Below are 72089 nucleotides of genomic sequence, written 5' to 3' on the forward strand. Positions count from 1 at the left end.
CTTGCATTTTCATGGGCAGAGTTTGTTGAGTGATGCCATTTCCAATGGATTTGTTGTTAACGGCATTTACCTTTAGTGGAGGATCACAGTGTTGGACGGGAATGTTGAATGTTGTAAGCAGTAATCATGACAGTGATAGTGAGAGATTTGGAGTTGGTAACTGAAATATTGTCAACACTCACCCGGCTGTTGTCAGCGAAGTTTCTCTGGGCTTTGAGTGGACAGACGGTGTTGTGGTGGCCTGTATTATCGCAGTAGAAACATAGGTTCTGAATTAATCGTCTTGATCTCTCATCAGTAGATAAATAAAGTAGATAATGTGACTCCTAGCTGCATGGGCTAAGGACTGGCATGATCATTGGCATGGCTTGAGTTTGAAATCTGTGTAGCTTGCGGGGTATGCATGGGCCTTGTTGACTTGCTTTGAGGGCGATGAGTACGTATGAGATTGTCAATCTTGATGGCTAATGTGACATACTCAGAAAAGGAGTGATTCTCACCCTTACATGCAAGCTTTGCCTGTAACTCCATATTCAAACTGCGACGAAACATGGCTTTAAGTGACACATCGTTCCAACCACTCTGAGCAGCAAGCGTTCTGAACTCAATAGCATATTCAGCGGCAGATCTGCGGCCTTGAGTCAGCTACATTAAACGAGTGGAAACATCCTTGCCCCCTGCTGGGTATTCAAACACATCTCTAAGTTGTTTTACGAAATATGGATAGGATGTTTGGAACAAGTGATCAGTTTCCCAAACTGCAGCGGCCCACTCGATCGCTTTGCCCGTTAGCAATGACATGAGGAATGCACACTTCTTCTCTTCAGAATCAAAGTCATTTCCTTGATGCATAAAAAAGATTTCTACTTGGTGTATGAAACCTTTACATTGCTCAGCAGAACCCCATTAAACTTGTCAGGTAATGCAAAGCTTACCTTTCTGGGCATAGGCGGTGGTAGCGCAAATACTGAGTGAGGTAGGCATTAGCCACTTGTGCTTTAGCCAGTTGATCACGGTACTCTTTGAGAACGTCGCTCTGATAAGCGAACGCGGCCTGTAGATTCGTAACATCTGCTGGATTCTTTGGAGGCGAAGTATTATGTAAGGACGCTGAGGCGGCATTAGAATCCATATGCAGTGTTTAATTATATCCACAGCAAACAAATCCAAAACAGCAGGCAAAGTATCGTAAACGTAAAACAGGCAGAGGTACATACACAGTAAGGCAGTCCAATCCAGGCAACAGAACAGTGGGCAATCCAAAAGGCAGAAAACAGGAGAAACAGGCAATGATCATACACAATAAGGCAAGACAATGGCAATGGAAAACGCTCGGTAAGGCAGACAGGCTGGCAATACTTTGTGATGTACAAAGAGCATGGCCATGCTTAAATGTCCACCAAACAAGAAGTAACCAGTGAAGCAGAGGGAGCGGCATACAGTCAATACTCGGGAGAGGGCTCCCTCTGCTGGCGTGGCGTTACAGTGTGATGTTTGGGTGTCTGGCTATAGTGTAGATCCAAACATAGTTTCACAACTTTTTGTTATAGTAGTTTATATAGTAGTATAGTATATATAGTTTTGCTAAGGAACAATAGTGAAGCCATTCGAGTCAACTGTATGATGAAGGGTTTAATTCTAAAGTGACAATGTTTTATTAAAGGCAATTTTACATGTTACAACTCAATTACAATCTGGTTTTAAATAAAACAAATACATTTCTATCACGACAACTCTTGAAGTATTTGGCATGGTAATGGGCAAGTGTCACTATGTTCTGTTTACCCCTGTTCTGTCTTGTCTGCATTAGTCCTCATTAGTCATTATGGTTTCTAATTAAGTCTCGTCAGCTGTTCCCATTTAGTAGTCATTATCTGTGTATTTAAGTTCCTGCCTGTTCTGTGTCCTTTGCCAGTCATGGTTTATTGTAAGATGTTACTAGTGTAACCCATGATGCTCTCCTGTTGGATTAAAGACTGTTCCCTTTCGATACTTCACTCGTACTGGGTATGGGAAAAAGTCTCCCTTTTTCCCCGTCACTGAAGCCTTTTTAAATAACGCAGTGTAACTGCATCGTCATTGGTTCACTGATGAGAAGTCGTTGAACCAATGACGGCGCGGCATAGCTGCGCGGCCTATGGCGAGAAAGCGCGCAAAAATTCCTGCCGAAAGGGGCGGGGTTTAGTGCTATATAAGCGGGCATTTCGCCATAGGATTTCAGTCCTTTCTCCTTCAGCGACGACTACACATCTCTTCGCTGATCTCCATGCTGAAGCCGAAGAAGCTCGCCGCCTGGAAGAAGCAGCTCTCTCCGCCGTTGAAGAGGCCCCGCAGCGGACCCAGCTGAGCCGCCGGACTACGACAGCGCCGGCGCCCTCGTGGACTACTGCTCCGAGCGCCGTCTTCAAGACGCCCGCCGCCTGCTTCCTGTTCCTGCCGTCGCCTCAGCCGTCTCCTGCCGCCATCCGCCGCCCCTTCTGAGAGCGCTTTCCTCGCGGTTCCATACCGCTCTAAGAGCATTCTTTGCGGATTCGTCCACTCTAAAAGAGCTTCCGCGGTCCTCGCCGCTCTAAAAGAGCACCCCAATCGCCTTTTCACAGCGGCGGCGTTGCTTCAAATGCCGCGTCACTTCTGTGACACCTGCAGAGCCCCTCTGCAGGACGACGATGGACACGATTAGTGCGTTGGATGCCTGGGTAAGCCCCATGCGGAAGCCGCGCTCACCGACGTTTCATGCCCACACTGCGAGTGCATGAGTCTGGCCTCTCTGCTCTCGCGGGCTGCTTTCTTTGCCGGAAGCAGTCCCGCCGCGAGCCTGCGAGGAAGAGACAGCGGGGTAGAGCGACCCAGCGCCCGGAGCTGAGCGAACTTATGGTCCCTCGATGGGAGTCGGCCAACCTCCCCGGGGACGTGTTGAACACCATCTCTCAGGCGAGAGCTCCGTCTACAAGACGTCTCTATGCCCAGAAATGGTCAATCTTTGTTGATTGGTGCTCGGCACGCAACATAGATCCAGCGGAGTGTGACGTATCTCCGATACTGTCCTTTCTCCAAGAGCGTTTGAATTCAGGGCGAGCCCCTTCAAAGCTCAAAGTTTACGTAGCGGCCATCGCAGCGTTTCACTCTCCTATCGCTGGCCAGTCAGTGGGGAGAAAAGGCCTAGTGGTACGTTTTTTGAGGGGTGCTAGTTGATTGAATCCTCCTCGCCCCCTCACTGTTCCCATTTGGGACCTATCTATGGTCCTTAGGGCTCTCAAAGGACATCCCTTTGAGCCGCTGTGCTCAGCTGACCTTAGGCCCCTGACGCTTAAGACCGCTCTGCTACTGGCTTTAGCATCTGTAAAACGTGTCGGCGATCTGCAGGCCCTCTCTGTGAGCCCTGCTTGCCTTGAGTTTGGGCCCAACGACTCTAAAGTCGTATTGAAACCCAGGCATGGCTACGTCCCCAAGGTGCTCTCGACCCCGTTCAGAGCACAGGTCATCTCCCTCTCTGCGCTCCCTGTCTCGTCAGAAGAGCAAGGGCTGGAGTTACTCTGCCCTGTTAGGGCATTGAGAACTTATGTAGAGCGATCACAGCCTTTTCGGCTCTCTGATCAGCTCTTTGTTTGCTTTGGCGGCCGCACCAAAGGGTCTCCGGTCTCAAAGCAACGCCTCTCGCGTTGGATTGTCGACGCCATAGCTCTTTGTTACTCCTCCATGGGCTCAGAATGCCCCATAGGAGTTAGAGCTCACTCCACTATTAGTATGGCCTCTTCTTGGGCCTGGTCTAGTGGAGTTTCTATCAAAGACATCTGTGAGGTGACCGGCTGGTCCTCGCCGTCCACCTTTGTCAGATTTTACCAGATGGACGTTCCGACTTTGCAAGCTCGGGTCCTATCGGTGTGATGCTGCGGCCTCTTCAAGCCCCACCTCAAACCGGTTCAGGAGTGATCTCCTCTTGTAGTGTAACTATGGGTTCGACGGCCTCGGCCTTCACATTAGTTTCGTGGACCCCCCTAGGCATCCCAAACTTGTCCAGTCGTTCCCTGCCGTGGCACGGCGCGGTTGAATTCGTTCCCCATACACAGTACGAGTGAAGTATCGAAAGGGAATGTACTCGGTTACTAACGTAACCTCGGTTCCCTGAGATACGGAACGAGTACTGCGTTACTTGCCGTGCCACGAGGCTGCGGCTTCAGGGTCGTCGCTTCAGTCGATATGGCCTGAAATCCTATGGCGAAATGCCCGCTTATATAGCACTAAACCCCGCCCTTTGCGGCGGGAATATTTGCGCGCTTTCTCGCCATAGGCCGCGCAGAGTGAACCAATGACGATGCAGTTACACTGCGTTATTGAAAAAGGCTTCAGTGACGGGGAAAAAGGGAGACTTGTCCCCATACGCAGTACTCATTCCATATCTCAGGGAACCGAGGTTACGTTAGTAACCAAGTACGTTTTCTGCTATTACCTTCATTGTGAGTTTTCTAAGATACCAGAACTGTAACAGCAAGGCCGTTATCATGTCTTGAACATTTGGAGGGGACTACAACAGAACAGTGAAGGAAATTCTAGGTCTAATTCTAGTTGGGAAATAATCAACTATTGCAGACATGCACTTTTATTTTTTATGCCTCTTATGTCTAAGTCAGAAATGTTTCTTGTCTCGTCACACTCAGTTTGGAATTACATGAATCACAAAACCTAAATGCATATTTTAAATTCAAAACATTTGAGAAAAAACATATTTGAGAAAAAGTTTGAGTAGTTTTCATCACTGGATGTTTCTGTTAGTCTTTTAACATTTCTATCGCAAAACAGCTGACATGTATTGAAAGTTTTGCTATAATCTTACCTCATTCTCTTTTTTTTGGCTGGTACAGTAAACCCCACCTTCTTTGATTTGATTGGCAATCTCAATCATTTTGACATTGACAAGTGCTGTTAGACTGCTGAGGCAGACCAGTCACCAGCAGTCTAAAAATGTAACTTTTAAACCTCTTTGTCATCCTGCAAGCAGGTTGAGTCAAGGACCTATCAGCATGTGCCATCTAGAGTTTCATGACAGAACTTTGTATTTATCTAAAAAATATTTATATAATTAGTCACAAAAGTTCAATGTGTATTCAATGTTTTGAGGGGGACTTTTTTGTAGCAAAGATTTTAAGGTATACATAGAAACTGAATTTCCAAAAGAAATCTATTCACTAGACAAAAATTGTAAAAACTAGCCCTGGTCTCCCAAAGAACAAAAAAAGAAAAGAACAATAGAAACAAAAGAGGTCTGCATTTAGAGTATTGTAAGAGTGTATTGAGTCACAGTTTACAGGACTCATGTTACAGTGCAATTACATTGGTAAGTACTAAAGTAGTGAAATGAATATACTTTGAAAAGCATACTTAAATTGCTTAAGTTTCCTTCACAGGGTTAAATGATGCTAAACCAGTGTGAAAGCAACACCTGCCCCTATGCGCTGACAGGTGAGTGTGACTCCGCCCTCATGTTTATCATACAGCGGCTCTCAGTATAAAATCAGCATCAGTCTCACACAAACACTCACACACTATAGACAAGCTTCAGAGACACTTGAGGACGACTACAGGGCAGCATGTCTAATATTGCAAAGATTCTTTCTAGGAGGCAGGACAGAGGAGAAGGAGTGGGAACAAACAAGAATGCGATTCCCTACAACAAGCAGGACTATCAGAGCCTGAAGCAGGAATGTCTGGCAAAAAAAACCCTGTTCTGTGACCCGACCTTCCCTGCTGAATCCGACTCTCTGGGATACAACGAACTCGGGCAGCAGTCCATCAAGACCAAAGGAGTGGAGTGGAAGAGACCCAAGGTACTGTGATGTCCTCTGTGTGAGTCTGTGTGTGCTTCTGGCAACCTATAGGGACAAAATGTCCACATGAAAATGGCAATAGCCAAAATCCTTGTCCTTGTGGGAACATTTTTTGGTCCCCATGAGGATAACAGCTTATAAATCATATAGACTGATGTTTATTTTTTGAAAATGAAAACATGCAGAAGGTTTTCTGTGAGGTTTAGCGGTAGGGGATATATTATAGTTTGTACAGTATAAAATCAATGGGTCTCATTCATGAAACACGAGCAGAACGATTTTTTGTGTAAATCGTGTGTAAAGTGGTTCTGTCGTAAATTTTCGGATTCATTAAAATGTTCGTATTTTCCAAATGTTAGTTGGTACGAAAGAAATCTACACCTGCTCCCAGCCATACATAAATAGTGTGTTTAACATCCGAACGTTTTGGTCATTAATAAGGCTGCATTTTAATTCACCTTAATAAGGTACATATTTACACAGCATTTTGAAAAAATATTATATATAGTAATTACATACGTTTTTTCTTTTTCTTTTTACTATGATGCCCATATATAGTTGTCAGTCGGATTTAATGGGAAGGATTTATGGTAATTGAGAATGAGCGTGCACGCGCATCCCATTTATGACTGATTGGAATTCATTAACACACACACACACATTTCACTATCACTTCTGAAGTTTACGAAGTATTTGTGAATCAGGAGAAGAGTTTTCGGGAAAGTCTCTTTACGCGCAAATCACTCACATATTTACTCGTATATTTACAAATGTTTCATGAATGAGACCCATTATGTCTATGGTAAGTTCACATAAAACTTGACCATTACCTAAACTCTAAGTTTAGGTAAATATAAAGGCATGTTTTTGTGATCTTTGTTTGTTTCTTTTTTTTTTTTTTTTTTTTTTACAATATCTTAAAAAATACTTTTATTATATTGTTATTTTGTTATAATAGTATTAAATGTTAAAAATATTTTTCATAAGTTTTTTTTGTTATCCATGTGTTTTATAGAATCTTACTGATTCACATTCACAATGAGCAATGGGAAGTGTTTTTATAATTAATCATTATAAACGTAGTCATATCCATGTGATCGGACTCCTACAACGAACACAGCTGAAGTTTCATAAAAATCAATGTATGCAGATGTTATAACACACTTCCTGTTTCCCTTTTCTCGCCATAAATTCATTGCCTCGCCACGGCCAAACTGTTTGAGATATCAAAAACCTGCTCGCAATATAGCATCCTCAATGTCTTGACTTCATGCTGACTGAGTTTGGTGGTGATTGGATTAATCACCTAGGAGGTGTATATCAAATTCCAGAGCATACTGTAACGAGTCATCACTCAAGCCGGGATCCATTTGCATGCTTTTATTAAATAGTAGAATGGTCGTACAGACAGGATCAGGGACAGACAGGTATGGCAGAGACAGGCAGAATCGTGGTCATGAAACAGGCAGAATGTCAGGGCAGGCAGATATCACTCACAAGACAGTATTCCAGGCAAAAGTCAATAGGCAGGCAGAAGAGGGTCAAGAACGGGTAACAGCAGGTACGGCAACAGGTAAACAGTCAGACGGTAAACAGTCAGACAATAAACGCTCAGAAATGCTCACTAGGGAAACAAGACCTCGCGATGTGGTGTGGTGTGTGTGAGTCTTTTATAGTCCAGATGATAGGCAACAGCTGAGGCATAATACGTCCAGAGAACGGGATGATGGGTAATGTAGTGTGTATGGGTGTTAGTATTCCGGGGATGACTCCCTCCGATGGCCAGAGGAGGGAATCACGGAGTTCGTCTCTGTGACACATACGTTTTTTAAACAACCCATAATAGCTGACTTCCTGTTGAGCTGACTATAACTTAGAGCACGAAAGTTGTTAGGCCCGATGAGGTATATAGGTGTACCGAGTTTCATACCCCATTCAAGGGGGCGCTGTTGAACCCCTGTGCCATGCCCGGGTACCAGCTTCTGTGGCGTCCTAATGGCCGCAGATTCCAATGTGTGTGCCAATTTTCAAGAGCTTTTAAGCATGTTAAGGGCCCCCCCAAAAAAAATCATCCTTAGAAAAACAATAGGGCCCTGCGCCTTAGTGCATTGGGCCCTAAAAATGTTGATGCAATTTTAAAACATTTTTTACAGTTTAGCTGAGATACAAAACATATATTGTTCTGTACGTGTGCATGCATAGATATGCTCTGGTAACCGACGGAAGCTCAGGTTAGTCTTCAGGTGTGAGGAGGATCTTTGTGTGTATTTCTGTGTGTGTGTTGATACTTACAACAAGCATACTCTCTGCTCATTGGTATCTCTATTTTTTCTTTTATGTATACACTAGCCACAACACAATTGTTCAAATGAACATTTTACATGCGCTGTTTGCTAAGAGCAAATACAGCGTATTGTTACTCATGTGTACCATTGCATAATGTAATAATATCAGCTCTAATTGTTCTCAATTTTCTGTTTTTAAAGGAGCTGTGCTCAAACCCTGAGTTCATTGTGGACGGTGCCAAGCGGACGGACATCTGCCAGGGAGCTTTAGGTGAGATAAGATCCTTTTGGTCACATTAGTGTTCAGGTGTGGCCTGTAGAGAAACACAATGAATCATTTATGATTTTTGCTAACGTGGTGGGCAGTGTAGGTGAAGACATTATTACTGATTTCAGCATCGAAAACAAGCTGAATATAGCATTTCAGGATCAGTTTAATTGTGTATTATGATATGAAATGAGGTGTTTAGTTACCTGTATCTGCTGGTGTGTCTGCTTTATGTAGTTTAAGTACACTTGTCTTCCACCCCAAACTCACATAGACTCATATTGTGCAGAGCTAACCACCATGACAAACGAATGTAAATACTGTATCAGATGTATCAGAGAAGATGTGAAAATTGAGCCATTAACACTATAGACCTATTTTGTTTGTTCAAACAAAAAGAGAGATAAAAATTGTACAGATCCCCCATAAGTACATGGTCATGGAAGAAATAAATTATATTTCAATGCATTTGCATTTGCTCACAAAACTTTTTTGTTCCCCCAAGAAATTCCCAGCAAATTAAGTTTCTCAGGAAACGCAACATAACTCGTTTAGCTATAGATATCTTTTTTGCATGAGAACGCAAAAGTTGCATGAGTGCCCAAGTTTTAGTGGTAAGCAGTTAACAACAAAGCATGAGCAACAATATGAGTGATTCTAGTTTTAGTAATGGCTAATTAAAGTTACCTCACACTACAATCGCTGTGGAAAAACACGGGAGTGGTCAAGTCTTAAGCTTGAAGGTTGTAGGTTCAAACCACACAATGGTTGATCCATGAACCATCACCATTGATCAAGACACTTACACCCAGGAAACACATCCTTGAGAAAAACGTTGAAGCCTACATTGATCCTGCAAGACTATCAGTGTACTAGAAGATAGTTTGCATAAAAGATGTGACACATGAGCCATTAACACTATAGACCTATTTTGTTTGTTCAAACAAAAAGAGAGATAAAATTGTACAGATCCCCCATAATGGTCATGGAAGAAATAAATTATATTTCAATTCATTTGCATTTGCTAACAAAACTTTTCTGATCCCCAAGAAATTCCCAGCGAATTAAAATTTCTCAGGAAACACAACAGAACTCGTTTAGCTATAGATATCTTTTTTGCATTAGAACACAAAAGTTGCGTGAGGATTGCAACGTTTTTTCAGGGGAACACAGCACTTTTGCAAGAGAACACAAAAGTATGTAGCCCCTAAAGGGACATCATGGTGGATAGGAGGAAAAAATATATGTCAGTGCTTTTGCGTTCTCTTGCATATGTTTGCATTCCCCCGAGAAAGAGCTCAAGTTTTGTGTGCAAACAATGTTTCTTGGGGGAACGCAAACATAAATTTTTTCCTCCCATCTCATATTTTTTTTCCATCACCATGTGTCTTTAGGGGCTCCTTACAAAAGTTGTGCGAGCAAATGAAAATATTTCTCTGGGGATCATAATTGTTTTGCAAGAGAACACATAAGCTGAATGAAAAGTTTCTCCGGGAATGCAATTTTTTTGCAAGAGAACGCAAAGGCTGTGAGATCAAATGAAAAGTTTCTCCGGGAACACAATTTCTTTGCAAGAGAACACAAAAGTTGTGCAAGCAAATGAAAAGTTTATTAGGAGAAAGCATTATTTTTGCAAAAGTTGTAAGAACGAATAAAAATGCAAAGTTTCTTGGGCGAACATAAAATCTGCAAGAGAACGCAAAAGTTTTGCTGGCGGATGAAATACATGCCCAAGTTTTAGTGGTAAGTGGGTAACAACAAAGCATGAGCAACAATATGAGTGAAAAGTACAAGTACTTATAGAAATATTTACTCAAAGTAAAAGTGAAAGTAATAATCCTAATCCTAATAGTTACTTGAGTAAGAGTAAAAAAGTATCCAATAAAAATCTTACTCAAGTAGCTCGTTACTAGTTACTTATATAATATAATATATCTGAACTTGACACAAACAATTATCAAATACACATTGACGGATCTTCTTTGGTCTGTTCTCCAAAATGTAATCAAATGTATATTTCTGCAGGCGCGTGTAACTGCTGAACTGTGTCAACGCAAAGCGTTCATTTTCAAGACGAACAGGCCGCTGGCGCCGCCATTGCGCAATAGTATATGTATAAATCAGGCACGTGCACACATAGACAAAAAGGGGCTTGAGCCCCTGCCCTTTTTGGAGAGAAAGTGCCCTTTTTTCTGGGGTCCTTTTTTTTTTTTAATAAATGAATATATATATTCCTGTTTGCGCATAGCTTTCCTGTCAAACAAATATATTTACTGTATAAAACAAATAAAAAAAATACTATATCAGGTCAGCTTTGTCGAGTTCAGATGCCCTCACTCCGCGACACGCCATTCATGCCCGCTACGCCACGCCCCACCCCACCTCACCTCGAGTTTGCTGCTGGCTGAAAACTTGTGACAACTATTCCCGCGAAAATGCAACTGCTGCCTGGCGATGAGAAGCGAAAAAGAAAAAAGGCCCTAAATGGATACATCCCGTGCATTTCTTTCAGGTAGGCTAGCCTATGTTCACAAACCTGAAAGTTTTGTCTACTTAAGGGTTATTTATACATTTAATGCTGCATTAATAGTTTGACCACAATCAACACATCTGCCTGATTTGATACTAATGAAATATATGTCATATTATAATTTAAATGATTGTATTGCGCTATGCATTGCGTTTTGAACCGTGGTAAACACTTGACCGATAGGTTGGGCTGTCAATACCAGAAGAGAAGCATTCCATGGACGCACATCCATGAACCACATTATTAGAAAGTTTTCGAAGGATGCATGGTTTATTAAAACTATTTAAAAATCATAATGCAGCATTAGCTACATAATGCTATTCTTAAATTTACACTTACACAGGATAATACATCAATAAAAGTTTAAACCCTCGCTCTGTCTTTGCATGTTTGATGTCCACATATTCTTGTTGAAGAAATTGTGGCTGTAGCATTTCTATCACAAAGAAGTGGGCGAATATTATTATTTAACTAATAATATATTTTTTAAATCATGGTTGGCTTTGATCGTGGATTTGATCGTGCTGTGCTGTCTAACAACAAAAATCAGCAGGCTTTTGGTGCCCTCTGCAGGCATTTGTTATAATATATAATATCAGTTCATGAAAAAAAATTCTTGATGTGTTTAAATATGCAGATTAGCTTATTTTGGTTAATTTAGAAGAAATCTACAGATGCAAACAGACGGAGGGTAGTAGGCTTAAAACAAACTCCATCTAAATGTGTAGGGTTAGGGTTAAGTTTTCTTTCCATTAGAGTAAAAGACATGGCAGCAAAAATGGACCTTTGTAAAATTGTAAAATCTTAAAATTGTCCACTTCATGAAAGAATTATTCCAATAACACCAAAAAATTAAAACGATTTATTGATTTGTGCAAAATAAACATTATTAGTGAAACTATGTCCCTCTCCTTGGTGCAGTCATTTATTCTAAATATATATAGCTACTTGAAAATAGTTGTTGTTGACTTCTCTTGTGATCAACCTAGTGAATACTATAGAAAACCATGGTCTCTGTGTGAACTGATTATTTTGTAGAAATCTGTGGAGTATGAAACAATTGCGTGAGTGTAAGTGAAGTCAAAGTTGGGTTCATTATTTTTTAATAAATAATTATGAGAAGTGCCCTTTTTTCCACTTGAGCCCCTGCCCCCCAGAATGTCTGTGCACGTCCCTGGTATAAATTAATGTATAAATTAAGATATATGCCCATAAAAACGGTAAAGAAATTCTACACACTTTTGTTATAGTGACGTGATAATCTGTGTGGTTGTAAAATGTCGGCTATTGGCTGTATCATGAAGTAAAATCAAATGAAATCGATAGGCCTTACCTGTGGAATTGTTCACAGACAGCATACGCAGCTCAACTAATAAAGGTCCTCATCGCTGGCAAACAACTGTATGCATTTGCAGATTTGCTTTTAATTGACTGTAGGTCCACTGCCACTTCATCCGCTCCGAGTGAGAAACCGCTTCAGACGATTCAGCGCGTGCAGGAACTGAACAAATCATTCAAACTGATTCGCGAATCAATTTAGACAGCTTTACCAAATTGTTTGATCAAGTCTTTGAACAGAATCGACTCAAAAGAGTGATTCATTTGTGAATGTGGCATCGTTCATGAAAAAAGAGACAGCGCTCATGGAATAAACTACGCATTTCTTAACATTTACAGTACTGAATTAAAATAAAGTAACAAGAGGAACGTTGCCCATTGTAGCGAAGTAAAAGTACAGATTTTTAATTACAAATGTACTCAAGTTAAAGTAAAAGTACCCACATTTTAATCTACTCTAAAAAGTACAAATTTTCCAAAAAAAACTACTCAGGTACATGTAACGAAGTAAATGTACTTCGTTACTACCCACCTCTGCCCATAAGTGTCACACGTCAGGTTCCACCATCCACTAATCACAGCGCACTCAATCACCCGAGTACTGATCACCGCCACCTGCACCTCATCATCACTGCAATCACCAGCACTATAAAGGACCCACACTCACACACAAGCTGTGTCCCAATTCAGGGGCCGTGCACTTCGAAGTGCATGAAAGGGGTGGGGTTTTAGACAGGAGGGTTGCCAGGTCTGCGCAACAAAACCATTCCAAAAGTAGTCTAATCACAGGACAAGTTTAAAAGAATCGCAATCCCAGATGTGGCAACAATGAGCCGAGTGTCCTTACATGGCTAGCGGCTGGGTGACAGACAGCTGACAGTTAATGTTTGTGTGCATTTTAAAGTTTTATGACTTTCTATTGGGTTTTGACATGCTTCAAGACAGGACACTGGACCAAAATATGTATGGTTAAACTATGTAATGTTAGTTTTATATCGTTAGCAAGTTAACCTTGTTTTTTTTTTTTTTAATGTTAACTGTGAAAATAAATACATTCATATTTATACATTTACTCTGTATTTAAGCTGTATTTAAGTCTAAATTTAAAGTATAATGTACTTTAGGGTTTTATTCAACTGCACTCCATCTCAGAGACAAATATTGTATTTATGAAAAACTGACGTTTTGGTCTTTGGACATCATGGATATTACAGTTTTATTTACATATTACATATTGGTGAAAATACACTGTCAGGATATGTAAATAATTCATCTTCATTATGATGCAGTTCATGTGGAAGCCACAGGGTGGTGCAGTTCAATAAAGAGGCAATTGATTAGCAGAAAACCTATAGAGTCTGGGAACGTGACGTCAGCAGCGCATTGCATTCTGGGACATTAGGTCACGGACAGTACAGTAGAGACTGGGAAATAGTGGAGGAAGATGTTAAAATTTATATTATACAGTTAAAAACATATTAGAATGGTGAACGCTGGCTGTGGTATGAACTATATGCATATACTGACCAGCGTGGAAAACGAATGTGAAATGGAGCGCCATTTTGTCCCATTTTCGGGACATTCTAAAAAGCTTAACGTGGCGTAATGCTGGCGTAATGTAAGTAAACATCATACTAATAGCCCAGAATTTGAACGCAACGCGTTTAATTTCACGTTAAACGTTTTCCTCCCATAGAACTAACAGTTACAGCAAAGCAGATATGAGCCCAGAATATGAACAGAACCCGTCTTATTACACGCCACTGTCCATTAAGTGTTTTCTTTATGGGAGGAAAATGCTTGTGTTAAATGTGCGTTCATATTCTGGGCTCATCTGCTTTTCTGTAGTAAACACCAAACTAATAAAGCATTAGCATTAGTAAATTAAGCCACGTTAAGCTTTTTCACGTTAAGCATGTTATAATGTCCCTCATTGTCTGCCATCCGGCTTAGAAACACAATGGTGAAAGTGAAACTCAAAATAATTTTGACCAAAATGTGGCTTTGTCATTTGTATTTATTACAGATTAATAACTTCTGATCCGTTTGAATATGTACGTGCTCACGCCATGAATAATGTATGAAAACGCGTTTAGAAATGTCGTTTGTGATATAGCTCGTTGTGATAAAAGTTGTGCGAGCAAATGAAAATGTTTCTCTGGGGAACATAATTGTTTTGCAAGAGAACACATAAGCTGAATGAAAAGTTTCTCCGGGAATGCAATTTTTTTGCAAGAGAACGCAAAAGTTGTGCAAGCAAATGAAAAGTTTTTTTGGAGAAAGCATTATTTTTGCAAAAGTTGTAAGAACGAATAAAAATGCAAAGTTTCTTGGGCGAACATAAAATCTGCAAGAGAACGCAAAAGTTTTACGAGCGGATTAAATACATGCCCAAGTTTTAGTGGTAAGTGGGTAACAACAAAGCATGAGCAACAATATGAGTGATTCTGGTTTTAGTACTGGATAATTAAAGTTACCTCACACTACAAGTGCTGTGGAAAAACATGGGAGTGGTCAAGTCTTAAGGTTGAAGGTTGTAGGTTCAAACCACACAATGGTTGATCCATGAACCATCACCATTGAGCAAGACACATACACCCAGGAAACACATCCTTGAGAAAAACACTGAAGCCTAAGTTGATCCTGCAAGACTACTAGAAGATTGCATAAAAGTTTGCATAAAAGATGTGACACATGAGCCATTAACACTATAGACCTATTTTGTTTGTTCAAACATAAAGAGATCACTCTCCGTGTTCATAAGCAACACCATTGTTTAGCTTGTCTCGGTAAAAAATCATGTATTTATTCCATTTAGGTCCAGTAAAACTTACTTGGTGTAGCGACTCCACAATATAATTCATTTCAGAGCTGCATTACAGATGGTCATGCTGTTATGTTATCCCTTAATGCTTTAACATGAAGAAATCAGGGCGATATGATGATGTTCTGGCTGAGATCAACCCATATTGTGTTTATTATTTTATCTGGCAGATATATCGGTGCCACTTAGTTATTAAAAACTGCAATAGAGAAATCACTTTGGGCCTGTGTGTGGTCCAATAGAAGGCGTCAGTATGATTTCTATGCGTGTGTATATCGTGTCCTGGCCACACGACTGAGCGATCGAATGAACACAAGAGATTCAAATATTAGTCCATTTATTTTCAGTAAGTACAAGCAGCTCTTTAAAAAATTAACATAAATAAAGTCGTTTTTTCATCTGGTGATTTGTATTTATTGTCATTGTACGCTCCTGAGCGTGACATAAAACATGGCGGCGACTACCCAGAATGCAACACGCAGTGACGTAGTTTGGCAAGCTCTATAAGAGGTCTGTCGTGTATGCTCCATAAATAAATATCAAGACATGGTGTCAGAAGTAAATTAGTAAGGCGAACATCAGTGTAGCAAACATGGAAGGACTTAAGCCACCCCCTGGACTTGATCTACAGCACGGGAACCTGTCGGAAAATTGGAGAAGATTTCGACAAAGGTTTGAGTTATATCTAACAGCTATCGGATTAGCTGACAAGTCAGCTAATGTGCAGTCCTCGTTATTTCTTCATGTTGCCGGTGAAGAGGCAGTGGAAGTGTGATAAAGAAGATGATAAAGAAAAGCTGACGAAAATTATGGAAAAATTTGAAAACTACTGTAACCCCAAAAAGAACATAACCTATGAAAGGTAGCCTACAAGTTTTTCACGTGTGTGCAAGGGGACATGTCATTCAGCCAGTATCTCACTGAATTAAAGCTGAGGGCAAAATCATGTGAATTCGGACAATTACAAGAATCCCTTATTAGAGATCGAGTTGTCTGTGGAATCACGTCGGATATAATGAGAGAAATATTGTTAAGAGAAGTTGACATTACTCTCGAAAAAGCTACCCAGCTTTGCGTCGCTGCAGAAACAACTAAAGCACAAATTAAAAAAATGCATGAGGAGGATCTCAATGTACAAGCCTCTGCACGTGAAAGCAAGCAGGTAGATGCCGTGAAACATAAACAGACACGGAAAAAAGACCAGCAAAATAAAACGAAAGTGAGTGAAAAAGACAAAGCAAGCACGTTTGATTGCAAACGATGTGGAACTGAGCATACATCGCGTTCATGTCCTGCGTATGGCAAACAATGTAAAAATTGCAAGAAGATGAACCACTTTGCCAGGATGTGTAGATCGCGGAAAGTGCACGCAGTAGATGATGACGTCACGGATCAGCAAGCAAGTCTTTTCGTGGGAGCTGTGCACGTGAACACACAGTCACACGCAGAGGAATGGACTATCGAAATGAAACTGGAGCGCAAAACTGTCAAATTCAAACTTGATACTGGCGCACAGGCCAATGTAATTCCTTACAGTTTACTACAGAGAACAGTCAAACAGAACATACTTAAACCAACAAAAGTAAAGCTGTCAACATACACTGGAGACAAAATACCAATGAAAGGAAAGTGCGACTGGACAGTGAAATACAGGAAGAAAAGTTATTTCTTAGAATTCAATGTTGTAAAATCAGATGTCAAACCAATACTAGGAATTAAAGCATGTGAGCAGATGGGGCTCATCAAGAGAGTGATGGCACTGAATAAAAGTGAAGAAACAGATATTTTCAAAGAGTATGCTGATGTGTTTGAGGGTATAGGCTGTCTGGAAGGGGAACACACCATTCGAATTGATGAGAGTGTGACAGACACCAAAAGTACACCCACCCAGAAAGATTCCTGTCACTTTAAGGGAAAAATTAAGAACAGAACTGTACAGGATGGAAAAAATGAAAGTGATTGCAAAAATCGAAGAGCCTACGCAGTGGGTAAACCCAATCGTGAATGTAGAAAAGTCTAATGGAAAATTAAGAATCTGCTTAGATCCACGTGATCTAAATACAGCAGTAATGAGGGAACACTACCAGCTACCAACTGTTGAGGAAATAACCTGCAGACTGTCAAAAGCCAAATACTTTACAGTGCTGGACGCAAGTTCAGGTTTTTGGCAACTCAAATTAGAAGAAGCCAGTTCTCGGCTCTGTACGTTCAACACTCCTTCTTCCTTTTGGAATTAATTCGGCACCAGAAGTGTTCCACAGGACCGTGGGACAACTGTTTGAGGGAATTGAAGGTGTTGAGATGTACATCGATGACCTTTTGATCTGGGGAGAGACAAAAGAACAGCATGATGGAAGATTGAGACAAGTGCTAGAGAGAGCAAGAATTAAAAACTTAAAGTTGAATAAAGAAAAATGCAAAGTGTGCCTTGAGGAAATCAAATACCTGGGTCATGTTTTTTCAAAGAAGGACTGAAACCTGATCAGAGCAAGATTGAGGCTGTAAAGAAAATGCCAACACCTGAATGCAAAAAAGATGTGGAGCGATTTCTTGGAATGGTCACGTTCCTAGCAAAGTTAATTCCAAACATGTCACAGCACACTGAGCCATTACGTGGACTAACTAGAGATGATGTGGCGTGGCAGTGGAGAGATGAGCATCAGCATGCATTCGACCAATTGAAAACAATGCTCACTGAAGCTCCTTTGCTTAGATACTATGATGTAAACCTTCCTGTGACACTATCGGTGGATGCTTCCAAAAACGGACTTGGTGCTGTCTTACTGCAAGAGGACAAACCGAATGCATATGCATCACGTGCCTTGACTGAAACAGAACAGCGCTATGCGCAAATAGAAAAGGAAATGTTAGCGATTGTGTTCGGGGTAGAACATTTCCATCAGTATGTGTATGGGAGAGAAATTAATGTGGAGTCAGATCACAAGCCACTTGAGGTGATAATGAAAAAGCCATTGAACAGTGCTCCAGCTAGAATACAGAGACTGTTAATGAGACTGCACTTGGAATATCAAGTGAACGTACAGTATAGGCCAGGAAAGGAGATGCATATTGCAGATGCATTGTCCAGAGCTTACTTACCAGTGACCGGCTCACTTGATAAAGACGTAAAAGCTCAGGTACACATGGTGATCTACAGTTTGCCTTTGTCAAGTGAGAAATTAGAAGAATTCAGAAAAGAAACAAAGAGTGATGAGACGCTGATTAAACTCACAGAGACAGTCCTGAGAGGATGGCCAAAGACAAAGAGTCAAGCTGCAAAAGAAATACAAATGTATTGGAATTACAGAGAGGAAATTTCAGTAGTGGATGGTGTTTTATTCAAAGGAGAAAGACTCATTGTTCCAGCAGCAATGAGAGCTGAAATGCTTAAGCGAATTCACGAAAGTCACTTGGGCATTGAAAGCTGCAGACGTAGAGCGAGAGAAGTACTCTTTTGGCCTGGAATGTCGCAAAGTATCACAGAAATGGTGAACATTTGTGATGTGTGTAGGACTCATCAGAAACGACAAACCAGAGAGCCGTTACATCCACACAGTGTTCCAGAAAGACCCTGGCAAAAGATAGGTGTTGACCTATTCACCTTTGGCCAGCAGGAGTATCTACTCTTAGTGGATTACTACTCCAAGTTCATCGAGGTAGAATGGCTGAAGTCAGACACAAGAAGTGCAACAGTCATCACCCATCTTAAGTCACAATTCGCTAGACATGGAATTCCTGAGACAGTAATTTCAGATAACAGACCTCAATTCAGCTCGCGTGAATTCCAAGCTTTTGCAAAAGAGTGGGAGTTTTCTCACAAAACATCAAGCCCCCACCATGCTCAATCGAATGGAATGGCTGAAAGAGGAGTATAAACCGTTAAGCTCATGCTAAAAAAAGCTAACACAGATGGAAAGGATCCGTATTTGTCTTTGCTTAACCTTAGGAGTACACCATTAGAAGACATTGGAGCGTCACCAGCCCAACTGTTGATGGGTCGACACGTGAGAACAAGACTTCCAACAATGTCACAAATGTTGAAACCCTGTATGGTCTCTAACACAGTGCAGCAGTTGTTAGAAAAAAGACAACAAAAACAGAAAGAATACTTTGATCAATGAACAAGGGTGCTTCAGAAACTTCAGATTGGCGACAGTGTCAGAATATTGCACGATGGCATATGGAAACCAGCTCAAGTAACTGAACTTTCTGATCAGCCCAGATCCTATGTTGTACAGACACCTGATGGACAGATGTATAGACGAAACAGAAAGTTTCTGATGCAGTCACAGGTGAAAAATAACATGTCTAAGGACAGGGACAATCAAAATGTGACAGCAGAATTTGTGTGACAATGCCGATGAACCATGTGAAGTGGACATTCAAAACAAAACACAACAAAGAAATGCTAGTCCTACAGAACTTTCAAGTCTCCCAACCAAAACAGCAAGTGGACGTATTGTCACCAAGCCAAGAAGGCTTATTGAGGAGTAGCTATGAACTTAGTGATGACTGTTGAGGTGCAATAGTTTAAAGGACATTGAAGAAGCCGTTAAGGGAAAAAAGAAAAAGAAGAAAATAAAAAATGATTGTTTTTGTTTTTGTTTTGTTTTTGTTTTTTGTGCAGGAAATGTAAAAACATGTTAATAAACAAGAAAGATGTTATGTTAAAAAAAGGGGATGTCAGGATATGTAAATAATTAATCTTCATTATGATGCAGTTCATGTGGAAGCCACAGGGTGGTGAAGTTCAATAAAGAGGCAATTGATTAGCAGAAAACCTATAAGAGGTCTGTCGTGTATGCTCCATAAATAAATATCAAAACAAACACTATATAACACTTTATGAAAGAAACATTAAAAATGTTTAGTCCCAGAGGAAAATTCATGTTTCAGTTGTTTTAACTAAAATAAACTTAAACTGACATATCTTAAAATTTACCTGCTATGCATGAGTATTTGTAACAGGCAAGAATTTTAAAGCTATGACAATCAAGACAAAATCGGAATGGGCCATAGATCTGTTTGTATGTTCAAATATTATGGCAGCCTTCGATTGAATCAGTCCTGCAAGTCTCTGAAGCCCATCCAGGTCAAGCAGCTCCACCAGCGTCTCCCTGCTCAGCTGAATGAACATGTACACAAATATGCTTTGTTCTGTTTTATGTACTGTTAAGTGAAAATGTTATGTTGTTTTCCTGATGTTAAACCGTAGTTCTGTTGTAAATAGTTGTAAAAGGTACTTTATGTAGCTAAAGAACAATGTATTTTAATGTAAAAACATTTAATTTACATGATGAAAAAATGATTGTATATGTGTATATGTTTAATGTTTCATGTAAAGTTATAAGTTGCATAAAAATAAATAAAATGAACAGAACAATTATTTTATTTACACACGTGAACATGCGTAAAAAAATGTAGAACAGAAATTATAGTAACAGAAATGACTCCTGCTCATTTACAAATAAATTGCATTACAAATATAATGTACAACGTATGCATTTCATTTTTAAATTACATCACAAAAATAAGCTGTAAATTAGGCTGTTTCACTGGCAAAGTGACATTTAAATAATATTTATATCCATACATTTTAATGTACCCATTTTACGCACTGTATTGTGTTCTTGAGAAAAGTGGAGGGAAAGCGGACTTTGAAGTGCGATTCACTGCAGCGCGAGGAGGGATGACGTAATTCGAGAGCGACTTCAAGTGCACCCTCTCTGTTTCCCATACCCCTTTTCCACCAAGGCAGTTTGAGTGCTGGTTCGGAGCCAGAGCCTAGTTTCAAATCAGTTCTTTGTCTTGCGACACACAAAGCACCAGCTCCGAACCAGGAAAAGTGGTTCGTAAGTAGCACCAAAACATTGCTGGGCTAGAAGTAAGAACCGCTTGCGTCAGGGGCTGGGGGCGGGGTTACCGTGACCAAAAAGAAACTTGTGACCGCCATTTTGAAATAGCAGCTAATCGGGCTAATAGCAGCTCACTTGTAATCTCCGTCTATATACAAACTAAGGCGAGCCGTGTTTGGATGTCGATGTTGGTTCGCAAAGCCATGAGTATCAACAGTAGTGAAACATCCGCGATTGTTGATAGAAGGCTTGTTTGAGATGCATCGGAGCAGCACGGGCCGATTCGGCGGGTGCCGCGGATCCGCGGGAGCGTTTGTAGAGCATACAACTCCTTGTGCTTTTGGATCGTTCTCGCAGAGCTTTGATGTCATGCACCGATCGCTCTGCAGGAAGCCGATGCATCTCAAACGAGCCTGGTGTGATTGTATTTGGCGCTGCGGCGCTAGTTTTGCTGTGAAATATGAGACATATACAGTGACGTAAGACCTGGCTCTGTGCTGGCTGTCTAGCCCGTGGAAAGGCAAACTGGTTCTTAAAGGGCTCGTCAGTTGAACCAACTCCGAACTGGCACTAGCACTAGCTCTGAACTAGCACCCGGTTCATGCTGGTGGAAAGGGGGTACCAGTGGAATGAAGCTCCCATCTCAAGAAACTTTGCGGTCTACACTATCCCACAATTCATTGCGCACCGGTGACGACTGGAGTTCTGTGTGAATTCACATAAATGTAAGATATGCCCCGTGTTCACCAGTATCTAAATCAAACTGTAATATCCGTGATGTCCAAAAACCTAAGTTTTTCATAAATACAATATTTGTCTCTGAGATGGAGTGCAGTTGAATAAAATCCTAAAGAACTATACTTTGAATTTAGACTTAAATACAGCTTAAATACAGAGTAAATGTATAAATATTAATGTATTTTCACAGTTAACGTTTAACAAGGTTAACTAGTTGCAGACGATATAAAACTAACTTAGTTTAACCATATATATTTTGGTCCAGTGTCCCGTCGTGAAGCATGTCAAAACCCAATAGAAAGTCATAAAACTTTAAAATGCACACAGAAACATCAACTGTCAGCTGTCTGTCACCCAGCCGCTAGCCATGTAAGGACACTCGGCTCATTGTTGCCACGTCTGGGATTGGGATACTTTTACACTTGTGCTGTGATTAGACTACTTTTGGGATGGTTTTGTTGCGCAGACCTGGCAACCCTCCTCTCCAAAACCCCACCCCTTTCATGCACTTCGAAGTGCGTGGCCCCTGAATTGGGACACAGCTACAGTCTTCATCTGGTCTCGTTTACATCAAGACTTACCTGTATGCTTACCTCAAGGACTCCCAGCTATCTACTTACCTGTCTCCAGCGTCTCCAGTTCTCCTCATGTAAATTCCTTCTGTGTGTGAGTGATCCCAGTCTCCTTCGTCCAGTTACTCCAGCAATATCCAAGAGCTTCATCTCTGCAATCATCAAGGGACAGTATTACCTCTCTGCATTCGAAGACGAAGGGCAAGTCTGGATTGGGGGGGACGAGGAGGGGAGCAGTGGTGAAGGCTTCTTTGAGGGCATTGAAGGCGTTGGTGGCGTTCCCCGATTGGTGTATTACATCTGGAGGAAATATATCTGCTGGTTATGGAGGAATCCACCTCTGACGTGGTTCTGGGGTGCCCGTGGTTGGAGCAGCATAACCCCGCCATTTCATGGAGCACCGGTGAGATCCTGAAGTGGGGCGATAACTGTTTCTCTAATTGTTTCTCTGAGTTTCCTGTTCCAAAGATATCTCCATCTTTGCTACCTCCGTCAAAAGTCCTGTAGAGAAACGTTCCGTGGACATCCCATCCTGTTACGCCCCCTTCAGTGACGTCTTCTGCCCACAAAGAGCCTCCAAGCTGCCTCCACACCGGCCATGGGACTGTGTCATCGATCTGCTTCCGGGTGAGCCAGTGCCCAGGGGAAGGATTTACCCCCTGTCAATACCGGAGGAGAAGGCCATGGAGGAATACGTCAAAGAGGCCCTAGACCAAGGTTACATCCGCCTATCTACTTTCCCTGCTGCTTCGAGTTTCTTCTTTGTGGCAAAAAAGGACGGAGGCTTGAGGCCCTGCATAGATTTTCATGCTCTCAACAAGAAAAGTAAAGTTCCGTTATCCCCTTCCTCTCGTCCCAGCAGCTTTAGAACATCTCCGTGGTGCCACTGTGTTCACCAGGCTGGACCTCCGCAGCGCGTACAACCTCATCCGGATACGCAAGGGGGACGAGTGGAAGACCGCCTTCGTCACGCCCACCGGCCACTATGAATACTTGGTTATGCCTTATGGCCTGGTCAACGCCCCCTCCGTATTCCAGGATTTCATCCATGAGGTGCTCCGGGAGTTCCTTCACAAGTTTTACTGGTCTACATAGATGACATCCTCATATACTCCCGGAGCCTGGCCGAACATCGCCACCATGTTGCGGAGGTCCTCCAATTCCTGAGACAGTTCCACCTCTTCCTGAAAGCTGAAAAGTGCTCATTCCCCAATCCAGACTTGCCCTTCGTCTTGGAAGTGGACGCCTCCACCACCGGAGTGGGAGCGGTGCTATCTCAGCAGCAGGGGACACCAAGTAGACTCCATGTGCCTTCTCCCGCAAGCTCAACCCGGCGGAGGTCAACTACAACATCGGTGACCGCGAACTCCTGGCAGTCAAGTTGGCCCTGGAAGAATGGAGGCATTGGTTGGAGGGAGCCAAGCATCATAACTTGGAATACCTACGAGCTGCCATGGGCTATGTTCTTCTCCCGCTTTGACTTTATGATCTCCTACCGTCCTGGCCCCAAAAATGTCAAGGCGGATGCCTTATCTCGTCTCTATGCTCCAGAGGAAAGTAATGAAGAACCAGAAACTATCCTCCCTGAATCTATCTTCGTGAGCCCTATCGACTGGTCAGAAGAGACCTTACCCTCCACCAATGCCTCTGCCAACACTCCGCCGGGTTGTCCAGCAGGCTTGCAGTACATCAACAGGACACGACACACTCCACTCATCCACTCTGCCCACACGTCACTTGGCACTGGCCACCCAGGGGTCAATGAGACCCTCTCGCTACTGAAGGAGCGCTTCTGGTGGCCAAACATGGCAACGGATGTCAGAAGGTACGTTCAGGGCTGCAGGAAGTGCGCCATCTCCAAGAGCCCTCGCCATCTTCCAGCCGGCAAGCTCAATCCTTTGTGGACTTCATCACTGACCTGCCTGCCTCCGATGGTCACACCTGCATCCTAGTAGTCGTAGACCGTTTCCCAAAGTCATGCCGTCTGATTCCCCTGAGAGGTCTACCTACCGCCATGGAAACTGCTGAACTCATGTTTAATCACGTATTCCGATACTATGGTATTCCCGAAGACATCGTCTCAGACAGAGGACCCCAGTTCATCTTGAGTATGGAAGGCCTTCCTATCCCTCCTGGGTGTGACCATCAGTCTCTCCTCCGGCTACCATCCTCAGTCGAACGGGCAGACGTAGAGGAAGATCCAGGAGATCGGCCACTTCCTCCGTACCTTCTGTCATGGCCACCAGCTTGGAACCAGTACCTGGTTACTCTTGAAACAAGTACCTGGGTTGGGCAGAGTATGCACAGAACTCCCTACGTCAGCCATCTACTGGACTCCCTCCATTCCAGTGCGTACTCTGTTACCAACCCCCACTGTTCCCCTGGGGCGGGGAACCAGCTAATGTTCCAGTGGTAGACTACTTGTTCCGAGAGAGCGAGAGGGTCTGGGACTCAGCACACCATCAGCTGCAATGAGCCCTGCGCAGACACAGGATGACAGCCGACATTTGTCGCTCCCACACTCCCTCCTATCAACCGGGACAGAAGGTCTGTCTGTCGACACAGGACATCAGACTGCGTCTGCCCTGCAAAAAGCTGAGTCCTAGGTTCATTGGCCCATTCACCATCCTGGAGCAGATCAGACCGGTCACCTACAAACTTCAGCTTCCTCCTGAGTACCGCATTCACCCCACTTTCCATGTGTCACTCCTAAAACCTCACCACCCTTCTGTCTCTGTTTCCACAGAACCTGACGTGGCAGTTGCCGAGCCCCCCTTCCACTCATCCTGGACGACGGTACAGCCTTCGAGGTTCATGAGATCTTGGACTCCCAGCGCCGTGGTGGTCTACTGGAATATCTGGTGGACTGGGAAGGCTACGGTCCCGAAGAGCGCTCTTGGGTCCCTAGAAATTACATCCTTGATCCCAATCTTCTTCAAGCATTCCACGCCAATCATCCCGACAGACCTGCCCCACGTGGAAGAGGACGACCACCACAACGCCAGGGTCCTCGGCCCTCAGGAGCGGGCCGTGGGAGGGGGTACTGTCACAGACACGTCAGGTTCCACCATCCACCAATCACAGCGCACTCAATCACCAGAGTACTGATCACCGTCACCTGCACCTCATCATCACTGCTATCACCAGCACTATAAAGGACCCACACTCACACACAGTCTTCGTCCGGTCTCGTTTGCATCAAGACTTACCTGTATGCTTACCTCAAGGACTCCCAGCTATCTACTTACCTGTCTCCAGCGTTTCCAGTTCTCCTCATGTGAATTCCTTCTGTGTGTGAGTGATCCCAGTCTCCTTCATCCAGTTACTCCAGTGATATCCAAGAGCTTCATCTCTGCAATCATCAAGGAACAGTATTACCTCTCTGCATTCCATTCATCATCCATTTACCACTGTTCATTCACCTGCACTGCTGTCACTCCTCTGTTGGTATCAATAAACATTGTTGTTTGTGTATTCCTGTCTCCGACCTCTCTGTACTGTAACAATAAGTACATGGTCATGGAAGAAATAAATTATATTTCAATGCATTTGCTCACAAAACTTTTTTGTTCCCCCAAGAAATTCCCAGCGAATTAAATTTCTCAGGAAATGCAACAGAAATTGTTTAGATATAGATATCTTTTTTGCATGAGAATGCAAAAGTTGCGTGAGTGAATGCAACGTTTTTTCAGGGGAACACAGTACTTTTGCAAGAGAACACAAAAGTATGTAGCCCCTAAAGGGACATCATGGTGGATAGGAGGAAAAAATATATGTCAGTGCTTTTGTGTTCTCTTGCAAATGTTTGCATTCCCCTGAGAAAGAGCTCAAAAGTTTTGTGTGCAAACAATGTTTCTTGGGGGAACGCAAATATAATTTTTTTTCCTCCCATCTCATTTTTTTTTTCCATCACCTAAAGAGGGGCTGCTTACAAAAGTTGTGCGAGCAAATGAAAATGTTTCTCTGGGGAACGCAATTTTTTTTGCAAGAGAACACAAAACTTGTTAGAGCAAATGAAAAGTTATTCTGGAGAACGCAGAATTTTTGCAAGAGAACGCAAAGGCTGTGAGAGCAAATGAAAAGTTTCTCCGGGATTGCAATGTTTTTGCAAGAGAACGCAAAAGTTTTGCAAGCAAATGAAAAGTTTCTTCGGAGAAAGCATTATTTTTGCAAAAGTTGTAAGAACGAATGCAAAGTTTCTTGGGCGAACGTAAAATCTGCAAAAGAACGCAAAAGTTTTTCGAGCGGATGAAATACATGCCCAAGTTTTAGTGGTAAACAGTTAACAACAAAGCATGAGCAACAATATGAGTGATTCTAGTTTTAGTAATGGTTAATTAAAGTTACCTCACACTACAAGTGCTGTGGTAAAACACAGGAGTGGTCAAGTCTTAAGCTTGAAGGTTGTAGGTTCAAACCACACAATGGTTGATCCATGAACCATCACCATTGAGCAAGACACTTACACCCAGAAAACACACCCTTGAGAAAAACGCTGAAGCCTAGGTTGATCCTGCAAGACTATCAGTGTACTAGAAGATAGTTTGCATAAAATAGGCATAATAAATATCTAATTATGTTTGATACATTGGCAGGTGACTGCTGGTTGCTGGCAGCCATTGCATCTCTGACTCAGGATAATGAGATTCTGGAACGTGTAGTTCCACATGGACAGAGTTTTACGAAGGACTATGCCGGCATCTTCCACTTTCAGGTCAGAACATACAAACAGACTGAGTTCACATTGAAGATCTGGGATTTAATTTAAACCTGGGGGGAAAAGTCTTAATTTTAGGATAAAAACAAACAAACATTCAAAGTGCTTTAAATCATTTTAATCACTAATTTTAAAGGATTAGTTCACTTCATAATTAAATTTTCCTGACAATTTACTCACCCCAAAGTCATCCAAGATGTTCATGTCTTTCTTTCATCAGTCAAAAAGAAATTATGGTTTTTGAGGAAAACATTCCAGGATTTTTCTCAATATAATGTACTTCAATAGCAACCAACAGGTTGGTCCAAATGTCAGTTTCAGTGCAGCTTCAAAGGGCTCTACATGATCCCAGCCGAGGAAAAAGGGTTTTGTCTAGTGAAACAATCTGTCATTTTCTAAAAAAAACAAAAAGTTATATACCTTTTAACCACAAATGCCTGTTGTGCACTGCTCTGCGACGCACCATGCATTACGTAATCACGTTGGAAAGGTCATGCGTGATGTAGGCAGAAGTACTGCGGTAGGGCAAAAATCTAATTTTCTCCTCCAACTTCAAAATCATCTGACATCGTTGTTTTACCTTTTTTTGTAAAGGCCGTTTGACTTAGTTTTGCACATTCGCTTTGTAAACACTTGCTCGGTACTTCCGGCAATGTCACGCGTGACCTTTCTGATGTGATCTCGCAATGCATAGCGCATCGCAGAGCTAGTGCAGTGCAAGACGAGTATTTGTGGTTAAAAAAGTATATTAACTTCTTTTCTTTTTTTCTTTTTTTTTTTGAAAATGACATTGTTTTGCTTGACAAGACCCTTATTCAGCCCATTGGTAGCTGTTGAAGTCCATTATATGGAGAAAAAATAAATATTTATTTAAATAAAATATTATCTAATACTATATTGTAATAATTTTATTAAATGTAATTAAATGTAAAAATTGTATAACTTATTTAAATTTAGAAAAGTGGTAGGCAAGTCTGGTTTCAGACTTTTGGACTTCATTCAAGTACTTCTTATGATGCAATATATGATCATATTATAATTTCAGTGATAAAGCTACACTGTCAGACTGATGGTGTTGTTCTCATCTCTTCAGTTCTGGCAGTATGGTGAATGGGTGGACGTGGTCATTGATGACCGTTTGCCTACCAAAGATGGGAAGCTGCTGTTTGTTCACTCCGCCGAGGGCTCTGAGTTTTGGAGCGCTCTACTGGAGAAGGCCTATGCAAAGTGAGTGTGCATGTTTATTCATCATAAATTACAGGCTACTACTTACCTGTTACGGTTGCTGGTGCAGAGACGAGGCAGATACGGACTTCCACAGCAAAGTAGTATACTTTAATAAACAAAGGGCAGGAACACCAAATATACACGTTAACACAACGGAGAACCGACCAGGAGTGAACGGAGTGAGTGCAATATAAAGGCAGTGAGGATAATCAAGTCCAGGTGCAGGTGATGAGTGATGATGGGGAGATGACGAGGGAAGTGAGTGCAGGTGTGGAGAACAGGAGGATCAAGGGATATGGAGTCCAGGGGAACAAGGGATCTGTAACAGTACCTAACAACCGGGAGGGGGGTGGGCGCCCTGGAGACCTCAGCCGGAGCAGGGGGAGGAGTAGACTGGAGTGGAGGTCTCCAGGGCGGGTTCAAAAGCCATGGCAGGTCAGGGGCAGAGGGCAGCCATGGCGGGTCAGGGGCCGAAGGCAGCCATGGAGGGTCAGGGGCCAAAGGCAGCCATGGAGGGTCAGGGGCCAAAGGCAGTCATGGAGGGTCAGGGGCCGAAGGCAGCAACTGCGGGTCAGGGGCCGAAGGCAGCCATGGCGGGTCAGTGGCCGAAGCCTTTGAGCCGTTGAGCCCAGGCGGCGCTGAAGGACCGGCGGGAGATGGCAGAACCAGCGGCTCCGCTGACCGAAGCGCAGCCGGGGCTCCAGAAGGCCGCAGTTGAACACAGACGACATACAACAAAGTGAACACCAGGGGGAGTGAGGAAGCCAACTGGAACGGAGGGACGGAGCGGAGACAGAGGAGTGCAGTCCAGAAGTGAGGGCAGGCTGACGAATGACCAAGGTGTGAACGGAGGCAGGATGGAGACTGGTGGATTTATGGACCATGGTGGAGACGAGGGAGGTTGGAGCCAGGGTGTAGGTAATCGCTCAGAGGTCCGAGGTGGAGATCTGGGCGAGGGGGCTTGAGGTGGAGGTGCAGTGAAGACACAAATGGAAGGAGGTGGGAGAGGGAGGCAGGGAGGGAAAACAGTCTTTGGGCTGGAGACTTCTATAATGAAGTTCATAGCGGCTGGCTCGGCGGCGGCGGCTGGAGCTGAGGGCTCGGCGGTGGCGGCTGGAGTGGCTGGCTCGGCGGTGGCGGCTGGAGCAGAGGGCTCAGAGAAAAAGTCTATAAGCGAGACCGCATCATCTGGCGGCTCGCACAGGGTTGGAGTGGCAGGCTCGGAGAGGGCTAGAGCGGGCTCTGGAGAGACTGGAGCGGCTTGCTTCCTCCTCCTCCGCTTTCTGGACCCAGTAGAGGAGTGTGGGTCCAGCATGGGGCAGGCTTGAGTTCGCTGGAGGAGTATGCGGAGGAAGACGGTGGCTGAATGACTGGCCCGGCCAACCGTGTTTCTGGATGGACCAGAGATAAACACCTATCCTGAACCCAATCAACATAGTTCCATTCTATGGTTAAATGACTCCAAATTCTGATAGTTTCGCTTAAGGAGAAACGATAATCGGGTTCATCAAAACGGATGGTGTCATCATCTAGTCCATCCAGAAACAAGGAGATCAAACATGCTTCAGGCCAGTCAGACAAAAAAGCAAGCTCAACGAACTCCTCCACATACCTCTCCAGCGAACGACCCACCTGTAGGAGCCCGATGAGCCGATCGCCAGCTGACAGAGTTGTGGGAGGCATTGGAGGAGTAGGAGACAGGGAGCTGGGGAAAGTGTCCATGTTGTTCTGTGGAAAATCCGGTCGGTTTAAAGGTTGGTTCTTCTGTTACGGTTGCTGGTGCAGAGACGAGGCAGATACGGATTTCCACAGCAAAGTAGTATACTTTAATAAACAAAGGGCAGGAACACCAAACATACACGTTAACACAACAGAGAACCGACCAGGAGTGAATGGAGTGAGTGCAATATAAAGGCAGTGAGGATAATCAAGTCCAGGTGCAGGTGATGAGTGATGATGGGGAGATGACGAGGGAAGTGAGTGCAGGTGTGGAGAACAGGAGGATCAAGGGATATGGAGTCCAGGGGAACAAGGGATCTGCAACATTACCTGAACTGCATTGTTGAACAATATGAAACTGGGTCATCCGAAACACTTGGTAAACACTGTGCCTCCTGTACAACCACAGCCTTCAAAACACACAATGTTCATACAACATGTCACATACATACCAACCGGTGACGCAGATTTCTACCATATTTTGCAGGGTAAATGGCTCATATGAAGCTCTGACAGGAGGTTCGACCACTGAGGGTTTTGAGGATTTCACCGGAGGCATCGCTGAGAGGTATGAGCTGAGCAAAGCTCCTCCGTACCTGTTTAAGCTCATGCAGAAAGCACTGACACTGGGCTCATTACTGGGCTGCTCCATTAAGGTAAGTGTCATTCCACTTCTGTTGGCTTTCTTTTTGTTTGCATTTTGTTACATCTTTTTGTCTGCTATAGCTTCTCTATGGCAATAATAAATAGTGATTAATACATAATAATGTGCAAGTCTTCAGATAAATGTTGAGCTGTGGTCTACTTAACAAACACACTTTACAAATATCCAGATGAAAGTACACTAATTAGCTTATGAGACCGAACAATTTGCATGTTCAAATGGGTGACATGTCCGGTGAGTATGCTGGTCATGCAAGAACTGGGATGTTTTCAGCTTCCAGGAATTGTGTACAGATCCTTGCAACATGGGGCCATGCATTATCATGCTGCAACATGAGGTGATGGTTGTGTATGAATGGCACATCAATGGGCCTCAGGATCTTGTCATGGTATCTTTGTGCATTCAAAATGCCATCAATAAAATGCACCTGTGTTCGTTGTACATAATACATGGCTGCCCATACCATAACCCCACCGCCACCATGGGCCACTCGATCCACAACGCTGACATCAGCAAACTGCTCACCCACATGATGCCATACACGCTGTCTGCCATCTGCCCTGTACAGTGAAAACCGGGATTCATCAATGAAGAAAACACCTCTCCAAAGTGCCAAACGCCATGGAAACTGGCTTGAGTGGGCAAATGCTCACATTCTATGACGAACTGCAGTCAGATTGACACCCTGTTGAGGACAACGAGCATGCAGATGAGCTTACCTGAGACGGTTTCTGACAGTTTCTGCAGAAATTCTTTGGTTATACAAACCTATTGATGCAGCAGCGGTCTGAGTGGCTGGTCTCAGATGATCTTGGAGGTGAAGATGCTGGATCTGGAGGTCCTGGGCTGGTGTGGTTACATATGGTCTGCAGTTGTGAGGCTGGTTGGATGTACTGCCAAATTCTCTGAAACACCTTTGGAGATGGCTTATGGTGGAGAAATGAACATTAAATTCATGGGCAACAGCTCTGGTGGACATTCCTGCAGTCAGCATGCCAACTGCACGCTCCCTCAAAACTTACAACATCTATGGTATTGTTCTGTGTGATAAAACTGCCCATTTTAGAGTGGCTTTTTATTGTGGCCAGCCTAAGGCACACCTGTGCAATAATCATGCTGTCTAATCAGCGTCTTGATATGCCACACCTGTGAGGTGGATGGATTATCTCAGCAAAGGAGAAGTACTCACTAACACAGATTAAGACAGATTTGTGAACAATATTTGAGAGAAATAGGCCTTTTGTGTACATAGAAAAAGTCTTATATCTTTGAATTCAGCTCATGAAAAATGGAGACAAAAACAAAAGTGTTGTATTTATAATTTTGTTCAGTGTAATAAGTAGTCTTATAATTTAAAATGTTTTATTTGAATATATGTTCAAATGTAATTTATGCAAAGCTGAATTTTCAGCATCATTAATCCAGACTTCAGTGTCACATGATCATTCAGAAACTATTATAAAATGCTGATTTGATGCTCAAGAATAATTTCTGATTATTATCATTGTTGAAACTGTTGTATGGCATATTTTTAGACAGTTTTGAACCTTTTTTTCAGGACTTTTTCATGAATAAAAAGTTCAAAAGAACAGCATTTATTTGAAACAGAATTATTTTGTAACTTTATAAATGTCTTTCTGTCACCTTTGATTAGTTTAATGCATCCTTGCTGAGTAAAAGTATTCATTTCTTAAAAAAAAAAAAAAAAAAAAAAATCTTATGGTAGTGCCATTGCTCTTACGTGGGAAATACATGTTTGAACCTGACTACCCTTACGAAAAACTAGTATACTTCAAGTTCCTTTGATCAAGTATACTAAAGTAATGTTCAAGTATACTTTATGTAGTAAGTATAATATCAATGTACTAGTAGTAAACTTGTAAGTGTACTATTTTAATACCGCTTGGGACTAAATTTGCCCAATTGAAGTATACATTTAAGTGTACTATAAGTGTAACAGTAGTAAACTTTAACTAGTTCACATTTGTACTGCATCTGTACTAAAAGTGAACTTATACTAGTATACTAGTAGTTTGAAATATACTCTCAGTAAACTGCTAGTTTAGTGCAAGTATACTTTTAAGTTTTCTGTAAGTGAACATGACATCACACTTATAGTTTACTTTTTATATATTATTTTTGCACTTTAAGCATACTTCTATGTTCCTACACAGCAAAAACTGCAGTGTTAAATTAACTCTCAAGGGAGTACAGGTGAGACCATACTCGAGTGTTAAAGTTAATAAGATAATTAAGTGATTAACAGTGATGATTCAGCATTATTGAAGACACCTGATAACAAGCAGAATCACCAAAGGAGAAAATCACAATTTTTAAGCCACCATCGTGGAGATGAGGGTTTGCTTTAGTTGGGCTCTTGACCCTTGACTTCTTAAAATAAAATTTTGTTTGGGTTGTTTTAACTGAGTAATAACATCCAGACAAACAAATGGAAAAAATGATTAGGTGGTGCTGGTTATTGTTACGAATGGAGACTCAGGCAGGAGATCCAAGTGCAGCATTTATTTACAAGTGAGAGTGGTCGTACAGGCAGGGTCAATCAGGAGCGAACAGGAACAGCAAGGAACAGGCAGAATCGTGGTCAAGGAACAGGCAATGATCAGGACAGGCAGATATCACTCACAGGTCGGTATACAAGCAAGAGGTCGAGGCAGGCGGCAGACAGGGATAAACGGGGTAACAGTCCAAACGGTAACAGGCAGAACAGACAGGGAATAAACGCTCAGAAATGACACACAAGGAAATCAAGACTTCGCGGTGAGGTGGTGTGAGTGAAAGTCCTTTATAGTCCTGATAATGCATGGCAGCTGGATGTGGTGATTAGTGTAGTGATTGGTGGAGTGAGTGCAGGTGATTGGCAGAGAGGATTATGGGGAATGTAGTCCAGGAAGTGACAGGAACATGACAGGAACAGATGGTGATCGTGACAGTTATGTTTTCACTTAATCATTATCTGATCTGAATCACTGAACTCATTTAGAGTCCAATCTCTGAGTTAGATTTACATTATTGATTACAGCAGCACTGTGATTCTACAGCAGAAGATCCACTTTATCAATATAATCTGAAGGATTTCACAAACAGTTGTTCTGAAAAGAAAAAAAAAATCTTTCTTTTAGGCACACAGACATCAAGAATCAGCCTTTGAATCTCAACAATGGTGAGAATAATAAAGCATGTTGCAGTGCATTCTGGGTGCCACCAATCAAAATTCATCCATGGCTCCCATCATGCATTGCTGCATGAATAAATTATGAGCTTAATTGTCTTAGTAATTTTCTTTATTCTCATATTTTATTTTGTTCCATTTATGTGACTTTTTAGTAGCTTGTTTTCTAATGTTCAGAGTTGATCTGTTGATCAGAATATGTTGCTTGTCACCATCCTTGAGATTCACAGGCTGATTCTTGATGTCTGTGTGTGCCTAAGAGAAATATATATGTATTATTTTTTTGCTCAGAACCACTGTTTGGGAAATCCTTCAGATTATGTTGATAAAGAGGATCTTGTGCTGCTGTAATCAATTAGGTCAATCTAACTCAGAGAATGGGCTCTAAATGAGTTCAGATATTCAGACCAAATAATGATTATGTAAAAACATAACCAACATCACGTGACCATTTTTTCCACTTGTTTGTCTGGATGTTATAACTCAGTTAAAACAGCCCAAACTAAATTTTATTTTAAAAAGTCAAGGGTCAAGAGCCCAACTAAAGCAAACCCTCATCTCCATGATGGTGGCTTAAAAATTGTGATTTTCTCCTTTGGTGATTCTGCTTGTTATCATCAGGTGTCTTCAATAATGCTCAATCATCACTCAATTAATCACTTAATTATCTCATTAACTTTAACACTCGAGTATGGTCTCACCTGTACTCCCTGGAGAGTTAATTTAACACTGCAGTTTTTGCTGTGTGAGCAGTGTGTGCTTAAAGTGCAAAAATAATATATAAAATATATAAAAAGTAAACTATAAGTGTGATGTCATGTTCACTTAAAGAAAACTTAAAAGTATACTTGCACTAAACTAGCAGTTTACTGAGAGTATATTTCAAAGTGTACTTTCGGATACTAAAAATGTAGCTACTATTAGTATTAAAATAGTAAACTACTAGTTTAATAGTATAAGTTCACTTTTAGTACAGATGCAGTACAAATGTGAACTAGTTAAAGTTTACTACTGTTACACTTATAGTACACTTAAACGTATACTTCAATTTTGCCAATTTAGTCCCAAGCGGTATTAAAATAGTACACTTACAAGTTTACTACTAGTACATTGATATTATACTTGAGCATTACTTTAGTATACTTGATCAAATGAACTTGAAGTATAAGTATACTAGTTTTTCATAAGGGTAACTACAGTTTTTATCATTAAAAAAAGTCCAAAAGCCAAAAGAAATAATATTTTATTTATTGAGCAGATTACCAGTTCAAATGAGAAGGAGACGAAGACAAATCTGAAGCTGGTGAAGGGTCATGCCTACTCCGTCACGGCCGCAGAGGAGGTCAGATATCACCACTGATGCCGAAATATGGATTTGATAGGAATAATCTGAAGGAGCTCTAATTATTGTCACCTTACATGCAGGTTCACTTCAGAGGCAATCCGGTTGAACTGGTGCGTATCAGGAACCCGTGGGGTCGTGTGGAGTGGACGGGCGCTTGGAGTGATAAGTGAGTTCCCTAAACAGATCGTACTCCTTCAAAATCGGTCTTGAGAGTCCTGTAAAATGTTTCCCATCTCTTCCTCAGTTCCAAAGAATGGGATAGTGTCAAACCAGAGGAGAAAGCGAAACTGAATCATTCAGCTGAAGATGGAGAGTTCTGGTAAGAAAACTTGGGCTTTTTAACCTTTTAACCCTCAACAACATAACAAATAACTTGACTAATCTTCCTCATCCTGTTAGGATGGCGTATTCTGACTTCATACAGCAGTTCTCGAAGTTGGAGATCTGTAATCTGACTCCAGACACTCTTTTAAGTGATGATATGAGCCGCTGGAACTACAACCAGTTTGAAGGAAACTGGAGGGTGGGCTCCACTGCAGGGGGCTGCAGGAACTACCAAGGTATATCGAATCAACCTGAATGTGCTTGAAACCAAATTTGGTTTTAAAGTTGTTTTTGTTGCACCATCCAATCATTTGGTTTCTCCCCTCCAGCTACATTCTGCTCAAACCCTCAGTTTGTGATCAAGCTTGAAGATGCAGATGATGATCCCTATGATGGCAAAGATGGATGCACGTTCCTTGTGGGTCTGATGCAGAAAGATGGTCGTAAAGAAAAGCGGTTTGGACAAGACCTGAACAGCATTGGCTTTACTATCTATAAGGTAATTGGTTACATAATACCATTGAAACTAGAAAAAACTCTCAACACCAAAAACAACTTTGCAACCAACAGCACCACTGGTTCTAGAAGTGTCTTTCCAAGTCATTTTCTCCATAAAGATTAAAAATATGGTGGCCCAGTAGTGCACAACACAATGAAATTAAAAAAGCAAACATAAGTTCACAACATAACAAAATTGAGCCACAACACAACAGAATAAAGCCACAACACAACAGAATCAAGCCACAACACAACAGCAATGCTAAGCGGTAAAGTTAGTTTTCCTTGCCACTGTTCTATAAAGTCGGCAGTAATATCAATACCACGATCAGTTTTAACAGTATGTAGCCACCGTATATCGACATGAAATATTAATTCAAAATCACCTACGTGCAAAATAGCTTCATATTTATACCTGTGAATGATTTGACGCGATACCACGGTGCACGGTGAAGGGAACATCTGCCAATTCCACCAAGTGGTTAAAACGTATAATTTGTATTCATTACAATTAGGCTACTTATAACATTTAAAAACAGACATATTCAAATTCCAAAGCTTGTCAGTCTTACCAACAGGAACTAATAAGCTTTTGAATTTGAACATGTCTGTTTTTAAATGTTAAACAAAGTCATTGTAATGAATACAATTTATATGTTTTAACGACTTGGTGGAATTGGCAGACGTTCCCTTCATCATGCTTCGTGATATCATGTCAAATCATTCACAAGTATAAATATGAAGCTATTGTGCACGTAGTGTGATTTTTAATTAATATTTCATGTCGATATACGATGTTTACATACTTAAAACTAATCCTATTGATATCTTTGGAAGACTGTCAACTTTATAGAACAGTGGCAAGGAATACTAATATTACCGAGCTCTGAGAGCCCCCAAGTGGTCGGAAGTATTTCCGTTGTGTTGTGGCTTGATTTCGTTGTGTTGTGAACTTATGTTTGCTTTTTTAATTTCGTTGTTTTGTGCACTACTGGGCCACCGTATAAAAACGTGAAAAAACTTATAAAAAAACTTTTATAAAAAAGTTAAAGAAAGATTCATTAACCAAACCAACCTGCTAAGATTAATCACAAAATTACAAAATTTGATTTGAAACTGTATAATTGGCCTATTTGAAAATCATGGGTAGTGCAGTTCTGCACCTGTTTGATTACTAAATAATTTTTTCTTAAATGATGTTGAAATATTGATTCTGTCTGGAAATGTAAAAACAAACAAACAAACAAACAAACAAAAAACAGAATGAATATATTATAATATAATATATTAAATAATATAATATTCTTTGTTTTTCAGGTTCCAGATGAGGTGTGTATGAGCTCTATATGTTTTGTACATAAGAGTAGCTGGACAACACAAATGTAAGGCAAGAAAAAATTACATTTCAGTGCCTTTGTATCTCAAATTTTTCTTTTCAAAACTTTCTCCTTTAGGAGAGAATGCAGAGTTTCTTGGGTGAATGTAATTCTTTGAAAGTTAATGCAATTTTTTTGGAGGAACAGTCCTTTGGGAGAGAATGCAAAGTTTCTTTGGGGAACGCAATCCTTTGGGAGCAAATTTTTTTTGGGGAGGGCAATCCTTTGGGAGAGAGCGCAACGTTTTTCTGGGGAACGCAAAGTTTCTTGGGGGAATGCAGTCTTGTGGGAGAGAACGCAGAGTTCCCTTTCGATACTTCACTCGTACTGCGTATGGGGAAAGGTCTCCTTTTTCCCGGTTACTGAAGCCTTTTTCAATAACGCAGTGTAACTGCATCGTCATTGGTTCACTCATAGACAAGTTGTTGAACCAATGACGGCGCGGCATAGCTGCGCGGCCTATGGCTACAAAGTCCGCGAATATTCCCGCCGAAATGGGCGGGGTAGCTATATAAGCAGGCGCTTCGCCATAGGATTTCAGTTCTCTCTCCTTCAGCGACGACTTCATATCACTCTTCGCTAATCTCCGGCTGAAGCCTTCGCCGCCTGGAAGAAGCTCGCCTGGGAGAAGTTCTCGCCGCCGTCGAAGAGGCACTCGCAGCGGACTGACCTGAGACCGCCGAACGAAGACAGCGCCGCCCGCTTCCGGCCATCTCTCAGCGTGTCTCCTGCCGCCATCCGGCGCCGTTTAAAGAGCTTTTCCTGCGACTTAACGCCGCTTTCTAAAAGAGCTTTCCCAGCGGCTCTCGCGCTCTAAAAGAGCTACAATCGCCGTTTTCACGGCGGCGGCGTTGCCTCAATGAGACTCATGATACATTTTCTATCTGGGTGAGTGTATTTCTTATCTCAATGCGCGTCGTTCACCGGTCCCTCCCCCGCGAGCCGCCTTAGTTCAGAAATATGACATGACTTTCTTCCCTAGCTTGAGTGAGAAACATGTTTATATGCTTAATTTAATGGAGTATATTTTTGCTGTTTGCACTGAGTCTTCTCTACGCATTGTTTGACGGTTCTGCCCGCAAGCCGCGTTTATTGAGAAATATAACCTGTCGCTCTCCCCCCTCTTGGGTGACACCCATGTTATATACATTCAGTTTATATAGCAGATTTTTACAGAAGTTATCTGAATCTCTCAGCTGAATTTGATATGATGCTCTCCCCTGACTTAGGCGGACTCATGATACATTTTCTATTTGTGTGAGTGTATTTTTCCTTATCTCTATGCGCGTTGCTCGCCGGTTCCGCCCCGCAAGCTGCGTCAATTGAGAAATATGACGTGACGTTTCTCCCCCAACTCGGGCGAGAAACATGTTTTTATACTCTATTAATGGAGCTGATTTTGCTGTTTGCGCTGAGTTTCTCTATGCGTTGCTTGCCGGTTCCGCCCCACAAGCCGCATTCATTGAGAAATATATCATGTCGCTCTCCCCCTGTCTCGGGCGAGACATATGTTATATATTTCAGTTGATGGTGTATTTCTGCCGAGTTTGCTGAATTTCTCAGCGCGTTGCTTGCCGGTTCTGCCCTGCAAACCGCGTTCTTTGAGAAATATAACGACACTCTCACCCATCTCAGGTGAGACCTATGTTGTTTATATATTCAGTATATCAGTCGATGTAGCATATTTATTCCAGTCTCTCTGCGTGTCGTTTGCCGGCCCTGCCCCTGCAAGCCACGTTCATGAGGATGTATGCGCTCACTGAAAGCGAGCTCAATGCTCATTATGCTGGACCTCTGTTCATGTGACTTGCTGGCTCTGCCCTGCAAGCCATGTTCATTGAGGAAGAGCGGTCTCCCTTCCGACACCGCTCGGCTGAATATATCTTGATGCTCTCCCTTGACTCAGGTGGGACACATGATGTATATTTTTTTCCAAGAAGCATATATCTATTTGGTGAGTTTCTCAGCGTGTTGTTTGCCGGGTTCACCCCGCAAACCACGTTCATGATGTATAGCGCATACATCATGAACTTGGTTCGCTTTCACTGAAAGCGAGCTCAATGCTCATTTGTGCTTGGTGGACCTAAAATGCTCATTATGCTGGACCTCTGTTCATGTGACTTGCTGGCTCTGCCCTGCAAGCCATGTTCATTGAGGAAGAGCGGTCTCACTTCCGACACCGCTCGGCTGAATATATCTTGATGCTCTCCCTTGACTCAGGTGGGACACATGATGTATATTTTTCCAAGGAGCATATATCTGTTTGCTGAGTTTCTCAGCGTGTCGTTTGCCGGTTTCACCCTGCAAACCACGTTCATGAGGATGTGTCAGCATTTCTAAAAACTAGCCAGTGTGCAGGCCCCATCCCAGCGGCCTGCCACCTGGCGCCATTCAACCCATTGTCACACGGAGTATCAAGTGGGTTCTGGGGATATATCTCAGGCTACTCGCTCCAGTTTGCTCGCAGACCCCCGCGTTTTGGCGGGGTGCTTCCCACTTCAGTAAACACGGACGACGCTCACGTCCTCCAAGCCGAAGTGATGTCTCTGTTAGAGAAGGGGCCTATAGAAATGGTCTCTCCCTCAAAGAGCGATTACAGCCATTACTTCCTCATTCCCTAGAGTGATGGCGGTCTCAGACCCATCTTAGACCTCAGACTCCTGAACCTTTCCCTCATGCGACGGAAGTTCAAGATGTTAACGCTGAAGCAGATCCTCGTGCAGGTTTGCCCCGGGGACTGGTTCTGCTTGCTGGACCTGAAAGATGCATACTTTCACATCCAGATAGCCCTCCATCACAGGTGATTCTTGATATACGGTCCTTCTATTCGGGCTGTCCCTAGCTCCTCGCACTTTTATCAAGTGCATGAACGCGGCGCTTTCCCCATTGAGACAGTTGGGAATCCGGGTTCTCAATTATCTCGACGACTGGCTCATCCTAGCCCAGTCACGAGCCGAGCTGGAGCATCACAGATCCGTGCTACTCGGCCACATGGAGTGCCTGGGTCTCAGGGTCAACTTTGCCAAGAGCTCACTGCTCCCCAGCCAACGTGTAATGTTCCTGGGTGCAGTCTTTGACTCAGCCCGTATGATGGCTGTAGTATCGTCAGAGCGCGATCTGGCCATTCAGCAGCTCGTGGCATTGGTCAGGAACAGAGCCTATCTTCCTCTGAAGTACTTCCAGAGGATGCTAGGGCTGATGGCTTCCGCCTTCCCGGTTCTGCAGCTCGGCCTTCTTCGGATGCGGCCTCTGCAATACTGGTTGAAGTTCCGGGTCCCTTCTCATGCCTGGCGGCACGGCCGCCTGCGTCTCGGGGTCAATCAGGCCTGTTTGACAGCTCTGAAACCCTGGATGAACCCTGTATGGTTCAGTCAAAGTGTACCCCTACAGGCGGTGTCCAGAAGGACGGTGCTCTCATCAGATGCATCCAACACAGGTTGGGGTGCTCTTTGAAAGGGCAGACCGGCCTTCGGCTCGTGGTCCAATTTATTTCTCAAAGGAGGACGATGCGCTGGCTCACGTCTGGCCCAGCACCCTCCTTTACGCTTTTCCCCCGATTGCTCTGATCTCGCAGATCATCAGACGAATCAGGGAAGACAAGCACAGAGTCCTCCTGGTGGTCCTGCTCTAGAGGAGCCAAGTTGGTCCTCAGAGCTGTTCAGGGTTTCCACGAAAGCTCCGTGGCCGATCCCCCTGAGACGGGACCTCCTCTCTCAGGCGAACAGGTCAATTTGACATCCCTAGCCAGAACTCTGGGCTCTGCACTTGTGGTCCCTCGATAGGAGCTTGCTAACCTCCCCGGGGACGTGCTAAATACCATCTCTGAGGCGAGAGCTCCGTCCACGAGACGCCTCTACGCCCAGAAATGGTCGGTCTTTGTTAGTTGGTGTTCTACACGCAACATAGACCCAGTGGAGTGTGATGTATCTCCGATACTGTCTTTCCTCCAGGAGCGTCTAGAACTGGGTCACACCCCTTCAACGCTCAAAGTTTACGTAGCAGCCATCGCAGCGTTTCATGCTCCTATCGTTGGCCAGTCAGTGGGACGAAACAACCTTGTGGTGCGTTTCTTGAGAGATTCTAGGCGATTGAATCCACCTCATCCTCTCACCGTTCCCACCTGGGATCTCTCTTTGGTCCTCAGAGCTCTCAAAGGGCCTCCCTTTGAGCCACTGTGTTCAGCTGACCTCAGACCCCTGATGCTCAAAACCACTCTGCTACTTGCACTAGCATCGGTTAAGCATGTTGGTGACTTGCAGGCCCTCTCCGTGAGCCCTGCATGCCTTGAGTTCGGGCCCAACGACTCCAAGGTCGTTTTGAAACCTAGGCATGGCTACATCCCTAAGGTGCTCTCGACTCCATTCAGAGCACAGGTCATTTCCCTCTCAGCGCTTCCTCCCTCGTCGGACGAGCGAGAGCTGGAATTGCACTGCCCCGTCAGGGCATTAAGGACCTACGTTGAGCGATCACAGCCTTACCGGCAATCCGATCAGCTCTTTATCTGCTTTAGAGACCGCACCAAAGGGTCTTCGGTCTCAAAGCAACGTCTTGCGTGTCAGACAGTCAACGCTATTACTCTTGTTACTCCTTCGTGGGCCTCAACCGCCCCATAGGAGTTAGGTCTAGTGGAGTTTCGATTAAAGACATCTGTGAGGCGGCCGGCTTGTCCTCGCCGCCCACTTTTGTCAGATTTTATCATTTGAACATCCCGACATTACAAGCTCGGGCCCTCTCGGTATGGTCTAGCGGCCTCTATCGAGCTCCGCTTCATGACACTCTGGGAGTTACTCCCGTTTTGGTAGTGTAACGAGGGTTCGACGGCTCCAGCCTTCTCACTTGTCCTCTGGTTCCCTTGCGGTGTCCAAGACAAGTCCAGTCGTTCCCTGCCGCGGTTGAATTCGTTCCCCATACGCAGTACGAGTGAAGTATCGAAAGGGAACGTACTCGGTTACTAACGTAACCTCGGTTCCCTGAGATACGGAACGAGTACTGCGTTACATGCCGTGCCATGAGGCTGCGGCTTCAGTGTCGTCGCTTCAGTCGAATGACCTGAAATCCTATGGCGAAGCGCCTGCTTATATAGCTACCCCGCCCATTTCGCGGGAATATTCGCGGACTTTGTCGCCATAGGCCGCGCAGCTATGCCGCGCCGTCATTGGTTCAACAACTTGTCCATGAGTGAACCAATGACGATGCAGTTACATTGCGTTATTGAAAAAGGCTTCAGTAACAGGGAAAAAGGAGACCTTTTCCCATACGCAGTACTCGTTCCGTATCTCAGGGAACCGAGGTTACGTTAGTAACCGAGTACCTTTTCCGGGATCGCAATTCCATGGGAGAGTACTCAGAAGTTGGGGAACACAATCCTTTTTCGAGAGAATACAAAGTTTTTAAGGGGAACACAATCCTTTGTGAGCAAACACAAAAGCACTGAAATACAACTGTTCATCCCATTTTACATTTTTTTCCATCACCATACATTTATTTGGAATAAGCTGTGCAAGTTTTCAGATACAGTTTTATCCATCTGTGTTTGTGTTGCAGTTAAAGGGTCGCAACAATATTCAACTCGGTCCTGATGTACTGCTGCGTAAACCACCCGTTGCAGAGAGCAAAAACTTCATCAATCTGCGAGAGATAAGCGAGCGCTTCAAACTGCTTCCTGGTGAATATGTCATCATCCCCTCCACTTTCGAGCCGAATCGCAAGGGAAGCTTCGTACTCCGTGTGTTCACAGAGAAAGAGGCTGCTGCCAGGTTAGTTCCGAGCGTGTAAAAATCATGGGTTTAAATAGTTCTAGTTTTAGACCACATGGTGAAGATGTTGCACAGGTCCTGTTTTGTCTACTCTAGAGTTGACAGTAACACTAAAACATCTGTTTGCTCTGTGTTTGTGTCTGTTTTTAAATCAGAACAAATAAATCACAATTGTTCTTTAAACATTCTTGTATTTGCATGATGGAAGTAATTCAAATGCATGATGGAAGTAATTCTGACTCTCGTCCCTGCAGCCCGATGGATGCAGAGATCAGTGCAGATATTAAAAAGGTGAATTTAAGTTATCATTTAAACATAGCATATATATATATATACACCCATGTTTTTAAAGAGACTTTTTTTAAAAACATTATTTCTATTAGAAAATATTTTTAAATGTAATTTATTCTTGTGATGGTAAAGCATCAATACTCCAGTCTTCAGTGTCACATGATCCTTCAGAAATCATTCTAATATGCTGATTTTCTGCTCAAGAAACATTTAATATGTACAATTGTACAAAATATTTGTATAAAATATGTATATTTTTCAGGATTCTTTGATGAATAGAAAGTTCAAAAGAACGGTTTTTATTTGAAATATAATTGAAATCTAATCTTTTGTAACATTATAAATGTCTTTACTGTCACTTTTGATCGATTTAATGTATCCTTGCTGAATAAAAGGATTAATTTATTTTCAAAAAAACAAAAATTCTTACTGACCCCAAAATTTTGAACGGTAGTGTATAATGCTACAGAAGCTTTGTATTTCAGATAAATGCTGTTCTTTTGAACTTTCTATTCATCAAGGAATCCTGAAAAAATGTACACAACTTTTTATTGATAATAATAAGAAATGTTTCTTAAGCAGCAAATCAGCATATTAGAATGATTTCTGAAGGATCATGTGACACTGAATTTTCAGCATCATTACTCCAGTCTTCAGCTTTGCATCACAGGAATAAATTACTTTCAGAAATATATTCAAATAGAAAACAGTTATATATATATATATATAATACAATATGTATATTTATTTATTTTTCATTTAAAGAACACTTTTTCTTTTCCAGCAATACGTATCCAAGAGTGATGTGGACCCACATTTCAAATCCCTTTTCAATGAGTTTGCTGGAAACGTAAGTCACATGACATCATTTTCAGTTTTGGGTCATTATCATTTTATTTTTCCCAGTATGCATGATCTTGTCTTTTCTCTGCAGGACTCAGAAGTATCTGTGACTGAACTACAGAAGATCCTGGACAGTGTTATCTCGAAACGTAGGAAAACACTTTTCCACTTTTATTCACATAAATATTTAGATATTTGCATTTAAAAGCCCCTTGAAATAGTTTAACAATCTGTTCTGTTCATTCTCACAAAGTTTTTGCTTTTTCACACAGGAACTGATCTGAAAACAGATGGATTCAGTATTGAAACCTGTCGCCAGATTATCAGCCTGCTAGATGTATCCTTACCTCACTGGATAATATGAATAAATAGATAGTTTTTATCAGCCAAACCTCTTTGTCCCTAAATATTTTCTTGAAATACCCCCTTAGATTTTCAGTTAAATTTGAATAATTCTTATATTCTTATATTTCAGTACATTCGCATGTTCACGTTTCTCTTTGGATGACTATTTTCTTTCGTGATTATTTTCATTTAAAAATATTTAAAAAATATAGTTTTTGTAAGTGTTATTTTGATTGTTTTTATTTAAAAAATATTTATTAATTTTATTGTACATTTTATGATTTAATTATTAGCTTTTCATCAACTCACAATATGCCTGCAAACCTCATTTTGGAATTTGAAACATGGATTATCTAAATGTTTTAAGGGTGCTTTAAGATTCTCAACACTAGCATTCTTCCATTGTACGACCGCAGCAAACAAATTAATCATCATAATCCTGCTATAACCTTTGACCTCAGTTCAGAGAGATGGCAGCGGCAAACTTGGCCTTGTGGAGTTTCACGCACTGTGGACAAAGATCCAGAAATATTTGGTATATTATATATTTTGGTAAAATAATTCAGATCAATCAAAAAAAATCTCAAACAAGACAAGGTACAGATATATTGTGCATCCCTATTACGAGAGAAAAACAATGTTGTTCAGATCAATTCTTCATTTTTAGTGATGTTTATTAATGAATGTGGATTTTCTGTCATACCTCATCAGGAAATTTTTAAGAACCGGGATACAGACAAATCAGGCACTATGAGTTCCCATGAGATGAGAGATGCCGTGAAAGAAGCAGGTAATGAGTCTATGGTTAGACAGTGAATTAAGAATACATTTCTTCTAAAAGTGTGTAATAGCATATAGATCATAATATAGAGTGAAATAATGCTTGTATGTGTTTTCCTCTACAGGGTTCCAGCTGAACAACGAAGTACTTCAGGTGATAATCTCACGTTATGCCAATCAGCAGTACGCCATTGACTTTGATTGCTTCGTCAGCTGCCTGATTCGCCTGGAGATGCTCTTCAGTAAGTTTTACTGGAGATTATCCAGAATGTTTTAAATGACTGGAAATAAATGGAATTATGACAGTTTGTGTTTAACTGTAACGTTTTCACCTGTGCTCTACACAGAAATGTTTAAAACGTTCGATAAGAAGAACACCGGGAAAATCGAGCTGGATATCCTGCAGGTGATGCACAAGTGTGAACACGGACGTTGATTTCTGTATCTCCTCAATGTAGCGTTATCATTTACAGATGTGTTGTTTTGTGTTGCAGTGGCTCTGCTTGGCTCTCAGTTAAAAATCCACTTACCATAATTGCACGAGAAGTCCATTCATTTCCTGCACTTCAAATGAGGAGGACACAGCAGACCAGGAATATACTAAAGGGGGGTTGCTTGAGTAAAATCAACTATATGGGCATAAGCTAAACTTTGAATTGCTTTCAAAATGCAATATGTTTATGGTGCTTATCTGCTGAAAATAAAACCATTTACAATAATAAAGATGACTGAATCACATTTTTCATATTTACAATGTCTGATGATTTGATATCCTGTTTACAAGTAATTACCATTGTTTCCACCAAAATAACATTGTTTTTAAACTATGACATTGAATTATACCATGGTATTTATTTACATGGTAGTACAATGGTACTTTATTGTTAGTGCATATAAACGGTCAAAGATTAAGCTATAGATAGGGACTTTGTGAGAGCTCAATACTCGTTCAGCTGCACAAAAGCGCCACCTGTCGTATTTTAAAGGCGGTGCAGGCAGCGTTGATTTATACACATGATGTACAGGTGCTGGTCATATAATTAGAATATCATCAAAAAGTTGATTATTTCACTAATTCCATTCAAAATGTGAAACTTGTATATTATATTCATTCATTACACACAGACTGATATATTTCAAATGTTTGTTTCTTTTAATTTTGATGAGTATAACTGACAACTAAGGAAAATCCCAAATTCAGTGTCTCAGAAAATTGACCAATACAAAGAAAGGATTTTTAGAGCTCTTGGCCAACTGAAAAGTATGAACATGAAAAGTATGAGCATGTACAGCACTCAATGCTTAGTTGGGGCTCCTTTTGCCTGAATTACTGCAGCGATGCGGCGTGGCATGGAGTCGATCAGTCTGTGGCACTGCTCAGGTGTTATGAGAGCCCAGGTTGCTCTGATCGTGGCCTTCAGCTCTTCTGCATTGTTGAGTCTGACATATCGCATCTTCCTCTTCACAATACCCCATACATTATTATATAAACATATTTTATTTGTGAAAGTAATATAAACATCAGATATTTTTGTATTTAAATAGAATGTTGACTTACTGAACAGTTACACTTTTTTAACAATTACATTTTATGTGTAGGCCTATTTTCTTATTAACTAGTAAAACTACACATTTTTTAAAAAACAAAATATAGTTTTAAGCAGTGTATTGCTAACTAACTAAGTGTGCTACACTCTAAGAAAAATCTGTAAAAATAGGGCACATTGTTCTGTGTTAATATGAAGGAATTATCTGTATTGATTTTTCACAGGTGTTTTACCTGTGTTTTAAATTACACATTGCATTTTGTGTTTTAGGGTTACACAGGATCACAACTTAATGGATAATGTCCTGGCAGAAAATTATCAGTACCTTTTCCATTTTTCTGTCATTTTTTTCTTAAAGTGTAAACCTAATAACATGCTGTATCATAAACAATTATTATTGAACAACTATCAACTTAATTCACGTTTGATGTGTGTACTGTTAGGCATCTTTCTTCAGCTCTATCCAGTGCTGCTTGCCCTGCTATAGCTGTTCAGTGGTTTCCTCTTTTTGTGTTATTTAGATGAAAATATGTGCCTTTTTCCAGCCCAGATAGCAACACTGTGTCGGCCCAGATCCGGCCCACATCTGGCACATGCGGAATGATGATCTGGGCCACATGTGGCAGGAATGATGGCACTTGGGCGGACCGCTCCTGTTTGCCAGATCTGGACCACAAGCAGGCCACAAAAATGCCAAATGTCAGCCAAAAGCAAAGAACTGGACCTTATCTGATCCACAAAATCTTTTCAGCATTAACAAGCCAGTTTTCAAGCAGAATCACTGAAGGAAAGAAGAAAAAAAAGAGATGAGCAGAAACACAAAAACTACAACTGACTTCAGTCACAGCCTTAGAGGAAATCAACTGAAGATAAAAGACATTAAATCACTGAAGATCTGATTAAACAACTCCACAAACAGCATTACCAGCTTCACTTATTACTAACCAGACTGACACACGTCTACAGAAGATCTTACTGAGAATTAACAGAAGTTTAACTCTCATGTTTGTTTCATTTAAGGATACCATGATGGTGATTGATGCTTCAATTAGTTGGGCTCTTAACTTTATACATATATAACTGTCTTTTCTGACTGTTGTGATGGTGTGTTTATCAAACACATTAGCAGCTGCAGAAATAGAAATTGAAATCAAATCAGATGTTGGCTGTTAGCTGTTGATGATTTTACTATAATGATGTTGATTAGATGAAAAGAACGGTTTTGCGCTATTAAGACACTAACATTACAAACACGGTTTCTGTGGCTTGAGCTGTATTGCAGAATTTTTTATTTTTATTATTTTTTTTAAAAAGGCACTTTGAGATGACACACTAAGACATCATGAATCAGCACATGAGTCTCAACTATGGTGACAATCAAAAGCATCGTGTAGCCGCAATGCATGCTGGGTACTATAGTATAAAACTCCCAGAATGCATCAGAGCATTATGCAGCTGATCTGATTGTCTAAATATTTTGTTTATTGTCACCATCGTTGAGACACATATGCTGATTACTGATATCTGTGTTTGTCAACATAGTTTTCCTTATTGTGTTTCTATTTATTTTCATCTTCCAACTGATTTCTGCAATATATTTCAATCTCTTTTTGCAGTAACATTTATATTCAATTATTATGACTTTAGTGAAGCAGGCTATTTCATGATGATTACAAAATCATCAAGAGTTAATAATGATCACATGATCATACTTCAGTTTTCTTTGCTACCACTAATGTGTTTGACAGACACACTACCACAGCAGACAGAGAAGATTTATGTTAAAAGTTAAGAGCCTAACTAATGGAAACATCAATCACCATCATGGTAACCCTAAATGAAACAAACATGAGAGTTAAACTTCTGTTAATTCTCAGTAAGAGCTTCTGTAGACGTCTGGCAGATATAAAGTCAGTCAGGGGTGCGTTTCCCAAAGCGAACTATGGTCGCAAGTTCCGTCGTTACCAATAGAGTTCAATGGGACTTACGACCATGGTTCACCAACGATGCTTTCGGGAAACGCACCCCAGGTTAGTAATAAGTGAAGCTGGTAATGCTGTTTGTGGAGTTGTTTAATCAGATCTTCAGAGATTTAATGTCTTTTATCTTCAGTAGATTTTATCTAAGGCTGTGGCTGTTGTAGTTCTTGTGTTTCCCTCTTTCCTTCAGTGATTCTGCTTGATAACAGGATTGTTAATGCTGAGATGACTCTATAAATAATATATAAATATTTTGTGGATCAGATAAAGTCCAGTTCTTTGCTCTTGGCTGACATTTGGCATTTCTATGGCCTGCTTGTGGTCCAGATCTGGCAAACAGGAGCGGTCCGCCCAAGTGCCATCATTCCTGCCACATGTGGCCCAGATCATCATCCCACATGTGCCAGATGTGGGCCGGATCTGGGCCGACACAGTGTTGCTATCTGGGAGTAGTTTGAGTCACTTTTCAAAAGTTGCCAAAAAAGAAAAAAAAAAAGTTGCTAGAGTAGTCTGAAAAGATGCTAAATAGCAGCAAAATTGTCATGGCCCGTGGTTTTGACTTTAAATGTTTCACAAACATATATGGGTGTGATGTTTGAGTGTCTGGCTATAGTGTAGATCCAAACATAGTTTCACAACTTTTTGCTATAGTGGTTGGGTAAACAAGGGAACAACAGTGAAGCCATTCGAGTCAACTATATGATGAAGGGTTTAATTCTAAAGTAACAATGTTTTATTAAAGGGAATTTTACATGTTACAACTCAATTACTGATGGATCCAAAATGGTCAATATTCATATTCATGCATTTTTATGAATATTTATGTTAATCGTTTATGGCTTATGATTTATCAGTTTTACTTTTGATTTCATATATTTATGTACTTCTACTTTATACATATTAATTCTTATCATATTTTCAAGTATTTACTTGTTATTGTACCATTATGGTTGTTCTTATTTTATATTTAAGAGTATGCTTGTTATGTTCAATTGTTCTTCAAAGTGTTCCAGTGTGACAGGTCATGCTGACACGTTTGTGGTTAGACATTGGACGCCTGCCAAGTACTGTAGAAGTGATGTTTTTAACATTTGCAAAATTCCCTAAGGGTTAAAACAACTATTTTTGACACTGGACCAGTGGACGACATAATGGGTGAAATTAACCTTTCTAATTTTAACAAAAACATCAGTTTGACTGGGTTGGGAATTTCCCTGTATGCTTATGGTAGGCTATAATATGGACTGTGTTGTTGATAATGGGGCTTTTTCTCTCCTTTGCTCTCCTGGGCTTCTTCTCAATATCTGCAAATGTCTTAATGTTTTAATTCTTTTTGATTTTCATCTATTAGATACAATACTCTGGATTTTACAATACTCTAAATTTATGATTAACTATTGACTACTCCTTTATGATGGTTATTTTACCTTTTTTTATTAAGTATTTATTATCAAGTTTTTGCATCAATTACAATATCTGGTTTTAAATAAAACAAATACATTTCTATCATGACAACTTTTGACAACTCAATTTTGTGTCTCGCGAAAACGTGCCCACTGGTACGTCTCTCCCATGAGACCAGGTTGTTTTTATCATGTAATATACATACACATTTTTATCTTGCTCTTGATTAGTTTAACTGTTAAAGTAATAAATTAAATGCAGACATTAGTCTACATATTTAGCCTTTCGGTAACCTACTCTAAAGTAAAAAGAAATTTTGGTGCCATAAAACAATTCCTAAACTGTAAATATCCAACAAAAATATATTTAATTCAAAACCCATATTCTTTCTATCAACATGTCCCTTTAGGGCTTCCGTAGAGCACTGGAAATCCAGATTTGGTGATCCTAAGAAGTTCCTATCTAGATCAGACTGATCCAATCCGATGTTGCTTTAAAAAACTGGCTCCAAAAGTAAGCTGGATTACGTGATCACGGACGGATCGCAAAAAAAGGATTACTAAATCCGGATCAATTTTATCCAGATTAAACCTTTTGAAAAACCGGGCCCAGCAGACTAAAAATGTAACTTTTAAACCTTTTAAACAATCCCCACTTCAAAAAAAAAAAAAAATGCAACAAAGCTTTGTTTTATCGCCATATAAAGACTCATGTTTAATTATGCGCAAATAACCAGAACACGCATGACAATAACAACATCAACAAAGTTTCAATATAATGCAACAAAGCTACGCACAAGCTTCCACATTTCAGAGGACGAGTGACAGACACAGGCTCAGTAACAGAAAGCACGGTTATTTTCAGCCACGTAAAAGAAATATTGCAGAAATAGGCTAGCCTGCAGTGCATAAAAGAAGAGCAATGCGTAGATCAGTGGTTCTCAACCTTTTCCCAGTGGGCCGCACAATGGTCCAAGTGCAAGTCTCACTGGCCGCATATAATTTACATATGACGTCACCAATGCAAACGAATCAGATTTAATGTTATGGTATTAGCAGATAATACTATTATTATACCTATTGTTGTCAGGGTTCTGTCACTTCAGTCTTGTTTATTTCTTGGTTTTGTGACAGAGCTCTGACACTCCCGTTCTTGTCGTGTTTTTGTGTGAGCGTACGGTCTCGAGGGTTCTCGGGGCTGTGCGCTCTCTTGTCTGCGTGCCTTGTTTCATGTTGGGAGCGTGGCGTTCGGATCCCGGCACTCGTGTCTAGTTTGGTTTCGTGTCGGGATTCGGACACTCGCGCTCCCAGTCCTGTCTTTATTGTGAGCGCACGGTTTGTGTGTACTTTCACTTGCCGTGCGCTCTTGTCTCATGTTTTGTGTAGCACGCGGTTATTTCCACCTGCCGCGTGCTTTCATGTTTTTGTCTTGTGCTGTGTAGCACGCAGTCTGTTTCACGGGCTGCGTGCTCTCATGTTGTCTTGTTTTGTGTGAACACGTGGCTTATGAGTTTTTATAGTCACGTGTTCATGTCTCGTCTTGTGTAAGCACATGGCTTGTGATTTGTCTTCATTGGCCATGTGCTTGTGTCTTTGTTTTGTTTGGTGTGGGCACATGGCTTGTCATGTGTGTCTTTGTGCCATGTGCTCTCATGTCTATTGTCTTGACCCCGCCCACCTTGTTACCTCATTATTGGTTGATTTGCCCCACCTGTCCTCCCTCATTACCTGCCTCATTTGCTCTCCTATTTATTCTCCTTGTGTTTGCAGTCCTGGGCTGGTTTGTCGTTGTTTATTCCCTCATGTTTTTCCTCCAAGTCAAGTCAGTCAAGTCCAAGTCAAGTGTTTTGTCTGTTTTCCCCCTCGGGGTAGTTTTTGTTGTTTTGTTTCATTTTATTATTAATAAAAGCCCTCTTCCCTGCATATTGAGTCCTCGCTCCTCTTTCAATACCTGACAATTGTTGCACACAATAAATAACGAATAAAAACGAACTTACTGACAATAGCTTTACAATAATAATCAGATAGTATTGCTCAATGAAACTTTAAGTTGCTATTTAATTCTTTATGACTCTCTTCAACAGCATCGCAATAGCCACCAAACAATCACACAAACGCCTTAGGCAAATGTTACTCAGCTCTTTTTACAAACAACACTGAGCGCACTGTAATTACAATCTTTGACGATATCAAGCATTCTGTCACGTCGCAATCCCTCGTGCAGCATCGGATCCGCGAGCGCGCGGCCGAGTTGGGCTCATTCCAGCCGCGGTGCGCTGATATGGTTATTTTTACTGATTTAAAATAGGCCTACATCAAAAAAACACATCGAATTCACAGTTCAGTCTTTTGAAATTGTAGGTTTTGCTTGTCAAGTTAGTACTTTACTACAGAGCAAACAGGAAGGCTGCCCATCTCGCTCATTAACAGCAAACGTCTCAGGTTACAGATGTAACCCTGGCTCCCTGAGTAGGGAACGAGACGCTGTGTGGTAACGCATTGGGAACCTTCTGCGTGATGTCGTCACTGAAGCACTCATGTATCTAGCCAATCGCGAAGCGAGACGTCAGAGACGGGTGATGTCACGGACCAGGAAACTATAAAGCACACTCGGATGCAGAGCACGCCAGCTTCTAAGTAAGTCTGAAGCAAGCACTCGCAAGTGTGCAGGGGTACGGCAAGAGACGCAGCGTCTCGTTCCCTACTCAGGGAACCAGAGTTACATCTGTAACCTGAGACGTTCCCTTTCGTGGGAACTATCGACACGGCGTGGTAACGCATTGGGAACGCAATCCCAACTGAGCCGTAGCTCAAGCACTTGCCAAGGTTATAAAATTTAATAAATGTGTGCTGGCATGACCATCCAGCTGCATCACATGTCACTCATGGAGACTCCTGTCATCACAGCTTTTGATGCCGCCATACCCCTGGTTGAATGGGCGCGAACATTCAAGGGAGAGGGCTGTCCGGCCGCTTCGTATGCAAGTGAGACTTCCCACTTGCTCATTCTCTGTTTTGATGCTGGGCCCCCTTTTTTAGGGGACCCATAACAGACAAACAACTGATCTGACTTACGCCACAGGGCAGCTCTGTGGACATAAGTATCCAAAGCCCTCACTGGGCATAACAGATTCAATTTTTCCTGATCCGCAGATTCAAATGGAGGAGGATAGAAAGACTGAAGCACAATGGGGCCTGGGACATTGGTAGGGACCTTTGGGACATACCCCGGTTTAGGATACAGGAATGCTTTCACCATTCCTGGAGCAAATTCAAGGAAAAAGGGAGCAACAGAAAGTGCTTGTAAATCTCCTATCCACTTCAGAGAAGTGATAGCCAATAATAGAATCGTTTTCAGAGCGAGGAACCTCTCAGGAACATCCTCTAGTGGTTCAAAGGGAGCCTCAGCTAACCCTTGTAAGACCACAGCCAAGTCCCAGGTTGGCACCCTTGTGGGCACTGGAGGTCTCAACCTCAGTGTGCCACAGAGGAAGCGCGTGACGAGGGGGTCTCGACCTACCGAGATATTCCCCTCAAGAGGAGCATGATATGCTGAAATTACTGCAACATAAACCTTTAAGGTTGAGTGAGATAGGCCCTCCGAGAATTTTTTCTGGAGGAATTTTAGCACAAAGCTAATAGAAGAAAGGACAGGGTCCGTCTACACCAGTTAGAAAACAAATTCCATTTGTAGGCATACAACTTCCTCGTGGCGGGAGCTCTGGAATTAAGAATGGTATCCACAACCTCGGTTGGGAGACCAGCATCTACGAGTCTGGCCCCCTCAGAGGCCAAGCCCATAGTTTCAGTCGTTCTGGGCGGGGATGTATAATCATGCCGCCCGCTTGAGACAGGAGGTCCTGTCTGAGAGGAAGCTCCATTGGGGAGCCGTTGAGTAACGACACTAGGTCTGAGAACCATATCCTGGTTGGCCAGAATGGGGCTACCAGTATTAGATTGGCCCCCTCTCGGCGTACTTTTTCCAGAACTCCCGGGAGCAGTGCGATCGGGGGAAATGCGTACAGGCGCAGCCTCGGCCACATCTGTACCATAGCATCCAGACCCAGAGGTGCTGGATGTGTTAGGGAGTACCAGAGCGGACACTGGGTTGACTCTCCCGAGGCAAACAGGTCGACTTCCGCTCCACCGAAATTTTTCCACAGGAGACTCACCACTTCTGGGGGGAGTCTCCACTCCCCGGGCCTAGGCCCCTGCCTCGACAGGGCATCTGCTCCCACATTTTGATGTCCCGGGATGTAAGCTGCCCTCAGCGAGAGCAGCTTCCCTTGGGACCACAGGAGAATCTGATGGGCCAAGTAATATAGTCGGCGAGACCGCAGACCCCCCTGATGATTTATATATGCAACCACTGCAGTGTTGTCCGTACGAACCAACACATGGTAACCTCTCAGGTCTGGGAGAAAGTGTTTCAGAGCTAGGAACACTGCCATCATCTCTAGCCGATTTATGTGCCAAGAGAGCTGATGGTCTTCCCAAAGGCCCTGAGCTGAGTGACCACTCATGATCGCTCCCCAGCCCGTGAGGGAGGCGTCCGTTGTACGCATTACTCGACGAGTAGGGGCCCCCAACACGGGTCCCTGGGACAGGAACCGGGGGTCTTTCCACATGGTCAGAGAACGAAGACATCGTTTTGAGACTTTGATCATGCGAAAGGGATTTCCCCTCGGGGAGAACCCCCTGGTCCTGAGCCACCACTGTAGGGGTCTCATGTGCAGAAGGCCAAAAGGTATCACGTTGGACGCAGCTGCCATCAGACCCAGCAGTTTCTGGAACTGTTTTACAGTGAGTGACTGGCCTAATTTCACCCCTTTCAAAGCCATAAGAATGACACTCACCCGAGCGGGAGACAAATGTGCCCGCATCTTGGTGGAGTCCCACACTACACCCAGATAGTTGGTGGATTGAGCTGGAACTAGCACACTCTTTTTGGCATTGAGCCTCAGCCCAAGCCTCTTCATATGGGACAGAACAGCATCTCGATGCTGAACTGCTAGTTGCTCTGACTGAGCTAGAATCAACCTATCGTCGATATAATTCAGTATGCGAATGCCCTGGATCCTCAGCGGAGCGGGGTGATAATGATAGGCCAAACGGAAGAACCCTGTACTAGTAAGCTTCGCCCCCGAAAGCAAACCTGAGGAACTTCCTGTGAGAAGGATGGATGGACACATGAAAGTACGCATCTTTCAGGTCTATTGCCACAAACCAGTCCTCTGACCTGATCTTTGGTATAATCTGTTTGAGTGTCAGCATCTTGAATTTGAGCTTTTGTATTGAGCGATTTAGCACACGTAAACCTATGATAGGTCGTAGACCTCCATCCTTCTTTGGAACAATGAAGTAACGGCTGTAGAAACCTGACTGATTGCTGGGAGGAGGAACCCTTTCTATAGCTCCTCGGAGGGTCGGTGGAGACCGCTGCGCCCTGACGCACACTGGGTGGCAGGGTTGGCATAACGATCCCCTGAGGGCGCCGAAGGGGAGCGGCTGTTAGATGTATTTTTCGCCGGCTCCCATCGGAGGGGGCCGCCCTCATCGGTTCCTGACCCACAGACATCAGGACCGCTTCGAAGCCTTCCGGGCCAGGATAACGGCGCGCAGGTCCGTTCTGCCCCTAGAAGGCTTCGGCTGAGCGGGTCGACCCGATCCCCAAGCTCTGGTGCGCTGAGGAGCTCGTCGACGGCCGAGGCTGATCCCGCTCATTGGCCTCGGGGGGAGGGATTCTTGGTTTGCGGGGGATGAACCTCTGGAACGCCGCAGATTGTTTCTTAGCCTCCTGGAACCTCTCGACGACTGTTGTAACGGCGTCGCCGAAGAGGCCCGCAGGAGACAGCGGCGCGTCCATAAGGGAGGCTTTGTCACGCTCCCTTATGTCCGAGCGGTTCAGCCACAAGTGCCTCTCCGTGGCCACCAATGCTGCCATTGAGCGGCCGATTTCTTTTGCCGTCTCTTTGGTGGCACAGAGAGCCAGGTCAGTTGCCATCCTGATTTCCTGGATGCACTCATACGTGGCCTCCCTGCTATTTTCCACTTCCCCCAGCAGGTCGGCTTGATATGCCTGTAGAAGCGACATGGTATGTAGACATGCCTTGTCGCCTGACCTGCTGCCGCATAAGCCTTGCCCACCAAGCCTGATGTAGTTTTTAATGGCTTGGTGGGCAACGTCGGGTTTTCAGCGACGATGCAGACTCGGGGGAGAGATAGCCCGCAAGCGTCTCTTCCACCCGAGGCATCGCCGCATAGCCTTGCTGCTTCAGCCCCACGATGTTACTATACATTGAGGTCTGGGGGCTGAAGACGCGATATGATGCTGGCTTCTTCCAGGACCTCGAGACCTCGGTGTGGAGGTCCGGAAAGAAGGGCAAACCCCGACGCTGGGGTAGTGACCGAGCGGGCAGAAAGCGCTCATCCAGCTTGCTTTTTGGTCTAGTATCTGCCCACTCTGCTGGCCAGTCAATTTTTAATTTGGCCACAGCCCTGGTCACTACCTCCAGGAGCTCCTCATATGCTGGGGAAGAGGATGGCGGTTCCTCTTCCACCACGCTAATCACATCAACCTCCTCGGAGGAAGAGAGATGAAGCGTGGGTGCCTCTCTCTGGGGGGAAGAAACCGCTGCGCGTGCTTCCGCCGCCTGAGAAGAGGCACTGGGGCTAGATAAAGGGCGAGATAAGGCTGGGCCCGTTTCAACCCCCTCTGCCAGCTCCATTTGCGAACCCCACGAATGAAGCCGCCGCTGTGCCTCAACAACAGCGGGACCCGATCCGCGGGGAACGCCGACCGGAGCACCCTCTTTATCGTGAAAGAGTGCCTGGCGTGATCTTAAAACTCTGAGGGTGAGCTTCTCGCAATGAACACAGACAGCCCCCTCGAGAGCTGCCTGTGCATGCTCAACCCCCAGGCAGACAACACACATCTCGTGAGTGTCCCCATCTGGAATATATCGTGTACATGGGTGAACACACTTTTTGAATTGTCTGCCTTCCGCCATTTCACTCATGTCTTATTCACTATATATATATGTGTGGTGCACAGTAACACTCTTGTCCTCAGACGAAGAGATAATGTTTTCCAAATAAGCAGGACACACAAATAAGATACACAAGATAACAAGGAGCGCTTGCTGAAGACACAGAAGCTGGCGTGCTCTGTATCCGAGTGTGCTTTATAGTTTCCTGGTCTGTGACGTCACCCGTCTCTGACGTCTCGCTTCGCGATTGGCTAGATACATGAGTGCTTCAGTGACGACATCACGCAGAAGGTTCCCAATGCGTTACCACGAAGCGTCGATAGTTCCCACGAAAGGGAACTGATTCTCCATTCTTCTTACCTTTACTGCTGATGCTGCGACTCTTCTTGTTTGCATGTGTTCCTTCTTTGTATGTTCCACATTTAGTTTTTCTCCTCTAATAACAAATTTGACCATTTTGAGGCTTAAATTTACAAAAAATAATGGCAACTGTTTGAATTCTTCCAAAGCGCGCACTTGTAAGTGTTCGTTTTGTTAACTGAGTGATTTCGTCATTGCCTGATGTCTGAAAATAATAAATATTATATGACAAATAAAGCATTATAGCTCATTTATATTTATTTAATTCACTTCAATTTAAATTTAAAAACAAAAATAAATTGTAATGTTATAATTAAATTTTTTTAATTGTGGTCGGCATATCGCGGGCCGCATTTACATTCGTGACGGGGAGTAGTATGAAGCTGCAGATTCGGAGCCTGCATCTACAGTCCCGCATTCTCAGTCTCCTTGTTTTTCGAGACAGCGCCTCCTATCAAATTGGATCGGAAAACTGCATGGATAAACACGTGAAGAACCGAAACGTGAGTATCGTCAATTTTATTCAATGATTTCTTTTTTAATCAAACTACTTTATATCTCATCGATCCAACATAAGAATAGTCTATTTAATATTTGTAAAGATAGTTTGTAACAAAATTTGAGCCGTTAATGTATGTTTTTTCGCCTTTTCCCCCCCTAAAATATTTTGATAGCTAACGTTAGCCTTTAACCTTGGACTTTTTGTTGACAAGCCATTGTAAAAATTTGATTAAAATTAGCTGACATTAAAGTGGACCAATTAAACACATTAAGTGTGTTAATATCAATGCCATAATTAATTATTTAATCAGATTTACCGTTTTACCTTTTTTTGATTATCTGACCTTTTCTCCTAAAACTATAAATTGAATTAATTAATTCCGGAGTAATTATTTTACTTTATATAATTTATGTAGACTACTTAAATTAATTATTATAAAACGTAAGTATTAAAATGGATCAATATTAATTTAACTGTGATATGAAGTTGTTGCCAGCCATTTACAACTCATACAATAGGCTATGTGCACAAGCGTAGTGACGAACTTCCGCTAGCGCCAGAAGTCGGCATACCGGTTTCCGGTTCACATCTCATCTTCATCCACTGTAGTAAACAAGCAAGATTGAGTGCTGCTGTTGTACGGGATATGTTGCAAAAGAGATATAATATGCGTGACTCGAGCAGTGCTCTTGCTGAATGGCACGGATTGCACAACGGACTGTATTTTATTTTTTATAACGAACAAGCTGCTATATGTCATGTTTCCAGTACTTGTTGTGTGTGCGTGAGGCGCGGGCGTGATCAAACAGCTGTCTATGCAGGGGACTTGCCTCATCCTCATGGCAACGGTTCGTGGCCAGGTCAGATTACGTCAAGAGTTTGTTGCCATTTGTTGGAAAACTTCACACTGCTCAGACATTACATGACCCAACAAACGCCGATTTAACCAGTTCAGTCGGGTGAAAACAGATTCCAACCAACGCCAACACGTTTGTTGTAATTGTATCTACATGCTGTTAAACAGTAAAAAACTGTGCTTCACTGGCTGGACTTGTCATGGAAATGATTTCAACTTCGTTGGATTCGTTTGGACTCTGTAAATCCAGCAACAAATTCAGCAAGTGATGAGAAACTGTATACGCTCGTCTTGCACTTGGGTAAAGTTGGTTTTATATTCGCACATTCGGACTTCTGATAAATTCTGAATTTCCAATAAATGTGCAATAAATTAATGTTTGCGAATTTTAAGCAGCGACATGATATTGACAACCAACGATTGTCAACTTACAATATTGGACTTCCTGCTTCGCTACTGTTCGGACGCTCTTGCTTACAGCTCCGCGCTTTGCTCTATTGCTTTTATATTTTATCTCCTAATTTTAACTTCAGCAAATCAACACAGTGCTCAAACGACAAATCTTTGCAACAACAATCTTTTTAACTGGAAGAATTGCTCCAAAAAAGGGGAATTTTTATCCAACCAGCCTCCCACTGACGGCAGCCATCAGCTTACATTCCGGAGAAGGGAAAACACACACTGTAAACCCTAATGCTCAAAATACTTAATTCGTTTCAGTAGGACAAACTTAAATTAAACAAATTAGTTCAGTTAAATTAACAGTTATGAGTATTTAAAACTTTCTTTTACTTTTGAGTTCACAGCACTGACATATTTCAAGTAAACTAAATTGTTTTAGTTGCAGCAGATTTCTAATTCCCAGCATGCTTTGCATCAGACTGTCTAAATGTTGAAATAAAGTGTTATTTTGTGTGTTTTTGCATAAGATTAACATAGGGAGACATAAGTTAGTGTTTAATGTTGTGTTATGTTGGGATTGACAGGGGGTTCTGTTATGTTAGTTTTGTAGGGTTACCATTCTGGTGAAGAGTAGACCGTGTGGTTAGGTTGAGGATGAGCTGCAAAACTTTTAAGACCACATATACTGTATGTTGTTTGATTATATACATGCAAGTATATATTGACAGTCTCTTTGATAATTATAATAGCATGTGTTTTTTGCTAACTAACATTTAACCAAGAATTGAATGTGATGTTTATGTAAATTAACTATATGTACTTGAGTAGGGCGAGGCTGAGAACTGTGGGAGTGAAAGAATGCCAGTGATGTGATTGTTAATGAGAGACACCTGTGCACCACACTAGCATTGCTCCACTTCCATGGCTCTCGGCCCCGCCCCACTTGTCACAAAAAAATTAAGTTCTACTAACTTAAAAAAAATAAGTTAGTTAACTTAAATGTTTTGAGGTAATAAGTTTCCTCAAATGTTTTGAGTATTCTGAACTTATTGAGTTTTACAGTGCAGCTGCCTACATCCAAAAGGATTAGAAATAATATGCCTCCTCTGGTTGAATCTACCTGCTGCACAAACTGCCACAGACTTCTACAAAGGATTTCAGTTCTTGAAACAAAGTTACTTGCGGGACTACCAAACCAGAAGGAACACACAACAGAGCTTCATCATGGACGTCCTCAGCCCACAGTCGGTGAGTCCCATGAATCTAATGCCCCTAAACAGACCATACTCAGTGCCGGAACTGATCAGCATATTAATCGATGGCACACACAGGGAGCGAGACCCAAAGGCACTCGAGACATCAGATTGTCACGAGTATCACACATTAATGCAGTAGCATCCTCTACCCCAAACAATAGCTCCCTACCACCGCCAATACATCTGGAGAACAGATTTGAAGTGTTAATGAATGTGGGTGAGGAATCTAATGTGGGTGAGGAATCCCCAAACATGATCGGACACAGATCAAATCAGCCAGCAGCTAACACCGATGCTAACTACTGCTCAAGGTTGAACAGTCAGCGGCACTCAGCTCAGAGAGCAGCCGAGCCCAGGACTCTGATAGTGGGTGACTCTATTATCAGAAACATTAGCAGCAGGGATACAACTTCATGCTGCCTTCCACAAGCAACAGTTTCTGATGTAAACAGGGAACTTAAGAGCATTCTGATGAAATATAAAACTGCACATCGACTAATCATTCATGTGGGGAAGAATGATATTCGGAAGGAGCAGTCAGAACTCCTAAAGAGGGATTTCAATGAACTTTTTGAAATGCTTAAAAGACTAAAAGTTCAGTCGTTCATCAGTGGACCACTCCCAGCAAGAGGAACAAATAGATTTACACGGTTGCTTGGACTTAACACATGGCTGCAAAAAACCTGCAAATTAAAAGGAATAGATTTCATCGACAACTTCAATCTGTTCTGGAGTCAGAGACAACTGTTCACTCATGATGGCCTGCACCCAAACAAACTGGGCTCAAGAGTGCTAAAGGACAATATCTACTTCTGCCTCCATCATCCTTCAGCAGTGTGTGCAAATCCATTTAACCTGAATGGCACAAACACACCTGGACAGAGTACAACTGACCTCAGGACTTCACTTCAGCACCTGAATTGACATGCGGTTGACACATCCCACAAGGTCAATGATAACACCACGCAGCCACAACAACCACTGCTCACTGACACAATCTTGACTGAGCCCTGCCCACAGAGCTCACCGAGAGACAGTGACGTATTAGAACTGCTCCAAAATTCAGCACCCAAGGACGACTTTCGGGAAAACAGCCAGGGAAGCCAGGACAACATATTACAGCCTCCAGTAACACCAGAGCAACAGCCCCTCTCACTGGACACGTTATCCCTCTCTCCAGCATCCCCTCTTCTGTGCTTCTCAGAGAAAATGGAGGAACTGGTGTATGCTGGAACCAAACTCTCCCACTCTTTTGCTGCGAGCCCCCAGATATCAACAAAAAAGCGTCAAGCCCCGAAACCACCAAAGCCTGTGGGCCTAGCTCGCCCTCCCCCTCCTCCTGCGAGAGCTCTTCGGCCCCTGCCACAACGCCAGCGCCCTCACCCTCCTTCAACTGTTCTAGGTGAATTAAAAACAACCGATAACAGCTCTCAGTGATGTGTGTCGGGTCCCCGCTTGTCACAGACACGTCAGGTTCCACCTCACTGCAGTACCCATGCACTCAATCACCAGTCTTCTAATCACCGCCACCTGCACGTCATTAACTCTGCAATCACCAGCACCATAAAGCCACCACACTCACACACACTCACTGTCCGGTCTCGTTCGCACTACGACATATGTATGCTTACCTTAAGGACTCCCAAACGACTTACCTACCTGCTCCAGCGATCTCCTTCGTCTCCTGGTCTCCCCGTGTGCAAACCTACCTGTGTGTGTGAGTGTCTCCATCGTCTCCCTCCACTGCATCTCTCATCCAGCATCTGCAAGTTTAAAAGGACAGTATTATATCCCATTCATCTCTCATCACGCTATATCTGCTTGTTATCACTCTGTGCTCAACTGCTTGTTAATAAATACTTAACTGGATTGCTTCTACTTCAGTCTCCGTGTCTCTGTTGTAACAGAAGACCGGACCATAACAACTTCACAGTATGAGCACCAACGACCCGTTTCAAGAGCTCGTGGACACGCTGCGCCGAGCACTCACACCACAGCTATCGTCATCTTCCTCCAGCAACGCTTCCACTCCAGCACCAGCCAGCACCGCTTCCTCACCAGCATTCACCGCCAGTCCCATGGCCAAACCGGCGCCCTACTCTGGATCGGCGGAGGAATGCAGCGGATTCCTTCTCCAATGCGAACTGGTCCTGGAGATGCAGCCGCAATTCTATACCACCGACATGGCTAAAATAGCGTTCATCATCTCGCAATTGCAAGGTAAGGCCCTGCAATGGGCAGACTCTCTGTGGACTCAAAAGGGCCCTGTGGTCAGATCTTACTCGGCGTTCGTCTCTCACTTCCGGGAGGTCTTCGGGAAACCTCTGACGGATTCATCGACTGGTGAGAAACTCTACAATCTAAAACAACGTAATCTCTCTGTTAACGAATATGCCTTGCAGTTCCGAACGCTAGCCGCCACCAGCGGATGGAATGAACAAGCTCTCATCACATCATTCCGTCAGGGGTTGGAACCCAATATGCGGCTGCATCTCGCTGCATACGAGGACTCCATTGGACTTGAACGCTTCATCCAACTCGCCATTCGCATGGGGTCCCGTATGCAGTCGTGTCTCCTAGAGCACCAGGGCCAGTCAACCATCACCAACCTCCTCCGTCGGTCCGAACCCGTCAGCCCTCCAGAACCAGCCACCGAACCCATGCAGATTGATCATTCTCGTCTCACCACAAATGAAAGACAAAGAAGGCTGACCCTGAACTTATGTTTATATTGTGGATTACCGGGGCATGTCATCTCCACATGCCCAACCCGTCCTCCTCGGCCCGTGGTGAGTGCAATTTTTCCCTCTATCCAAAAAATGAAACCACTCACTACTGTTGTAATCCTTACTGCCGCAAACACCTCTGTTCCAGTGGTGGCGCTCCTCGACTCAGGGTCAGCAGGAAATTTCATCTCTGGTGCCCTCTGCCGACAACTCAACCTCAAAGTCTCCCCGTCTCCGACTAGCTATCAAATCCACTCCATCACGGGCAAACCCCTGAGCCGTAAGAACATCCGTCATTATGTGGGACCTCTTCAACTCTGTGTCGGCATCCTGCACTCTGAGAAGGTACATCAGCTGGTTCTGGAGGAATCCACCGCTGACGTGGTTCTAGGGCGCCCGTGGCTAGAACAACACAATCCCACCATCTCTTGGCGCACGGGCGAAGTCCTGAAGTGGGGCGATCACTGCTTTCCCGACTGTTTCCCAGCGCTTCCTGTTCCAAAGTCTCCACTCTCCAAGTCTCTCTCCATGAACGCCACCTCTATCGAAAGCCCTGTCAAGAAATGCTCCGTGGATGTCCCCCCGGACTACGCCCCCTTCAGTGACGTTTTCTGCCCGCAGCGCGCCTCCAAACTTCCTCCACACCGGCCATGGGACTGTGCCATCGATCTGCTACCGGGTGAACCAGTGCCTAGGGGACTAGCATCTACCCCCTATCACTACCGGAGGAGAAGGCCATGGAGGAATACATCAAAGAGGCACTCGAACAGGGATACATCCGCCCGTCTACTTCCCCTGCTGCTTCAAGCTTCTTTTTCGTGGCAAAGAAGGACGGAGGCTTGAGGCCCTGCATCGACTACCGTGCCCTCAACAAAATCACCGTCAAATTCCGCTACCCACTTCCCCTCGTCCCAGCGGCCCTGGAACATCTCCGCGGTGCCACTGTGTTCACCAAGTTGGACCTCCGCAGCGCGTACAACCTCATCCGGATACGTGAGGGGGACGAGTGGAAGACCGCCTTTGTCACGCCCACCGGACACTACGAATATCTCGTCATGCCGTATGGCCTGGTCACCGCCCCCTCCGTATTCCAGGATTTCATTCACGAGGTGCTCCGGGAGTATCTCCACAAGTTCGTTCTGGTATATATTGATGACATCCTCATCTACTCCCGGAGCTTGGCCGAACATCGCCACCACGTTGCGGAGGTCCTTCAACGCTTACGGCAGTTTCACCTCTTCCTAAAAGCTGAAAAGTGCTCCTTTCACCAACCCTCCGTGCAGTTTCTAGGATACATCATTGACCACAGTGGCATCCGGATGGACGAGGGGAAGGTCACTGCTATCCAGTCCTGGCCCACTCCATCAACTATCAAAGAGCTCCAACGATTCCTAGGTTTCTCCAACTTCTACCGCAGATTTATCAAGAATTACAGTACCATCGTCAGTCCACTCACCAACTTACTCCGTAACCAGCCCAAGTCTCTGTCCTGGTCCCAACTTGCCACCAACGCCTTCGAGACCCTGAAAAGAGCCTTCACCACCGCTCCCCTCCTCGTCCACCCTAACCCGGACCTACCATTCATCGTGGAAGTGGACGCCTCCACCACCGGAGTGGGAGCGGTCCTTTCACAGCAGCAGGGGACTCCAAGTAGACTCCATCCATGCGCCTTCTTCTCCCGCAAGCTCAACCCGGCGGAGGTCAATTATAACATCGGTGACCGCGAACTCCTGGCCGTCAAGCTTGCCCTCGAGGAGTGGAGGCATTGGTTGGAGGGGGCTACTCATCCGTTTCAAGTTCTCACTGACCATAAAAATCTCGAATATCTGAAGGCTGCCAAAAGACTCAACCCTCGCCAAGCCATGTTTTTCTCTAGATTCAATTTCTCCATCTCTTACCGCCCTGGTTCTAAGAACACTAAAGCTGACGCTCTGTCTCGTATCCATTCCCCTGAGGAAAAGCCCGAAGAGCCTGAAAAGATCCTGCCGGTGTCTATCTTCGTGAACCCTATCCAGTGGTCTGAAGAAACCATTCCCTCCTCCAATGCCTCCACACGCACTCCGCTGGGTTGCCCCCAAGGCTTGCAATACGTCACACGGGCACGTCGCACTCCACTTCTGCACAATACCCACTCATCACTTGGCACTGGTCACCCGGGGGTCAATGAGACCCTCTCGTTGCTCAAACAACGCTTCTGGTGGCCCAACATGGCCAACGACGTCAGAAGGTACGTGCAGGGCTGCAGGGAGTGCGCCATCTCCAAAAGTCCATGCCATCTTCCCACCGGCAAGCTACTTCCTCTGCCCGTTCCTGAGCGACCCTGGTCACACCTGGGAGTGGACTTCGTCACCGATCTCCCTGAGTCTGACGGTCACACGTGCATCCTGGTGGTGGTAGACCGCTTCTCTAAGTCCTGCCGTTTGATACCCCTGGAGGGTCTACCTACCGCTATGGCCACGGCAGAGATGCTATTCAACCATGTTTTTCGCTATTATGGAATACCTGAAGATATAGTCTCCGACAGAGGACCTCAATTCATTTCCCACGTCTGGAAAACCTTCTTCTCCCTCCTGGGTGTGACCGTCAGCCTGTCATCTGGATACCATCCTCAGTCGAACAGGCAGACGGAAAGGAAGATCCAGGAGATTGGCCGCTTCCTGCGTACCTTCTGTCACGGCCACCAGAACTCCTGGAACCAGTACCTGGGTTGGGCCGAGTACGCACAGAACTCCCTCCGTCAAGCCACAACTGGACTAACACCCTTCCAGTGCGTACTCGGCTACCAACCCCCGCTGTTCCCCTGGGATGGGGAACCCTCCAACGTCCCTGCAGTCGACTACTGGTTCCGGGAGAGCGAGAGGGTATGGGACTCAGCTCACCACCAACTGCAGAGAGCCCTGCGCAGACGCAAGAGGACAGCCGACCTTCGATGCTCCGACGCTCCAGTCTATCAACCGGGGCAGAAGGTCTGGCTGTCCACCAGGGACATCAGGATGCGTCTGCCCTGCAAGAAGCTGAATCCCCGCTTCATTGGCCCGTTCACCATCCTTCGCCAGATCAACCCCGTCACTTACCGTCTCCAACTCCCTGCACAGTATAGTAGAATTCATCCTACTTTCCACGTTTCTCTACTAAAACCTCACCACCCTTCTGTTGTTCCCTCCACAGAACCTGACGTGGCAGCCGCCGAGCCCCCCCTTCCACTCATCCTGGAGGACGGCACAGCTTACGTGGTTCATGAGATCCTGGATTCCCGGCGCCGTGGTGGTCAGCTCGAGTACCTCGTTGACTGGGAAGGTTATGGCCCCGAGGAACGCTCATGGGTACCCAAGAATGATATCCTTGATCCTATCCTATTACAGAACTTCCACGCCAATCACCCGGACAGACCTGCCCCACGACCTAGAGGACGACCACCACGGCGTCGAGGTCCGCGGCCCTCAGGAGCGGGCCGTGGGAGGGGGGGTACTGTCACAGACACGTCAGGTTCCACCTCACTGCAGTACCCACGCACTCAATCACCAGTCTTCTAATCACCGCCACCTGCACGTCATTAACTCTGCAATCACCAGCACCATAAAGCCACCACACTCACACACACTCACTGTCCGGTCTCGTTCGCACTACGACATATGTATGCTTACCTTAAGGACTCCCAAACGACTTACCTACCTGCTCCAGCGATCTCCTTCATCTCCTGGTCTCCCCGTGTGCAAACCTACCTGTGTGTGTGAGTGTCTCCATCGTCTCCCTCCACTGCATCTCTCATCCAGCATCTGCAAGTTTAAAAGGACAGTATTATATCCCATTCATCTCTCATCATGCTATATCTGCTTGTTATCACTCTGTGCTCAACTGCTTGTTAATAAATACTTAACTGGATTGCTTCTACTTCAGTCTCCGTGTCTCTGTTGTAACACCGCTATGATAACAGTGACTTTATCAAATGTTTACAGAACAAGCGGGAACCCAGTGTGCCTGCAGCTTTCTCTATTTCTGTTTTACTACGTTATAGAAAGCCTAAGGCCTTTTCAAACCGTTTGGCAAACCCATTTAATCTGCTACCTATTACACGTCAAACTAAGATTACTGTAGAGACAGAAAGTAAGACTGTTAAGTTAGCACTTCTAAACATCCGCTCACTTAAAAATAAATCACTTCTAGTCAATGACTTAATAACCACAAACAATCTAGATTTTATGCTTCTAAATGAAACATGGCTTGAAGACAGCTGCAGTGCAACAATCCTGAATGAAACAGCCCCTCCTAACTTTACTTTTATGAGTGTCTGCAGAGCTGTTAGGAGAGGTGGAGGTGTAGCTGCTCTATTTAAAGATGTCTATCAATGCAAGCAAGTGTCATTTGGTGATTACTTGTCTTTCGAATACTTGGGTATTGTATTAAAAGGTGCTCCTCGCATTCTACTTATAGTTATCTACAGGCCTCCAAAATACTCTCCAGCCTTTGTGGAGGACTTTACAGAACTGTTATCAGCAATTTCCTCAGAGTTTGACTGTTTTGCTATTACTGGGGACTTTAACATCCACATAGAAAATGCAGAATCCAATATGGCAAAAGAAATCATAACTGTTTTGAATACTTTTGATCTGACTCAGCATGTACATGGACCTACACACAATCGTGGACACACTCTAGATTTAATTATCAGTAAGGGTCTAAACATTTCATCCATTGTCATTAAGGATGTAGCGCTATCTGATCATTTCTGTATTTTCTTTGAAATATTGATCTGTCCGACTGTTGAAGCTAGATCTGTCTCGGTCAAAAAGCGATGCTTAAATTAGAACACTAGTGCACTGTTTATGAAGGCTATATCTTTAACACCAAGCATATCTGCAGACTCTGTTGATTTTCTCCTTGATTCTTTTAACTCAAAAGTACAGAATGTTATTGATAACATTGCTCCTGTGAAAGTCAGGAAGAAGAGTGGCAGACAAAAAGCACCTTGGAGAAACTCAACAGCAGTGCAAAATATGAAAAGACAATGCAGAAAAGCAGAGCGCATGTGGCGGAAGACAAAACTTGTAGTCCATTATAACATCTACAAAGACAGCCTTCATGCTTTCAATATGGAACTAGGCAAAGCTAGACAGACTTTCTTCTCAAATATTATAAACTGCAATTTAAACAACACACGCACTCTTTTTGCTACTGTAGAGAGACTGACAAACCCCCCAAGCCAGATTCCCAGTGAAATGCTCTCAGACAGCAAATGCTGTGAGTTTGCTTCCTTCTTCTCTGAGAAAATTAATAATATCAGAAAGGCGATCAGCACATCCTTGAGCTGCACTGGGGTAAAACAGATCAGATCACAACCTCAGAAAGTAGCTATTATGTCTGATTTCGAAGCAATTGATGGAAAAATTTTGGAAGAAACAGTACAGCACCTTAAAACATCAACCTGCGCCCTTGACACACTTCCCACATCTTTTTTCAAAAGAGTGTTAAACTGTTTAGAAGCAGATCTCCTAGAAGTGGTAAATGCCTCACTTCTCTCTGGGACTTTTCCAAAATCCCTGAAAACTGCAGTTGTTAAGCCCCTCCTGAAAAAGAGCAATCTGGATAACACCGTATTGAGCAACTACAGGCCAATCTCAAATCTTCCTTTCATAGGCAAGATCATTGAAAAAGTTGTTTTCAATCAGCTGAACAAGTTCTTAAGCTTGAATGGATACTTTGATAACTTTCAATCTGGTTTCCGAACGCATCACAGCACAGAGACAGCACTCATAAAGATAATAAATGATATTCGCCTTAACACAGATACAGGTAAATTAACAGTGCTGGTTCTACTTGACCTCAGTGCTGCGTTTGACACTGTCGATCACAACATTCTTCTTGACAGGCTGGAAAACTGGGTTGGGCTTTTTGGGATGGTCCTAAAATGGTTCAGGTCATACTTAGAAGGGAGAGGTTATTATGTGAGTATCGGTGACCATAAGTCTGAGTGGACATCCATGATATGCGGAGTCCCTCAAGGTTCAATACTCGCACCCCTCCTGTTCAACCTATATATGCTGCCACTGAGCCAAATAATGAGAAAGAACCAAATTGCATATCACAGCTATGCAGATGACACACAGATTTACCTAGCCCTATCACCTAACGACTACAGCCCCATTGACTCCCTGTGCCAGTGCATTGATGAAATTAAAAATTGGATGTGTATAAACTTCCTTCAGTTAAACAAAGACAAAACTGAAGTCATTGCGTTTGGAAACAAAGATGAAGTTTTCAAAGTGAATATGTACCTTCACTCGAGGGGTCAAACAACTAAAAATCAAGTCAGGAATCTTGGTGTGATCTTGGAGTCAGACCTGAGTTTCAGTAGCCATGTAAAGACAATAACTAAATCAGCGTATTATCATCTCAAAAATATTGCAAGAATTAGATGCTTTGTCTCCAGTCAAGACTTAGAGAAACTTGTTCATGCTTTCATCACCAGCCGGGTGGATTATTGTAATGGGCTCCTCACTGGTCTTCCCAAAAAGACCATAAGACAGCTGCAGCTCGTACAGAACGCTGCTGCTAGGATTCTGAGCAGAACCCGAAAATATGAACACATCACACCAGTCCTCAGGTCCTTGCACTGGCTTCCAGTTGCATTTAGAATTGATTTTAAAGTACTGTTACTTGTTTATAAATCACTCAATGGCCTAGGACCTCAATACATTGCAGATATGCTCATAGAATATAAACCTAACAGATCACTCAGATCATCAGGATCAAGACATTTAGAAATACCAAGGGTTCACTCAAAGCAAGGAGAGTCTGCTTTTAGCTGTTATGCCAGCCACAGCTGGAACCAGCTTCCAGAAGAGATCAGGTGTGCTCCAACAGTAGCCACATTCAAATCCAGACTCAAAACACATCTTTTTATCTATGCATTTGCTGATTGAGCACTGTGCTATGTCCGAACTGTTTGCACTTTATTGTATACGTATTATCTTTTTATTCTTTTAATTCCTTTTCCTGTTTTTATTTCATTTTTAATGTATTTTATATCTTTTATGTATCATCTTGTTATTCTGACTTTTAATGCATTATTGCTGTCTGGTTGAAAGAGCTGGGAGAATTAGGAAGAAATTGATTAGGCCTGTTTCTTAACTGATCACTGGCTCGTCCAGGATATTCCCAAGAAACACGGGACTGGGGGACTGAGAGGTCATCCTTCATCACAGGTAAGTTGTTTTTTAATAATTTCCTGTGGTGGTAGGATTGATTGAACTCATCCCATGTTATCCTTGGATGCAGCTCTAAAGAGTTAGTCCAGGAAGATTTGTCTGGAAGGGTACTGTTTAAACGCACAGCTACCTGGCAAATATTTTGGTAATCCCTCCGGTGCGAGGAAGATCCGTGCAGATCCGCTCTGACGGATATCCGTTTAGATCCGCTCTTACGGAAAATAAAGTCCCATGTTATCCTTGGATGCAGCTCTAAGAGTTAGTCCAGGAAGATTTGTCTGGAAGGGTACTGTTTAAACGCACAGCTACCTGGCAAATATTTTGGAAATCCCTCCGGTGCGAGGAAGATCCGTGCAGATCCGCTCTGACGGATATCCGTTTAGATCCGCTCTGATGGAAAATAAAGTGTTGATGGGAATATTCCGGTTGATAAATTAAAAATACCCCTTTGGTGTGGAGTAGTTTAGATCCAACTCTGATGGACGACAACAACAACAACAACAACAACAACAAACTCCCTGAGACTTCCTAGCTCTTCCATCCAGATAGCAAAATTCTCTGTTTTTACTGTTATTTCTATTCCTTATGTTCTATTTTTATTATTCTTTTTTATGTAAAGCACTTTGAATTACCATTGTGTATGAAATGTGCTATACAAATAAAATTGCCTTGCCTTGCCTTGCCTTACAACATTTTTCACAGTCGATCAAAATAGGCAAGTATTGATTTAATGGCATATTTACTTGTGAATGTCCACTGAATGTCCAATGTAGTGTGATTAACAAGGCTATTGAATATGGATGTCCGAATGTGCGAATATAAAACCAACTTTACCCAAGTTCGTCTTGCCAGGACTGATTGACTGGAATATGTTTGTTGTTGCAACATTACAATGGCCATATACAATGTGCGCACACAATGTCGTCAAACGTAAAGTGCATTGGTTGCTGAAGAATGAGTGATGTTTTTAAGTATATATTGTATTTTTTTTTCACAAATGAAGAGTGTAAAAGTTTGCCTATGATGAAAACGAGTATAAAAGAGAGAAAACACCACTTAAATTAACAGCTAAAGCTTTATGGACTATGATCATATGCTGTCTTCAAGATATGAACTTTGTTGATACACGTATGTGAACAATCAAAACTTACAAGTCGTTTTGAAACAATGTTTATTGGAGCATAAATGAAGATTTTAATTGCATCTACATCAGTCTGCATGGACTCTTGTCAGCGCCCTGATCTTTATTAGAAACTGAGGAGATAAAGTTAATACAATTGATATTACAATTATCACCAAAAAACGAATAGACTGCGTTTAAAAAAAAAAAAAGGGAAAAAAAAGCTTTAACGTTACACTAAAAGTGAACCCATCGCTAACTAGCTTAGACGCTATCTGACGGCACTCCACATTAGATTAAACCACTTACCCTAAAAGTTTTGCAAATGGCTAGATATGCAGAGTTTAAAACCATTGTGCCGCTAGCTTGTTGGAACAGGGGACCAGGCGATGCGATTAACATCAATGATGCTTATTTTAGGCAAATCCTGAAGACAT

The 72089-nt window shown here is 43.1% G+C and overlaps 1 protein-coding gene across 1 annotated transcript; it reads left to right on the forward strand.

Annotated features, from left to right (window-relative positions):
* The first annotated feature begins 5585 nt into the window (after nt 1–5585).
* On the forward strand, nt 5586–45918 carry LOC137029204 (calpain-2 catalytic subunit-like). Its single transcript, XM_067398756.1, has 21 exons — nt 5586–5822; nt 8309–8378; nt 26828–26946; nt 28043–28176; nt 30383–30551; nt 35008–35091; nt 35175–35260; nt 35339–35413; nt 35494–35654; nt 35748–35917; nt 37234–37245; nt 42837–43048; nt 43303–43339; nt 44124–44189; nt 44274–44331; nt 44455–44519; nt 44994–45062; nt 45239–45317; nt 45433–45549; nt 45655–45713; nt 45802–45918. The coding sequence occupies exons 1-21, from the start codon at nt 5586–5588 to the stop codon at nt 45823–45825; spliced, it is 2103 nt and encodes a 700-aa protein (XP_067254857.1). The 3' UTR covers nt 45826–45918.
* Nucleotides 45919–72089: the final 26171 nt, after the last annotated feature.

This window comes from Chanodichthys erythropterus, chromosome 10, assembly GCF_024489055.1.
Source record: "Chanodichthys erythropterus isolate Z2021 chromosome 10, ASM2448905v1, whole genome shotgun sequence".
Lineage (NCBI taxonomy): Eukaryota > Metazoa > Chordata > Actinopteri > Cypriniformes > Xenocyprididae > Chanodichthys > Chanodichthys erythropterus.

What these genes read in the sequence shown, in the direction of transcription:
- LOC137029204 (XM_067398756.1), top strand. Translation starts at nt 5,586, where the DNA reads ATGTCTAATATTGCAAAGATTCTTTCTAGGAGGCAGGACAGAGGAGAA. An exon ending in CTGGAGAAGGCCTATGCAAA is followed by an intron (nt 28,177 to 30,382) that starts GTGAGTGTGCAT and finishes CATATTTTGCAG; the next exon opens with GGTAAATGGCTCATATGAAG. An exon ending in CCGTCACGGCCGCAGAGGAG is followed by an intron (nt 35,092 to 35,174) that starts GTCAGATATCAC and finishes CCTTACATGCAG; the next exon opens with GTTCACTTCAGAGGCAATCC.